Source organism: Schistocerca gregaria, chromosome 2 (assembly GCF_023897955.1).
Source record: "Schistocerca gregaria isolate iqSchGreg1 chromosome 2, iqSchGreg1.2, whole genome shotgun sequence".
Classification (NCBI taxonomy): Eukaryota; Metazoa; Arthropoda; class Insecta; order Orthoptera; family Acrididae; genus Schistocerca; species Schistocerca gregaria.
In genome coordinates, this window is record NC_064921.1 from 909,234,281 (window position 1) to 909,306,369 (window position 72,089).

The window sequence follows — 72,089 nt, forward strand, 5'->3', positions numbered from 1 at the left end:
ATTCGCTGGGCATCCATCATTCTGAAACCACATATGTAGTCCAACAGCCAGGGCAAAATCCTGCAGAAGTACCAGCGGTTCCTATTCTTCAAGTGCTCGATATCTGCGTCCATCAGCCGGCCGTTGTGGCCGTGCGGTTCTAGGCGCTTCAGTACGGAACAACGTGACTGCTACTGTCGCAGGTTCGAATCCTGCCTCGGGCATGGATGTGTGTGATTTCCTTAGGTTAGTTAGATTTAAGTAGTTCTAAGTTGTAGGGGACTGATGACCTCAGGTGTTAAGTCCCAAAGAGCTCAGAGCCATTTGAATCATTTTAAACCATTTGCGTCCATCAACGTGCCATCGATAACATACGGGCCAGTGAGTGTGTTCCCCGTGTAACCACATCATATTGCAACCGATCAAGGACGCTGAGGTCATTGTTGCCGTAACCAATGAGGATTGCCTACATTCCAATATTGCATTTTATGACAGTTAACGCTACCATGGTTTGTGAATGTAGACTGATCGGAAATTAGTACCTCGGCAAAGACCGTGGGGGTTGTTTGAATTTGTTGATTTGCCCATTCACAAAACACTATGCGGTTATGGAAATCAGCGCAATGAAGTTCTTGACGCAGGGCCACCTGCTATGGATGATACGAAGATGAAGTATTGTGACAGTACTACATACAGAAATCCCGGAATGTCGGTGTTAATAGCCGGGAGCTTACCCGTGGGGTGTGGAGGACTGCCGCTAGTACAGCTGTTTCATTAGCTTCTACTGTAACACGTTTACTTCGTTCCCTTCTGCTGGTATGTAAGCTGCCATTACACAAAGGCGTTCATAACCTCTTTAACTAACAAACGAGAGCGAGCCTTCTTTGGAAAACGCTCAGAATACAAGGTAACAGCAGCCTCAACATTTCTTCTACATTTTCCGGAAATTACAGTCATTAAAATTTTTCTTTGTTCTTTGGTTTCCCCACTCATCGTCCACTTGCACTACTGTTCTCCAAATGATAGGTAGGTGTGGAGAGAATAAACACTGCACAAATATCGTGAGGTTCAGAGCCGCTTCTGTTCTACGTTTGCACAATACGTGAGTTCTGGTCGCAGTGTTCTGTCTCATACGTTGTAGTTCGGTATAGGGCCATGCTGGTGCGTCGGGTAGTCCCCTTTTCATTATATCGTAGGGTTACAACGTTGCGAATGGTGTTTCTAATTAGAAGTTATGAAATGCTGGCCTGTCCTATCCTCGCAGCGTGGAGGTGGGATTCCAGGTGTAACTGGATATTCAAGGACCATTGAATAATATGTCATAAATTACGAATGGCTTCCCATTTCGATTCCTCCGATGTACTGCGCCATCTGTGGCGAAACGAAGAAAATGCTCGAGACAAAACGTATGTAGATTTTGCCGTTGAATCGTAAACTGCAATAAAAACTTGCAGTTCCCATTGAAAATATGAAAGTTGCTCCCCGTCACTGAGGGACGGGTGGGGTGGTGGGTGAGTGTGGTATCGTTGGATGTCACCGTCAGAGAGAAACAAATATGATGTTTTTTTTTTTATTAGATGTATAGTTTTCGAGATATTTCAATGTCTCCAGTTAAAATGAACACTCTGTACATCATAACCGATACCTAATCTTGGTTGTGGACTCCCATACTTTACCAGATGTAAAATGTTACAAAACATTTGTGGGTAAATAATTATGTGGTTGGCATTTCGCTTTTAGGCCCACACTTATTGAAAGGCAGAATGAACAAAAAATGGTTCAAATGGCTCTGAGCACTATGGGACTCAACTGCTGTGGTCATTAGCCCCTAGAACTTAGAACTACTTAAACCTAACTAACCTAAAGAGATCACACACATCCATGCCCGAGGCAGGATTCGAACCTGCGACCGTAGTAGTCGCACTGTTCCGGACTGCGCGCCTAGAACCGCGAGACCACCGCGGCCGGCGCAGAATGAACACTCAAATATTTCCACATACAAGCTGTTTTAGAAGGCACACGATGCTCTTCGAGTGTCACAGTATTAAGTCAAAATCTAAAATGTCAGCAAAAATACGCGAATTTCTTCTACAATACAATGGTTAAGTCAAGGTTATTTCCATATTTTTTTTCAAACAATATATCAGCAACAAACACACAGTGTTTATGTCAGGTATTACTGTGGTATTTGTGTCTCAGAAATTTGTCGAAATAAGTAAAGGCTGCTAGTATGTTGGTTTTTTTGGTTCTTTTCTTTACTCAGATACATGAATATTGTACACTTCTAATGCAGTCTGCAGCAGTTTGCGGAAGGGTCGCATTTCTGTCATGTTGGACATGCCGAGGATTTAGTAATGGTCTAGTTCCCGTTCAACGAGTACCCAGGTCCTACAGACAATTTTGTTGGTGTTGCAAATGCTAGCACTCGACCGCAGAGCGAAGATAGTATATCTCAGAGCGGTTCTTACGCCAGTATGTATCTCTAGTTTGGTGGTCATTAACACCGAACATTCCATTTTTGTAATCGTAGTGAAGACATAGTTTGTTGGAGGATTTTGATAGTCAGCAGAGTTCCAATAGTGTTCGGCACACAAGGAATAATAGAGCTGTGCAAAATCCTCAGACGAATTCAGTTCTTTCTGTTATTTCTTTGATTGTATGGTTTAAAGCAGCCGTGGGTACCTGGAGTCGACTCAGACCTCTTATCTGCTGATTAACAGAACACTTCTTAGTAAATTCCATAACTGATAATGGCTATAAAATTGGATACTTCGCAGATAATGAACAAGATGTTCACACTAGCAGAAGAAATACTATAGTAAAGACAACAGTGCAGAAAAGGGAAATGTCTATTCACATATTAAAATCTATGTCATTAAAGTGGTGCACCACAAAACTAGTTCTACAAAAGATATTGCCAAGTAGTTGAAAAGAAAATTAAGTACGCAGTAACTGTTAATAATCCCTTCTTATTGTTCTTTCCTTTCCAAGTGCTACTTTTTTGAAGAACGTGGATCATAAAATGATTATTTATTAGATCTGTTGACAGAAAGTGTTCACATTAGCAAATCCATTATATTTAATTTTATAAAACCAATGCTGCAACACAGCTGGAAACCAGATATCAAATGAAATAAGCAACTATGAAAGGCAAAGCATAAAAATATCATTCAATAGTCATGTGGCATTTCATAAGTTAGTACAAATTCTCTAAACTCTCATAGAAAGGCGCTTGTCATTATCAGGTGTGCAGATATAAGAAAGTAACTTTCCAAGTAATGAGCGTGTCGTTTCTGCGATGCTTTCTACAAAGGAATGTCAATAGCGAGGATAGTGGCCTCCTTTTTTTTTCCTAATGGCTTGCTTTTGTCAGGTGGCTGTCACGCAGCTGGGAGCCCACGACGGATTACGTGCAGGTGGTCACTTAACTCTCTATACGACACCAGTTTCCGCTACAGTGGAGGTCTCATATAAAAAATTTCACATGTCAAGAATTTGCGTTAAACGTCTGTATAAACAAAATCCTATTGATATAAGAGCGTCCAAAAATTTTTCGTCGGCATTGCAATACATTCACGCACTGTAATACATTCCCTAACAACTACTCGTTATTCCTTACCTTATTCGTCGACACTTCTTCAATATTTCATCATTACAGATACGTAGCACAATCAAATAACTCATATAGCATCAGGTTATTGATCATAAACATATCGCAACAGCATAATACACACAGTCATCGTAATAACAACATCATAACACCTCAGTCAATTACCAAAATCGTCGTAGCTTACTCCAATAATTTCAAAACCTAAAAAAATTCTCTGCTCATGTCAAAAGTGTCATCTGCCTTAAACGTACTTTAAAAATCATGATCCCATACCAAATACATCATTCAAAGCTCTCATAGTATCACAATGGTTCCGAAAAAATATGAACATTTCACAAAGTGCAGACAAAATACAATTTCATAAGTGTGAAGTTATCCAACTGTGTAATTACGTAAACATCTATCACTGATGTAGTAAAATAAATATTTGTCTCTCTCAGTTAAATGATCAGATAGCTGTGTAATTCTCTGTTAGAGAAATATAGTGCCGATGTGTAAAGTTGTATAAGCAAATACCATATTAGCTAGGGCTCCTTGTGCTTGCCATACACATGGTACACAAAGTAAGCGTGTACCTCCCTGAGGATTAATGTAATTATATCCTCAGGTGTTACAGATTACAGCAATGGTATGAAATGTAGCATGGAAAACCTTTATATCATTGTACTTCAAATATCTTAAAAAATAAATGTTTTAAGTACAAAATTAATCACTCAAATACATGTACTGTAGCGCTAAGCCGCGCGTCTTGTTGTAAGATAATCTCTGTGGAAGTGTTGTCGATATCGACCTTCGAAAGCTAAGTTCTGCCGAAGTCAATGTACTTACCTCATGATAAACAAAAGGGAAATGCTTTACGTATAGATATCGTAGTTACTACGCTTATACCCGTGACGAAGTAAGTACTTTACTGTAACGTAATGTTGTGCTACAGAAAAGGCTGTCTCATTGTAGCTATACTACAAAGTTACTACTACAACATGTTTTCCTTTCCAGAAGAATTCAGAAAAACTGTGCAGATATAAAACGGATACAACGCAAAAGCACAATGTAAATTGTGTCACACATTAGTAGCGCTGTGACATCATCGTGTAGCTATCAAAGAAACGAAATGATATGTCATCTTTAATCTTAAACTTAAAATAAGGAATGTCTTTTCAACTAAACCAATATGTTGCATTAAAATCTCATTAACAGTATATGTTCTAAATATGTAAGCCTTATAGTCGTTACGTAATCGTGGAACTAACAAGCAAGAATGTACAAATAACAACACTGTGTCGTCTGTTCACTATAACAATGCATTCGTAATTTCTGTTTAAAAATGTTCCCTAGGTTCTAGACTGGATAGTTAACTTTAAAACATTGTTGCATGTTAACAGTTGCTAAGTGTGACAAAGCATACTAGAAATGTGAAGTAAAATGTTTTATGGCAAAGACAAAGTTAAAAAGCAGATTATCTTTCAATAAACGGTTTTACATGTGAAATGTAGTACAATCCTTTACTCTTCCTAGTGCACCAATATGCTGAGAGGAAGGCATGAAAAAATTCTCCTTCACTGTGACAATCGTGAATGACCGATCGCATTCTTGCAGCTGGTTCACTCTCCAAGTAGCCACACATAAATTCTAATCTGTGCTGTAATGACCAGTTAGGAGGAAAACAATGAGAGAGTTGATGGAGCCACTCTTTTGGATGAATGTCATTGCCAGAATTCTTAAATGTTTTGAATTTACGTGCAGTAATGAACAGCTTATAGTCAAAATCATCGTGTCGGCGAGTAGCATATCAGTCATTGTTACGTCGTGTCGGCGGTTCCATCTCAAAATTCGATGCACTTTGCCAATTTTTGTAATGATTTCCGAAATGCCATGTGTTATTATTTTGTGGCTTTTCCGTATTTCTAAGTTCCTCTTCCAGTGTTGGAGATCGAGTGTCCTCTGAAATATGTAATTTTTGTATTACCTGCGTCAACTGATCTTGTACTTCCCGGAGTTCTCTTTTGTATTGCGTATTAATTCTATTCTGATTTTGTTTGAATTTCTTAATTTGTTCATAATCTTCTGTGTCATTGATGGCTACAGGTCTTGTGTCATTCAGATCATTATTTACCTTTGCAAATAAATTAGTGAACTGATCGGAAATATCGGCTACTTTCTGCGATAGTGAAAACATTTCCTCAGTGTGTTTTTCTCAACCAAGTTTCAGAGTGTCCACTTGTGTTGAAATCGAATCTACTGTCTCCTTTAAGTTTTCCTGAGTTCTTGCAAGTGGCGTAACCGAATCGGTGGATGCAACTGAGTCCAATTTAGCTTGCAAAGTGTCGTGATTTTAACGAACAATAGTTTGCAGTTCTTTCATGGCTGCTTTGTGATTCTGTAATGCATTTTCATGCCGCGAAAAAAATAGTTGAAAATGCTCACAAATTTGTGTTTTTAAGTCATTACAAATTTTTTGACATTTCGATTCAGTGTTATGTAACTCAGTAGTTAAATCTTCACGTGTTTGTTCAAGTGTGTTGTCTAACTTCGGAAGATTTTGTTCCATTGTGTCTAACTGTTGCTGTGTTTGTCTCTGGTGTTGTTCCATTGTGTCTAACTTCTGAAGCTTTTGCTGTGTTTCTCTGTGATTTTGTACCATTGTGTCTAACTTTTGAAGCTTTTGCTGTATGTGTCTCTGATTTTGTTTCATTTGTTGCATTAATTTCCATAATAATGTATTAGTGTCGGGAATCTGTTGCTCTATGCCTTTTGGCAGTGCATTTGCACCGGCAACATTAACATTTTGACAAGCAGAAAATGTGTCCTGACTTATTCGAGAAAACGGTGAGGACGCAAAAACCTGAATGTATAGTATTTGCAAGATTGTGTCCTGTCATTTCGGATTCCTTACGTGAGCTGTTGCTGACCAATCGATCGATAATGCTTCCCTGTTCACTAATTGTTTCACTGCCTACACCATTATTTGCAGCCCGCTCCATTTCCATATGCACTATTACCAAATTACTACATTGAACACTAGTTAATTCATTACATGGTGGCGCTAACACACTGTTTTCGTCTTCACTGTCATTTCTCAGTTTACTTTGGAGCCTAGTATTACGTTTTTCACGCGCCGTTATTGTCACAATATTTCACACGACAAAACAGAAAAACACAATTTTAAGAGTAAAAATAAGAGAACACATTAACATGCAAATAATATCTAGTTAATTGCAAGCGCAGCTGCGAAATACTTGGTGCAAATCTACTTGCATGCCACAACTGTTTTACTGTACAACAATGAAAGACTACAACTACAAAGGAGACTGTCTCTACAATTACTCGCTAGCAATAAACAAAATCTACACTACTTACACAAACTACTAGAAAAAAATCAGAAGATTCCAGTGAGGTATCCTCGGCTAAGGGTCGACATATGAAACGTCCCCTTAGAACAATTTATACACGACTGTGCTTAAGCTGACACACAATATTTTTTGCGCAACGCAACTGACTTCCAAAAATCTCTACGAAAGAATGGCCCTGACTAACAATAACCTATACGTTTCACAAATCACTTACCTCACAAAAATCTTCGTTACTCAAGCTACTGCAATACAGCGAGTGCCACTACTGCCAACTAAATAAAAGATTCGAACTACTGAAGGCACGAACTACTGATAGGCATAGTTAGCAAATGAAATATTTCGATAGAGAACAATGTACTTACGTTAATAGTCATAATATAGATAGCAGTTCATGACATCCATTCTTACAAATTTCTAAACTCCGCCATCTCTCTCCCCACATCCACCACTGCTGGCGGCTCACCTCCAACTGCGCAACGCTACGTGCTGTTAACATCCAGCTGACCAACACTACAATGGCGAGAATTACAACAATGCCACCCAGCCACTGACTGCACACAGCACAGCCAGCGATTTTTCATACAGAGCGCTATGTGGCGTTACCAATAAAGAAAACCTAAACAGCCTACTGACACTTTTTATCGCTATAAACACGCCTCCTCCTTCACTTTCCGGCCTGTCTCTGCGGTATGCATTCCAATCTTACTTTAGAATTTCATTACTGTTTACACCTGGTTTCAGCCAACTTTCTGTCCGTAGTAGTATGTGGCCGTTGTGACCGTTTATTAATGCGGTCAGTTGTGTGACCCTTCTATAGACGCTCCTGCATTTACTATTAGCACATTAATATTATTATTCCCTGTTGCGTTTTGCCTATTACTGCCTTGTCGCGTCTCAGGAGGCGTCTTGTCGGGCATAGGGCTGAAAATCTCTAACCTAAAAAACCCATCCACATGTACTCCGCTACCCTTGTAGCCGCTTCCTGCGTGTAGTGCACGCCTGACCTATTCAGGGGGGATCCTACATTTCTCCAACCGATAGCGGAGGTCGTGATATTTGCACCCCATAACTCCGCAGAATCGTCTGAGCCTCTGGTTTAAGCCTTCCACTCGGCTCCAAACCAGAGGACCGCGATCGGTTCTGGGAACGATACTACGGCTTAATCATTGGCTTCCAGGCTTAGTGTGCGAGCATTTCCGAAATCGCTAACTCTGAAAACACTCAGCGTGCCGCCATGGTTAACGTATATGTGGCATGACCGGATAACGCTACCAAAAACTGGCACTAAGACCACTGTGTTGTACCACGGTCCACGCATGAGAGGAGTGAACGACGGCCGCGAATACATATGTAACTTTTGAGCAGCTGACTAGCAAGATGCACCATGGAGCTACCAACAGTTTCTCTTCAACAACGGCTCAACTAACGCTGCCGCTTATGGGTCTCCGCAGCAGGTGCGTGGATTATGCACTCATACTGACTGCTGTTCATCAGTGACGAAGGCTGCAATTGCTCGCCTTATCGCAACTCGACGTAGCGACAGGCGTCTTTTTCAGGTGAATCACGTTTCATGATCCATCGGTCAGTTGGCCATTGGTGTATAGGGCGCTGCAATAATCGTCGGAAGTGTCCAGGCCAGAGGAGTGTACGAGTCGATACGCGTTTCTCACGAACAAGGAACGCCGCGGATGCAGATTTGTGCGATACGAGCGTTATGGTCTGGGAAGTGCCCTTGTGACATTCCCTGGGTGATTTCGTCTATCCTTGTTGACCATATCGACTCTACATATAGTTTGTTCAAAAAATGTTCAAATGTGTGTGAAATCTTATGGGACTTAACTGCTAAGGTCGTCAGTCCCTAAGCTTACACACTACTTAACCTAAATTATCCTAACGACAAACACACACACCCATGCCCGAGGGAGGACTCGAACATCCTCCGGGACCAGCCGCACAGTCCATGACTGCAGTGCCCCGGACCTCGGTATTGTAGCACCTACCAATAGGCATTGCAAGGTGTCAAACAGATTGCAATGTATGTAAGTGGTTCGGAAAACACCGAGATGAGTTTTCGTGCTGGTCTGGCCACCAAACTCCCAAGATTTAAACACATTCCGGAATCCATGAGACCATTTCAGTCGGGCTGTTCGCTTCATGGATAGTCAATCGAGAAGTTTGTGCAAATGGCTATGGAGTCGACGTGGTTTTATGTGCACATCGGTATCTTCCAGGACCTCATTCATTCTCTTCCCACATGTCTCACTGCGGTCAGAGCAACAATAGGTCGTTGGACATTCTTTCGACAGGTGGTCGCACTAGTGTGACTGATCAAGGAAAGATCATTCGACAGCACTTGACCAGAGCTCCCAAATGAAAGAAGTAGATTTTTTAATGAACTGAAGAAAATTTGAAAGGATAGTTGGGAAGATGATCATGATGAAAAATAGTTAATTAACTGGTGGTGGAGAACAAGAGGATAGAGTGCAGGTCCAGTTGCTGGAGGGCGGCTCCAGGTCCACTCTGTTTACGTAAAATGAGTAGTGGGGACCATTACTGGATGTAAAATGAGGAGTGGCAACGTATACATCACGTTATTCCCCCTAGTGCTGTGGCGAAGAAAGGTTCCATCTGCCTTCAGTCACAACAGTTGCCTGGTCACCAGCTAACCAAACAGATATTACCTTTTTCTACATTGATAAAACAGTAGTTACCACCATTGCACACAATCTGATGTGCGATTACAAATCATTAGTTATTGAGTAACCTTAGGTTAACATTTTTTTACGGGTTGTAAGGTGGCTGATTAAATGAATGTCAAGTTCGCACCTTACATGAGAGGTTTTATATATCGTAAGTGGAAGGGTAATATGTCACCTGATATACTTCAGCGAAAATGTGCGGATTTGCCAATTAAAATGTACATTATGCAATGCACGGGGATGACACTCAGCAGACAGTATAAACACACTGAACCTAAATCCTGCATATCAATGAGCAAGAGAAGAAACAAGCTGCTGGAGGAAACGTTTTAGTTGGGGAGCAGATGTAAGTTGTCACGTCATGACCCGAGTACAAAGAAATGCTCTCAAACCGACCCGTGGCGAGGGAAATCATCGAGCAGAGCATGTAGTGGGCCAGTAGCGTGCTGCGGAGAGTATCATTAGAAGACTGCGTTTGGGAATTTCCAAATGGATATGAACAAACTATCGACGCAGTTGATCACGTGAGCGACGCATGGTATGCACGTAATGCACGCATGTAACTTTTAGGCATCTGGAGCGGGCACAAAATGTCCCATTAGCTTAAATGAACTAGGAAGGAGTAAATTGCCGAAATTTCGACGCACTTTGATAGTAGGCCCTTTGCGATTGGCAGAGATAGTTTCCACGAGATGAAAGGAACGCTCCTATTGGTTAGAAAAATCCGAGACGTGTAGCACGAAAGGACCCAGTTGGGGGACAGTTCTGCTACGAGAGAGAAATACCAAAAATTTCGGGAATCTTCACTGAACCAGCGTAAAGTGTAGAATGGGGCGAATCGCGCTCTGTACGATGCAAAGGAGGAATTTTGTGTGAACACTGCGTTCACGTTGGCTGACATTCAGCTAGATACTAGCTGTAGCGTCGTTGAGCTCTAATAGTGGACAAACGGAACAGCGATGTAGTTAATTGTTCTAGCAAAAACTGACAAGGCATTGTAGTACGCAGAGGTCCGCATACTTAATTACAGCTACGCCAGAGAAGTCGTTCTGCCAATGTTTTCTTTGTCCAATCCTTAACGAATGTCACCCCACCCAACAATCAGTCTTTTCAATGACAATGGTGATCCGAGCCTGCTACCAAACAGAACACAATGTAGTCAAATTTTTAACAAAATTGAATTAAAGAAATCACTTGTAAGTTGTACACAGGAGGAATTGCCGTAGGGGACGTAGGATAAATCGGCCGTAGGGGAACATCTTTACCAAGGGTGTGATCATGGAATAAAATTCACTGAGCCGAGTATCATATCGAAAACATCGCATTATCATGCGCACATCTATAGAAAGGCTATTGAGATGTATCAGCGTCGCAATAATTTTAAATGAAAAGAGGAGGGTGTTAAAGTAGATAAAATTTGGATGTCAGCAAACTCGTCGTCGTTGTTGTTGTTGTTGTGGTCTTCAGTCCTGTGACTGGTTTGATCCAGCTCTCCATGCTACCATATCCTGCGCAAGCTTCTTCATCTCCCAGTACCTACTGCAAACTACATCGTTCTGAATCTGCTTCGTGTATTCATCTCTTGGTCTCCCTCTACGATTTTTACCCTCCACACTGCCCTCCAATAATAAATTGGTGATCCCTTGAAGCCTCAGAACATGTCCTACCAACCGATCCCATCTTCTGGTCAAGTTGTGCCACAAACTTCTCTTCTCCACAATCCTATTTCATACTTCCTCATTAGTTATGTGATATACCCATCTAATCTTCAGCATTCTTCTGTAGCACCACATTTCGAAAGCTTCTATTCTCTTCTTGTCCAAACTATTTATCGTCCATGTTTCACTTCCATACATGGCTACACTCCATATAAATACTTTCAGAAATGTCTTCCGGACACTTTAATCTATACTCGATGTTAACAAATTTCTCTTCTTCAGAAACGCTTTCCTTCCCATTGCCAGTCTACATTTTATATCCTCTCTACTTCGACCATCATCAGTAATTTTGTTGCCCAAATAGCAAAACTCCTTTACTACTTTAAGTGTCTCATTTCCTAATCTAATTCCCTCAGCATCACTCTACTTAATTCGACTACATTCCATCATCCTCGTTTTGCTTTTGTTGATTTTCATCTTATATTCTCCTTTCAAGACACTATCCATCCCATTGAACCGCTCTTCCAAGTCCTTTGCTGTCTCTGACAGAATTACGATGTCATCGGCGAACCTCAAAGTTTTTATTTCTTGTCCATGGATTTTAATACCTACCCCGAATTTTTCTTTTGTTTTCTTTACTGCTTGCTCAATATACTGATTGAATAACATCGGGGAGAGGCTACAACCCTGTCATACTCCCTTCCCAACCACAGCTTCCCTCTCGTGTCCCTCGACTCTGCCATCTGGTTTATGTACAAATTGTAAATAGCCTTTCGCTCCCTGTATTTTACCCCTGCGACCTTTAGAATTTGAAAGAGAGTATTCCAGTCAACATTGTCAACAGCTTTCTCTAGGTCTACGAATGCTAGAAACGTAGGTTTGCCTTTCCATAACCTTTCTTCTAAGATAAGTCGTAAGGTCAGTATTGCCTCACGTGTTCCAACATTTCTACGGAATCCAAACTGATCTTCCCCGAGGTCGGCTTCTACTAGTTTTTCCATTCGTCTGTAAAGAATTCGTGTTAGTATTTTGCAGCTGTTGCTTATTAAACTGAATGTTCGGTAATTTTCACATCTGTCAACACCTGCTTCCTTTGGGATTGGAATTATTATATTCATATTGAAGTCTGCGGGTATTTCGCCTGTTTCATACATCTCGTTCACCACATGGTAGATTTTTGTCAGGACTGGCTCTCCCAAGGCCGTCAGTAGTTCCAGTGGAATGTTGTCTACTCCGGGGGCTTTGTTTCGACTCAGGTCTTTCAGTGCTCTGTCAAACTCTTCACGCAGTATCGTATCTCCCATTTCATCTTTATCCACATCCTCTTCCATTTCCATAATATTGTCCTCAAGTACATCGCCCTTGTATAGACCCTCTATATACTCCTTCCATCTTCCTGCTTTCCCTTCTTTGCTTAGAACTGGGTTTCCATCTGAGCTCTTGATGTTCATACAAGTGATTCTCTTATCTTACCCCTAGTGAGATAAGCCTCTACATCCTTACATGTGTCCTCTAGCCATCCCTACGTTGCCATTTTGCACTCCCTGTCGATCTAATTTTTGAGACGTTAGTATTCCTTTTTACCTGGTTCATTTACTGCATTTTTATATTTTCTCCTTTCATTAATTTAATTCAATATTTCTTCTGTTACCCAAGGATTTCTACTAGCCCTCGTCGTTTTACCTATTTGATTGTCTGCTGCCTTCACTACTTCATCCCTCAAATCTTCACATTCTTCTTCTACTGTATTTTTCCCCCCATTCCTGTCAATTGTTCCCTTATGCTCTCCCTGAAACTCTGTACAACCTCTGGTTCTTTTAGTTTATCCAGGTCATATCTCCTTAAGTTCCCTCCTTTTTGGAGTTTCTTCAGTTTTAATCTACAGGTCACAACCAATAGATTGTGGTCAGAGTCCACACCTGCCCCTGGAAATGTCTTACAATTTAAAACCTGGTTACTAAATCTCTGTCTTACCATTATATAATCTATCTGACACCTTTTAGTATCTCCAAGGTTCTTCCATGTATACAACCTCCTTTCATGATTCTTAAACCAAGTATTAGCTATCATTAAGTAAAGCTCTGTGCAAAATTCTACCACGCGGGGTCCTCTTTCATTTCTTAGTCCCAATCCATATTCACCTACTACGTTTCCTTCTCTCCCTTTTCCTACAGCCGAATTCCAGTCACCCATGACTATTATATTTTCATCACCCTTTACTATCTGAATAATTTCTTTTATTTCATCATACATTTCTTCAATTTCTTCGTCATCTGCAGAGCTAGTTGGCATATAAACTTGTACTACTGTTGTAGGTGTAGGCTTCGTATCTATCTTGGCCACAATAATGCGTTCACTATGCTGTTTGTAGTAGCTTACCCGCATTCCTATTTTCCTATTCGTTATTAAACCTACTCCTGAATTACCCCTATTTGATTTTGTGTTTATAACTCTGTACTCACTTGACCAGAAGTCCTGTTCCTTATGTCATCGAACTTCACTAATTCCCACTACAGCTAACTTTAACCTATCCATTTCCCTTTTTAAATTTTCTAACCTACCTGCCTGATTAAGGGATCTGACATTCCACACTCCGATCCGTAGAACGCCAGTTTTTTTTCTGCCGATAACGACATCCTCTTGAGTAGTCCCGGCCCGGAGATCCAAATGGGGACTATTTTACCTCCGGAATATTTTACCCAAGAGGACGCCATCATCATTTAATCATACAGTAAAGCTGCATGCCCTCGGTAAAAATTACGGCCGTAGTTTCCCCTTGCTTTGAGCCGTTCGCAGTACCAGCACAGCAAGGCCGTTTTGGTTATTGTTACAATGCCAGATCAGTCAATTATCCAGACTGTTGCCCTTGCAACTACTGAAAAGGCTGCTGCCCCTCTTCAGGAACCACACGTTTGTCTGGCCTCTCAACAGATACCCCTCCGTTGTGGTTGCACCTACGGTACGGCTATCTGTATCTCTGAGGCACGCAAGCCTCCCCACCAACGGCAAAGTCCATGGTTCATGGGGGGAGGAATATAGAGAATATAATATAGAAATTTCTCTAAAATTACAGCGAACTGACTGCTTAACAATTGTTAAAATGGTTCTATACTATTTGTTTCTGGCTCGCTGATGAGAACATAATTTATTCAAGTAAATGTCAAAGTAAAATAAAAAGGAAAATGTAATACAACGAGTGTGGTGGAAATAAATTGCAATATGTAGAGTGAAGTGATAAAATGTATGTGGCTGTGTAATTTTGTTTATGTAACATGTAGGTTGGTAATGGCCTATTTCTGCCTATTTCAGGTGAGAAGGTCTCGGTAGAACTCGAGCTATTCTCATCTTAAATCGTTTCTACCTATGTATGTTTACTGTGTTGTTATGTATTGGTGTATTACTGGGAATGTTGCAAGTCAGGACACTACATGATATTCAGCAGCTGTTAGTTTGTCCTATTCTTGGTAGATTCGGTGTATTCTACGTGATACCTTAGATACATACACTGGTATTATACAGATTAAATACTGGCTGAGCATTTGATACATGGAATACATGAAGTTCAGCTTTACATGAAAAATACGCTATTGTTTGTAAATTTGTTAGTAGAAAAAGACTTCTAATGCATTGGATAACCGCTTCCTACGGATTATCGCTAGTAGGAAGCCGGAAGGCAAAGCTACCGTGTCGAAAAAAGCTTTTCGTGCAGCCACAGAACGTCGTGTTACGTCTCAAACTGTGCGCAGTAAGGTGTATGACGTGCAACGTCATTCAGGAAGTCCATGGTGAGGTCCGCCTTTGCAACCACGACACCTTGCAGCGCGGTACATATGGGCCCAACAACATGGCCAATGGACCGCTCACGACTGGCGTAACGTTTTCTTCAGCAAAGAGTGTCGCATATGCCTTCATCCAGTCAATCGTGGAAGATGTGTTTGGAGGCAACCGAATCAGGCTCAACGCCTTTGACACACTGTCCAGCGAATTCAGCACGCAGAGGTTCCCTGATGTTTTGGGGTGGCATTATGGGGAGCCGACCTACGCTGCTAGTTGTCATGGAAGGCGCCGTAACGGCTGCACGATACGTGAATGCCATCCTCCGACCGATAGTGCAGCCATATCAGCATCATACTAGGGAGGCATTCGCCTTCATGGACGACGGTTCGCGCCCCCATCGTGCACGCCTTGTGAATGACTTCCCTCGTGACGACTGGATGTTGTGTGCTGTCCTTAGCTTAGTTAGGTTTAAGTAGTTCTACGTTCTAGGGGACTGACGACCATAGATGTTAAGTCCCATAGTGCTCAGAGCCATTTGAGCCAACGACTTCCTTCAGGATAACGACATCGCTCGACTAGAGTGGCCAGCATGTTCTGCTGACATGAACCGTATCGAACATGTCAGGGACGGATTGAAAAGGGCTGTTTACAGACGACGTGACCCACCAACCACACTGAGGGAACTACGCTGTGGTACAATCTGGACCAAAAGTGCCTTGATGTACTTGTGGATAGTATGCCACGACGAATACAAGCATGCATCAATAAAAGAGGACGTGCTACTGAGTATTAGAGTTACCGGTGTGTACAGAAATCTGGACCACCACCTCCGAAGGTCTCGCTGTATGGTGGTACAAAATGCCATCTGTGGTTTTCATGAGCAATAAAAAGGGTGGAAATGATTTTTATGTTGATCTCTATTCCAATTTTCTATACAGGGTGCGGAACTCTCGGAACCGAGATGATGCAAAACTTCTTTTGATGTGTGTATATTTATATTACAAGCCAACGCAACTTTAATTCGAATGCTGTACAGTTGGCCCAAATGCGGAAGCAACGAAGGGGCATAACAGTCGAAATACTCCAGCAAAATCAGTAGTGAATTCTTAGGTAAAAGCCTGGATCTTCTTGAAGTATGGCCAAAAACCCGTTCGACAGATTTATTCACTGAGTATCATTACATCTTCTTGTCCCACTCATATAAAAATATTGTTATGAATGTAACTTCTTTTTTTCGGCATAAACACAGTAATTTAAAGCGAAATGACCGGTTTCGACCAGCATCCGCCATCCTCAGATCAAAAAAACACACACAGTGGTGCAATCTCGCCACTGCGAGAACTAGGTTGTCGAATGGAACAGAAAGATTAGAGCTACCGTCACAGTCTATTTGTGTCTACAATGCGTTTCCAAGGCCTTAACATCCATCATCAGGAGGATTTACATGTGTTACTGCTACGATCGTGTGTTGTGTTACTATTTATAAGTAACCTGTGGTACTGTCTCCAGTGGTCACAGACGGTGTCAGAGATGTGATATTCACATGTAAACTGTCACACTTTTCAAATAAAGATAATGTTTTGAAACTACCCGATGATGGAGGCTTAAGTGTTTGAAACGCATTATATTATACAGGGTTGGAACTTAAATAGTGGCAACTATTTATTTACAATCGATACAAAAGAGGTAGTGTTTGCCAATGTTACTGTACTTCAAAGTAGTCACCAGCGTTGTGTAGAACCCGTTGCCAGCGATGTGGAAGGCATAGTACACCGTTGGCAGAGCTTCTTCTGCTGATGGTGCGAATGGAGCGGTGTACTACCTGTCGAATCTCTGGAACAGTTCTGAAGCGAATGCCACGAAGCCAAAACTAAAACGCCCATCCAGTGAATGGCGTCATTATGGGTCGCTGCGAAAGTCGAAAGTGCGTCAGATCCCCAGTATGGTGAAAGTTATGGTGATTCTCGTGTACGACTGTGATGGTGTTACCCTAACGCTTACGTTCCTTCACGGCAGAGCGTCAATGTACAGTATTACTGCTCGTTTTTGGAGCGTAACCTGCGACCAGCTTTGCGAAAGAATCGGCGACAGTTTCCGCGCAAACCACCTATCATTTTGCACGACAATGCGCGTGAGCAGACACCGCAAGCTGTGGCTGCTCTGTTCGCTCGAAGGGACTGGGAAGTACTGTACCATCCACCATACTCCCCGGACTTAGGTCCTTGTTACTTTGATTTGACTTTAAGATGATGCAACCACTTCGTGGCATTCGCTTCAGAACTGTTCCACAGATTCGACAGGTAGTAGACCGCTCCATTCGCACTATCAACAGAAGAGGCTCTGATAACGGTATACTACGGCTTCCACGTCGCTGGAAACTGATTCTACACTACGTTGGTGACTACTTTTAAGGACAGTAACAGTGCAAACATGTAACTCTTTTCTATAGGTTGTGAATAAATAGTTGCCACAATTTAAGTTCCAGGCATATTGTGAAGATGTGCAGCAACCCCTAAACATCTACTGTCTAATAGGTAACAGGCTGCAAATTCGCTATGATAAACCTGTATAAGCTAGGAAATTTATAAAATTCACTGAAATAGGTAAGAGGAGAATACCATCGAAGTTACATGGGATAATAATCGAAGTTACATGGAGTAATAACGATGCTTACACTGTCTACAACTGTTCCAATTACATCCAATTGGTTCTGCAAAAGAAAGAGAAATTATGGAGCAGTGAAGAGTGGCTACGCATTTTCACTACTTCCGCACGTGGCAAAACGACATGCGGCGCAGATTTATTTACGTAATGGGCTTTAAGCTTACAAACCATTTGGTGAAAAGCGCAAATTAACCGGTGAATGTAGCACAGCGCGTAATGAGGCTCTCAGCCACGGGGTGTTGTAGGGAGGGTTGAGAGAGTTTTGGGGTGGGAACGCGGAAGCACGGAGGATATTAGCGGCGGTTGGTCTACTCTGATTCAGAGGAGCACCACCGGCGGACTGGAAGTGACCTCGGATACAGCCACCCCTTCGGCTCGGGGAAGCAGTCGCCAAGTAAAAGCTGTGCCCTGCAGTCGCTCGTCCAGTCTAAATATGCAAGCAACTGGTTGTGTAGCCCCGAAATAATTTATTCGACGTGTTAGTTTCATAATACCGCAGGTTACAGTCATATGGTATGGTAGGCCATGTGGCACGTTCAGCCTCCTAATTCGAAACGTTTTTCGTATCATTTGCACATAGTGACACCTTTCTTTGCGAAGTGTGTGATTGTACAGTACGTTATGTGTATTGATACGTGTAGATGAGTGTAATCTAGTGTGGTTTCATGTTTTCGTTGCACGATGATGAGTGAAGTGAGAGGGTGAAATCCGATGCTGCACATAGTCTAGTCCTCTCCATTAGCGATAAGGGGGCTGTCCAGATTAATGTCCCCGATGGACACTCGGATCACCAACAGTGACACCTGCCCTTACTCCATGAGACACTATGTGGAGAATTGTAAGTTAGCTGGCTGGTGTGCCGTGCTGTTCTAGGCGTTTCATTCTTGAACCGCGTGACAGCTACGGTCGCAGGTTCGAATCCAGCCTCTGGCATCGATGTGTGTGATGTCCTTAGGTTAGTTAGGTTTCAGTAGTTCTAAGTTCTAGGGGACTGATGACCACAGCTGTTAAGTCCAATGCTCAGAGTCATTTCCTTTTTAAATTAGTCCAGGACATAGGCGTACAGTCAAGTGATAAAGCGCTGCGCCCTGCTGCCATTCCTGGCCATATTCCGAAAAGGTGAAGAGAAAGCTTCCACAGCGCATACCGAGGCGGCTACCCATCGAAGTACCAGCCACGCAAAACGGTGCGTATCTTCGGTGATCTGACGGAACCGGTGCATTCAGCGAGGCAAGTGCATTAAAAATACAGAGGTGACCCTCTAAGAAAAGCTTAGGAAGGGCTGGGTTGAAAATTATGGGAATGTGAAAGAAGTTAAGGATGAAACAGTTTTTGAGGAGCCAGCTCCTTTACTCTGACGAAGGGCGTCTTTCTTTAATAGATTTTAATTTTTTTTTTTTTTGGCGTCCTCATCTTCTGTCGCCTTTCTTTCCTTCGGACACATTGATACACTATGCTGGTCTTCAAATAATATGGCTTATCAATCAATTATATAGCCTCTATCACATCATATAGTTGGTTTACGAAGACACAGCTTTATCATTGTCAGATCCTAAGTGCGCCTATTCATAACATTTGCGTAAAAACTACAGTCACTTAGCTAAGATGAATAAAACTACGAGCAAAACTGAACTACTGAAGATTGAAGCTTCCTGACAGATTAAAACTGTGTCCCGGACCGAGACTCGAACTCGGGTAGAGCACTTGCCCGCGAAAGGCGAAGGTCCTGAGTTAGAGTCTCGGTCCGGCACACAGTTTTAATCTGCCAGGAAGTTTCATATCAGCAAACACTCCTCTGCAGAGTGAAAATCTCATTCTGGAATCATCCCCCAGGCTGTGGCTAAGCCATGTCTTCGCAGTATCCTTTCATTCAGGAGTGCTAGTTTTGCAAGGGTCGCAGGGGAGCTTCTGTAAAGTTTGGAAGGCAGGAGACGAGGTACGGCAGAAGTAAAGCTGTGAGGACGGGCCGTGAGTTGTAATTGGATAGCCTAATTAGTTTAGCACTCGCCCGCGAAAGGCAAAGGTCCCGAGTTCGAGTCTCGGTCCGGCACACAGTTTTAATCTGCCAGGAAATTTCATATCAGCGCACACTCCGCCGCAGAATGGAAATCTTATTCTGGATACTGAAGATTGATCTGAACTGTGAAAAATGAGGCTGCCAGCTACTGTCAATAAACAATGTGCACAGCGAACTTAATTTTCGTTACATGTACAGTTAACCTAATTTACATAATGATGAAAAATACATTTGCTGCACTTCTCAAAAATTGTACGTTTGGTATATAGCAGTTAGTATAAGTGAGAGAAATACCGCTTAAGAAACGTATTGGAGTTTTTCCCCCTTACTAACAACTGAAGTCAGTTGTCAGATATTGTATTGTTTCACTCCCGTCAGTAAAATTTTTGATGTCCCTTCCACATGTTTTCAAAGATACAGTGTTGTAAGGAAGGAACAGATATGACCAAGCACACAACATAAAGGCGCAAAGTAAGAACTGAAAACTGAATAAATTTATCAAATATACTTTACATCTCAGACTTCAATTTTTAATCGTAATATACAGAATAGCCAAAGAACCTGGTACACCTGCCTTGTAAGGGCCCCGTGAGTACGCAGAAGTGCCGCAACACGACGTGGCATGGACTCTACTAATGTCGGAAGTAGTGCTGGAGGGAACTGATACTATGAATAGTGCGGGGCTGTCCAAAATCCGTAAGGGTAAGAGGGGTGGAAATCTCTTCTGAATACCACGTCGCAAGGTATCCCAGATATGCTCAATAATGTTCATGTCTGGGGAGTTTGGTGGCTAGTGGGAGTGTTTAAACTCAGAAAAGTGTTCCTGGAGCCACACTGTAGCAATTCTGGACGTGCGGGGTGTCACATTGCCCTGATGAATTTCCTAAGTCCGTCGGAATGCACAATGTACATGAATGGACGCTGGTGATCAGACAGGATACGTGTCCCCTGTCAGTATCGTATCTAAACGTGTTAGGAGTCGCACATCACTCCAACTGCATACGCCCCACGGCATTACAGAACTCCCACCAGCTTGAACAGTCCCCTGCTGAAATCCAGGGCCCATAGTTTCGTAAGGTTGTCTCAGTACTCACACACGTCCATCCACTTGAAACAATTTTAAATGAGACTCGCACGACCAGGTAGCTTGTTTCGGGTCATCAACACTCCAATGCCGGTGTTCACGGGTCAAGTCTAAGCGTAAAACTTTGTGTCCTGAGTCATCGAAGTTACACGAGTGAGCCTTGGGCACCAAAAGCCCATATTGATGATGTTTCGCTAAATAGTTCACACGATTACACTTGCTGATGGTCCAGCGCTGAAATCGGCACCAATTTCCTAAACGGTTGCACTTCTTTCACTTTGAAAGATTTGCTTTAATTCTCGAAGGTCTTGTTCTTGCAGGCTCTTTATCCGGCCGCAGCGATGTCGGAGAGTTGATATTTTACTGGATTCCTTATATTCCAGATACACTCTTGAAATGGTCGTATAGGAAAATCCCCATCTCGTCGCTACCTCGGAGACGCCGTGTTCCATAGGTCATGCACCGACTAATCTCTTAAATCTTGATAACGTTCCATTGTAGCAGCAGTAACTGATCTAAGAACTGCGCCAGACACTTATTTTCTTATATAGGCGTTGACGACCTTAGCGCCGCATTCTGATTACACATGTCCACGAAACTTTCTTTGGTATAAGCTGAAGCCTTGTCTTACATTCTTCTCAAATATTGTTTATAAATCCATCGAGTGAATAACAACCACATACTTGTACCTCCTCGGGCCTTTCTGGCGAGATCTTGACATGTGGAAAATCAGGTCTACTGCCGGATGTTTGTGTCGCTCTGGCACAATATTTCGGACACGTAACTCGTAGCCTTCTTCAGGTGCAACCTGAGACTGCCGTGTTGGAGGATCTTGTCCAGTATTTGTGCCCAGAAGGCGCTGGGTGCTCTCTTGGCCGTCCGCACCCGCCTGACACTGCTTGTAACGTGATGTCTCTTCCCCGGTGTTCCCTCGGACGTCCGCGCCCGACTTGGACACCATCTGTGTCAGCTCTCTGAGGCCTGTCCTGTGTCGGGCGCTCCGTTCGTGGTCCGCTCCCGCCAGGTGCTGCTCCTGAGGTTTTTACCCCTTCCTGGTGCTCTCACGGAAGTCCGCACCGGGCTCGTCCATCATCTGTGGTCGTGGCAGTTGTCTGGGGCCGGGCCCGCATGTGGCGTTCCGTTCATTGTCCGTGCCTGCTTGGCGCTGCTCCCAAGGTGTTGGGACTTCCCTGGTGCTCCGACGGATGTCCGCGCCCGACTAGTCCACCATCTGCAGTTGTAGCAGCTGTCTGAGGCCCGTCTTGTGTCGGGGGCTCTCTTCGCGGTCCGCGCCCGCCTGGCGCTGTTTGTAAGTTGTTGTTTCTTCCCCAGTGCTTCCTCAGACGTCCGCGCCCGACTTGGTCTCCATCTGTGGCAGCTCTCTGAGACCTGTCTTTTGTTGGGCACTCCATTCGCGGTCCGCGCCCGCCTGGCGCTGAACGTGCGGTGTTGGCACTTCCCTGGTGCTCCGACAGTCGTTCATGCTCGGCTCGTCCATCATCTGCGGTCGTGGCGGCTGTCAGAGGCCCGTCCTGCGTCGGGAGTTGCGTTCGTTGTCCGCTCCCGCCTGGCGCTACTCCTGCAGTGTTACTACTTCTTGAGGAGTTTGTTGGTTCATTTCGTTGAGTCCTAATAAGCTCCAGAGCTGGACTCCACGCCGAGCTGAGCTGGTAACCGCTGTCTCGGTTTATTAGGTTGTCAGTGACCTTGTTCTCGATGGCCTCCTTTGTGACACTGTCCCAAAATCTTGGCGTCTGTGTCACAATTTTGGTGTTGTTGTAGTCCATTGAGTGGCCGAGCTCCAGACAGTGCTCTGCTATGGCAGTTTTTGTTGCCTGTCTGAGTCTGGTGTGCTTCTGGTGTTCTTTGCACCTGATGTCCCCCGTCCTGGTTATCTGGCCAATATATGATTTTCCACACTGGCACGGGATGTTGTAAATGCCTGGTTTACTTAGCCCCAGGTCGTCCTTCACACTCCCTAGCATGGTCCCAATTTTGGAGGGTGGACAGAAGATACTCTTTATATCATATTTTGAAAGAATTCTGCTGATCTTTGCCGAAATAGGTCCAGCATATGGCAGGTATGCCACCTTCTTCGCCTCCTCTGGCTCCTGTTTTGTACCCTGTGGTTGACCTGTAGTACGAAGTGCCCTTTGGATGTCTGTGGAGGAGTATCCATTTCTACTGAACACCAGCTGTACATGTTCTATCTCTGTGGTCAGACTTTCCTCATCTGACAGAGCCCTGTGAACTAATGTTTTCAAGGCTCCATTCTTCTGTGCCAGGTGGTGGCAGCTATTGGCATAAAGGTATAAGTAAGTGTGGGTGGGCTTACGATACACACTGTGCCCCAAAGTGCCATCTGCCTTCCTCGTGACCAGGACATCCAAGAATGGGAGTAGTCCATCCTTCTCTAGCTCCAAAGTAAAGTTTATAGTTGGGTGGCGTGAATTAAGATGTTCCATAAAGTCATCTTGCTTCTCCCTACCATGGGGTCAAATGACAAAAGTGTCATCGACATACCTAAGAAAGCACTTGGGTTGGTAATTGGCTGATGCAAGTGCCTCAGTCTCAGGTAGCACCTGAAGAAGACAACGAGTTACATGGCCGAAATATTGTGCCAGAGCGACACAAACATCCGGCAGTAGATCCGATTTTCCACATGTCAACCACATACTTGTTTCTGTACACATTATTGATAACGTTTCGCTACCTGCTCCCTTCAGAATTGCAAACAATGGATTCCTGTCAACATAGCTACATGCTTTCCCGTCATTTACAAATACTATAAAATCAAGGTTGTCTTTCTAAGGTACTTCACAGGGTACTGTTGCCTTGTGTGTTCCTACACTTCTTAGGAGCCTGATCTTTCTCTAATATTCACAAATCGGAGCCTGCTGTGTTTGCAGACGGAATTAGTACATTCGTCTTAAAGACTCAGGATGTTATGTCTGTATTATTTATGTTGCTCACTAGGTGCAACGGTTTTCTAAGTGGTGTTCTCTCTAGGATATCAGTAATTACTGAGACAATCATCTACTTCAAGCTCCTTGTTTCAGACTGCAACTTCCACCGCTCTCTCAAATTTGCGTCATACGTCTCCCATCTCATCTTCAGCTACTTCCTCTTCAGTTGCCATACATTGTCAGCAGGTTACGTTCCTGTGTTTAGCCCTAGAGAATGAAGCAGAACTCCACCGACAAATTTTGAGGGGGTGTTCACAGAAACCTTCTGAGTGTGTTGGTATCGAGGAGACGTAGTCTCGGCCCATTCGTTGCAGGGTTATTGCACTTCACTTAGTTTCTTGCCTCAGTAACAGTGCTCAGCATTTAAAATGTCAACGGTATGTGCTGTGTATCTTGTTTCCTTCGTTCAGGCTATCTGATGTTGACAACATTTATACACTCCTTATCTAATGTATATTTTGTATTCTTCAGTTCTGTCTTGGATTTTGCTTTACAGCAGTATTCGTTGTGCAATAATGGCTATTTACGGCATTACCAGGGATAAGTTTACTGAGAATGAGTTAGCTGATGGCCACCTCGAGTTTGAGTTCACTGAAAGCAACGGAAGAGCGACGAAACTTTGCTGTACTTGGCTGTGCCCGAACGAATGGCAACCGCACCACAGTACCTTCCCATCAGTACACAGGTGCCTACGAAAAAGTGGATCCTTCTGTATTAGAATCGAAAGTACTGGAAATGAGAGGTGTGCTAGAACATCCGGTATGTAACAGATATTACAAGCGATTGGTGATAATACTGCGTCTAGTGGTCGGGACGTTAAAGGAGTTGTGAACAAAAACCAGTCAGCCGTTTAAACTGTCGCACTTGAACAACGACGGTACCCATATCATCCACAGCATGTGCAATCACTGCAGATCACAGACTTCAAACACCCAGTGGCTTTTATAGATTCTTATAGTAATGAACAGAAAACCCCACGTTTCCTGCGTTCGTGCTGTTTACAGACGGTAGCATGTTTACAAAAAAGAGGTTCAAAAAAGGTTCAATTGGTTCTGAGCACTATGGGACTTAACTTCTGAGGTCATCGTCCCCTAGGACAACTTAAACCTAACTAACCTAAGGACATCACACACACCCATGCCCGAGGCAGGATTCGAACCGGTGACCATAGCTGTCGCTTGGTTGCAGACTGTAGCGCCTAGAACCGCTCGGCCACCCCGGCCTTAGAAAAGGAGGATGTTCAACAGTACAGATGGCCGTGTAAGTGAGTACGAAAATCCACACTCACCTGTGTGTCGGTACTGTTTGCTTTGAATGTATGGGGTGGTACTGTGAACGATTTTGCGGTTGGACTTTACCTACCTTCCGATACAATAAATGTGCAAAACGTTCGTTCAGCATATTCTCACATTGTTCGTTGTAAAATTATATATCCATGAGCTAATTTTGACTGAATGGGATGAAAGTTTACGAAGTGATTTTTAGCTCTAATCTTGCATGGCCCACTGATAAATTAGTTCTCTTCGTTCCGTCGTGCACGTTTATTAGTTTGTCCACAGCACAGTGAAGAAAAATTACGCAATCAGACTTGACAGCGCGTTTCCTTACTTCCTGGCAACAAAAAATGTTCAAATGTGTGTGAAATCTTATGGGACTTAACTGCTAAGGTCATCAGTCCCTAAGCTTGCACACTACATAAACTAAATTATCCTAAGGACAAACACACACACCCATGCCCGAGGGAGGACTCGAACCTCCGCCGGTACCAGCCGTACAGTCTATGACTGCAGCGCCTAAGACCGCTCGGCTAATATCCGCGCGGCTCCTCGCAACACAAAAATCTCACAAAATTTAGTTTTGCGCATCTTTCGGGCAGCAAAAAGGACGTTAATGATTAAAAGTCTTGCAACAGTGTAATAATGTGTAGGGTAACTACTTCTGACAGTACGTATGACAGAGCAGTGCTGCTGATGCAGTGAATGGTGTTCAGGCATAGCGTGCAGGAAGTAGAGGATTCGATACCATGACAAGGGTTATTTGTTTTTATTTGCCAAAAGTAGTCTACGTGGTACGGTATATAGCATCTTAATCGTCATACGACGATTACAGGTCTTCCACAAAAAATTTGCAGTTACGTACTAAAAACACAGATATGGAAGTGTAATCGCTTTCATTGGTGAACTGTTAAAGAAACATGTTGCACGTCGTGAACGCGAACTGTTTTGTTGCCACTGGATCCACTTGATTCCAAACCTCTTTTCTGTGTAGCCTCCCCCAATGGTCGCCCCGAAATTATTTGCAAAGCACGTTGCTAGCCTTAACAAAATGCAATGTTCCTGAACGTGGCTAGAATACTAGTTGGTATTAATCGATGGGACCATTGGGGGAGTGTACACAAAAACAGGTTTCAAATCAAGCAGATGCAGTGGTGTAAGACATTTCGTGTCAACGAGACGCAAACGGTTTCTTTAAAAGCTGACCAATGAGAACGATTGTATTTCCATTTCTGCGTTCGTAGTACGTAACTGCAAATGTTTTGTAGAAGACCCACCGTGCTCGCCGTATGACAATTAAGATGCCAGATACCGTACCATGCAGACTGACTTTAGCGAATAAAAACAAGCAATCCTCGACCCAGAATATAACCCTCGACCTCCTGCCTGCTAACCCAAAACGGTACCCACTGTCCCAACTGCACAACACTACGGCTGTACCCTGACAGAGGCAGTTACCAGGTACAAGATTAGTCTTGCTAGATTGCCAATCTTTAAGGTCCATTTACTGCCCGAAACAAGCGCTGGATGAAATTTTGGACAGGCATATATGTATTGCGAGTGTGTGAGGACTCGCTCTGCGAAGTCCGAGTGCATGAATTTTTCTTCAGTCTGTATACTTTTATACTTTTAAACTTTTTAAAATTTATTTACTTTTTTCACATTTGTATAAACACTTAAACTGCTACTTTGAGCCAGGTCTTTTATATGCCTTTGCTGTTTGTCATGTTCTTTTTTGTGATTATATTTGGAAACCTAGTAACCATCGCAAGCCCACTGCACACTGGCGCCATCTGTTGTGGGCTGCATATACTAACTGTATACTTCTTGTACATTTTTATGCCCAGTACTATCTGTAAAGCCGCATCTATGTATTTACTATGTATGGTGCATAAACGTAAGCTTGATACCAGATTAGTGGATGTTGACGGTGCTACATATCTGACAAGGTATGGTACTGACTATTTGTACAGATGTATGTCTTTGTTGTGAGAGTAAGCCGGTTAATTGTTTCTCAGTACTTCTCGAGATGATATGTCTTCCTAGGACACTGAGAAAGACCATTTTAAAAGTAATTGACAAGGTCACAGACAAGCTGTGGGTTTCATGTGTTTTAGGCGCGGTTTTCCGTGTATTTAACATCCTCTATGTCAATAAGTTTTTTACTTATATATTCGTAAATTCTGCTTCAACGTGTTCTGCGCTTTTAGGACATTAGAGTGTCCACTGCCTTCTGAACATTTTCTAGGTCGTATACGGATGTATTATTCTTTTATTATGTAGGACACTGCACAAAGCTTTTTCGGAGTCTCATCACGGTGGTTTCCAGCTTGAACACTTGTACCTTCATCTACATCTACGTGATTACTTTGCTATACACAGTAATGTGCCTTGCAGAGGGTTCAATCGCGTACCTTGAAGATGTCTCTCTACAGCTCCACTGTCTAACGGCACGCGAGAAAAGCGAGCATTTAAATTTTTCATCGAGATGATCATTTCTCTCTATGTACGTCGGTGCCAACAGAATGTTTTCGCAATCGGTGGAGAAAATTGGTGATTGAAATTTCATGAGAAGACCCCGTCGCAAACCAAAAGCGCCTTCGTTTTAATGACTGCCACTCCAATTCACCTATCATGTCTGTGGCAGTATCTTCCCTATTTCACGATAATTCTAAACGAGCAGCCTTTCTTTGAACTTTTTCGATGTCATCCGTCAGTCCCACCTGATGCGGATCCCACGTCGCACAGCAGTACCGCAGGAATAGGGCGGACAAGCGTGATGTAAGCTGTCTCTTTAGTACATCTGTTGCACCTTATAAATGTTCTGCCAGTGAATCGCAATCTTTGGTTTGCTCTACCCACAACATTATCTATGTGATCGTTCCAATTTAGGTTATTTGTAATTGTAATGCCTAAGTATTTAGTTGAATTCAGAGCCTTCAATTTTTGTGACTTACCGCGTAATCGAAATTTAGCGTATTTCTTTTAGTGCTCATGTGAATAACTTCACACTTTTCTTTATTCCTAGTCAACTGTCACTTTTCGCACCATACAGATATCTTATCTAAATCATTCTGCAATTCGTTTTGGTCATCTGAAGCCTTCGCAAGACGGTAAATGACAAGGAAGTATTGTAGGTCGTCTATTGTTCCTGAACTATATTAACGACAATCTGCGTAGCCGTCTATTATTACGAACTGTGTGTGACCTTTCTGACAGGAAATTACGAATCCAGTCTCAGAACTGAGCTTATATTCCATAGGCATGCAGTTTCTTTAGAAGACGCTCGTGAGGAACGGCTTGCGACCCTCCTGCGAATCTAAATACATGGCATCAATTTGACGTCCCCTGTCTATAGCACTCATTACTTCATGAATATAAAGAGTTAGTTGTGTTTCACGAGAACGATGTTTTATGAATCAGGTTGACTAAGTGTCAATAAATCGTTTTCTTCGAGGTAAGTCGTAATGTTCGAACACAGTCTATGTTCCAAGACCCTACGGCAAATCGACGTTAGTGATATGGGGCTGGATTTGTGGCGGATTAGTCTTATTTCTCTTTTTGCGTATCGGTATAACTTGTGGAATTTTCCGGTCTTTAGGTACAAAACTTTCTGTGGACGCGCGGTTTTACATAATTAGTAAGTATGTAGCTATTGTGTCAGCATACTCTGAAAGAAATCTGACTGGTATACAATCTGGACCGGAGGCGTTGCCTTTATTAAGTGATTTAAGCTGCTTTGCTTCACCGAGGATATCTACTTCTGTGCTTCCCATCTTGGCAGTTGTTCTTGATTGGAATTCAGGAATATTTACATCGTCTTTTTTGGTGAAGGAGTTTCGAAAAACCGTGTTTAATAACTCTGCTTTAGTGGCACTGTCATCACTGACTTCACCGTTGTTATCGTACTGTAAAGGTACTGATTGTGTCTTGCCACTGGTGTGCTTTATGTATGACGAGAATCTCTGCGGGTTTTCTCCCAGATTCCGAGACAGAGTTTCGTTGTGTAAATTATGAAAAGCGTCTCGCACTGAAGTATGCGCTCTATTTCAAACTTCTGCAAAACTTTGCCAATCTTGATGATTTTGCGTTCTTTTAAATTTGGCATGCTTTTTTCGTTGCACCTGCAACTATGATATGACCCGTTTTGTGTGCTATGGGGGATCAGTACCATCACTTGTTAATTTATGTGGTATATATCTCTCAATTGCCGTCGATTCTACATCTTTGAAATAACTCCACATCTTTTATACGCTTATGTGATCATATGGGAAGAAGTGGAGACTATCTCTTAAAAAGGAGTTAAGTGCATTTTTATCAGCTTTTGAACAGATGTGGTTTGCGTTTCTTTTTGATGGATGTAGGTGTTAGGGATTTTAGCAGTAACTGCCTTGTGGTCACTAATCTCTGTATTCGTCGTGATTCTCACTATTTGTCCCGGATTATTTGTTGCTAAGAGGTCAAGTATGCTTTCGCAAACATTTATGCTTCGAGTGGGCTCATGAACTAATTGTTGAAAATATTTTTCTGAGAAAGCATTCTGTACTATTTCGGATGACATTTAAGCCTGCTGTCGGCTTCAAACGTTCAATTTTTCCACCATATCGAGGATAGATTGAGGTCACCACCGACAACAATTATATGAGCGGGTTTCCTATTTGAAATGAAACTCAACATTTCTTTGAATTGTTCAGCAACTAATCTTCTGAGCCGTGGGGTCGGTAAAACGGTCCAGTTAATAGTTTAGTCCGATTGTCGGGTATAACCTCTACCCATACTCTTTCGCATAAACTATCTACTTCAATTTCGCCACAAGGCGAACTACCTCTGGCAGCAATAAATACTCCACCACCAACTGTATTTAATCTATCCTTTCTGAACACTGCTAGATCGTTTGAAAAAATTTCGGCTTAACTTACTTCTGGCATTAGCCAGCTTTCTGCACCTACAACTATTTGAGCTTCAGTGCTTTCTATTAGGGCTTGGAGCTCTGGTTCTTTCCCAACACAGCTACGACACTTTACAACTACAATACAAATCGTTTCTACAACTAACTTACTGTGTTTTACCTGCCCACTTTCTGATGGAAGCCCCTTCTGTGGTTCCCTGAGACCCTACAACATAATAACTCGCCCACTCGCTTCCACACAGCCTCCGCTGCCCGTGTAACCGGCTCCTGTGTGTAGTGGACTCCTGACCTATTAAGCGGAACCGGGAAACCCACCACCCGATGGTGCAAGTCAAGGAATCTGCTGCCTACACGGTCACAGAACGGCCTGAGCCTCTGATTATTCTTCTAGAATAATTCCTTCTTCTTGTTCGAACTGTTGTACTGATCGGATGTGATTGATGTCTTGTAGCTCTGAGACCTGTAAAAGCTGTATTATGTTGTTAAATAATATTGGAAAATAGATTTTCTGTGTCATGGAAATCAATACATGTGTTTAAAATTTTATTTTTGTTTGATTCTCGTCCTATATAAATGTTAATTGTTTAGCTACAATGGAGTGCAGCCATTAGCGGCTATTGATCTACAGCGTGGTTTATTGGTAAAATGCTCAAAAATAGGTGATAAACATTGAAAATTACTTTTAAATATTAATGGATATAGTAATGGTACCTAAAGGATTTAACATATATTATTTGTTAACAGTAAAACAATGCCTGAACAAGATTCGATAAGTGATTGTCTTATGTTAGACGCCATCTTCGTGAAATATAGCGGTGGCAGCTTGAATTCAATTTTTAAACAGGCATAAATCTAGATGGTCAGTTACTGTGTAGTGATGGTCCAGAACCAACTCAGAGGTAACAAATTCCACTTAGATTGTGAATAATCTTTAAATATAGTGCAAAAATGATCTGCCACTCGACCACGGGTGAGGGGTCAACCTCAGTACAGGCAGTACCCGGGACGGACACAGCAGTGGACCGATCGGAGGACATGTGGGACGTGCTCAACGTCCCTCGCATCCCCGAGTACGGTCCCCCACAGTGACGCCCCATGGCAGCAGCCTCAAGCTGGGTGACGGAAGCCAACGCAGCCTGGAGCTGGGAGCGAAGGGTCACCAACTCAGCTCTCATCTGTACACGACAATCATAGCTCGTATCCATTACTGCAGTCGCTCCTGTTTGAAGCTCGTAAAAATATGTAACAAACGAACGGTGTACTCGCCTTATTAGCAGCGGGAAATCGAAGTGCTCTCTCACTGACAGTAAACCGACACTGAGCTGTTGTAACCAAGCAAATAAAAGCCTGTACGATACGAGGTCGACAGCAACAGCGGTACTGTACACTATACTGTTATTGAAATAAAAAGTGTGTGCCTAGTTAGCACTCGGAAACGCAAGAAATTACAAATATAAACTAGTAACTACACAGATAACTGAAAATCAGTCGCTCCTGTTTGAAGCTCCTAAAAATATGTAACAAACGAACTGTGTGCTCGCCTTTTTAGTAGTAGGAACTAGCGATGCGCTCTCGCTGACAGTCTAACCGACACTCAACGGGAGGGAACTGCCAAGGAGGAGATAACCATGAGAAAAAGCATGAATAACCAGATTAAAGTATAACATCCTTAGAGTCTGCGCGTGGAATGTCAGATGCTAGAACGTGGTAGGGAATGTAGAAAACTGGAAAAGGAAATGCGAAGACTTAGATGTAGTTCGGGTCCGTGAAGTGAAATGGAAACAACACAAGGATTTCTGATCAGATGAGTACTGGTGATACAAACAGCAGCAGAAAATGGTATTACAGCAGTGGGATTCGTTGTGAAGGTAGAGTGAAAAGTGTATTACTGTGAACTGTTCAATGATAGGGCTGTTCTTATCAGAATCGACAGCAAACCAACACCGTCAACGACAGTTCAGGTATACGTGCCGACGTCACAGGATGTTGATAAAGATGGTGAGCATACTGGAAGGGTAATACAGTACATGAAAGATGAAAACCTAATACTAATGGAAGAATGGAATGTAGTTATAGAGAAATGAGTAGAAGAAGGAATTACCGTGGAATATGGGTGTGGGACCAGGGAAGAGAGAGGAGAAAGACAAATTGAGTCCTGTAATAAATTTCAGTAAGTAATAGCGAATACTCTTTTCAAATATCACAAGAGATTCGGAAATTAACTGCTGGCTTGTAAGGCGTGCCCAGGAGCACATATGCGCGCAAAACACAATGTAGTAGCAATGAAGAGCACGTTGAAGCTTAAGTGATTAGTCAGGAAGTATCTACACGCAAAGAAGTGAGATACGCAAGTACTAAGGAATGACGAGATAGACATGCAGTTCCCCATGGCTATAGATACAGCAATAGCGAATAGCTCAGTAGGCAGTGCATTTGAAGAGGAATGTAAATCTCTAAGAAAGGCAATGACAGAAGTAGAAAAGAAAAAGACAGGTAACAAAAAATGGTTCAAATGGCTCTGAGCACTATGGTACTCAACTGCTGAGGTCATCATTCCCCTAGAACTTAGAACTACTTAAACCTAACTAACCTAAGGACATCGCACACATCCATGCCCGAGGCAGGATTCGAACCTGCGACCGTAGCAGTCGCGCGGTAGCGGACTCAGCGCCTAGAAAGGTAAAAAGAAAGTGAGTGCGAAGAAGCCATGGATAACAGAAGAAATACTTCAGTTAATCGACAAAAGAAGGATGTACATAAATATTCTGGAAAATTCAGAAACACAGAAATACAAGTCGCTGAGAAATGAAATAAACAGGAAGTGCAGGGAAGCTAAGACGAAATTTCTGTATGAAAAATTGAAGCAGTCGAAAAAGGAATGATTGTAGGAAGCACTGACTCAGCATATGGGAAATTCAAAAAAACCTTTGGTGAAATTAAGAGTAACGGTGGTAACATTAAGATTGCAACAGAAATTTTACTGTTAAATGCAGAGGAAAGAGAGAATATGTGGAAGGACTTCATTCAAGTCCTCTATGAGCGGGAACATTTGTCTGATGTGGTAGAAGAAGAAATAGGAATCTATTTAGAGGAGATGTGGGATCCAGTATTAGAACCAGAACTTAAGAGGACTTTGGAGGACTTAAGATCAAATAAGGCAGAAGGTATGGATAACATTTCATCAGAATTTATAAAATCACTTGGGTAAGTGGCAAGAACACGATAATTTACGTTGGTGTGTAGAATGCAAGAGTCTGGCGACACAGCATCTGACTTTCGGAAAAGCATCATCCACACAATTCCGAAGACGGAAAGAACTGACAAGTGCGAGAATTATCGCACAATTAGCTTAACAGCTCATGCATGCAAGTTGCTGACAAGAATAATATACAGAAGAATGGAAAATAAAATTTAGGATGCGCTAGACCACGATCAGTTTGGCTTTAGAAAAGGAAAGGTACTAGAGAGGCAATTCTGACGTTGCGGTTGATAATGGAAGCAAGACTAAAGAAAAATGAAGGCACGTTGATAAGATTTGTCGACCTGCAAAAAGCGTTCGACAATGTAAAGCTGTGCAAGATGTTCTGAATTCTGAGACAAATAAGGGTAAGTAATAGGGAGAGATGGAAAACAAACAATATGTACAAGAGCCAAGAGTGAAAAATATGAGTAGTGCTTGGTAGTAGTGCTTGGTTTAAAAAGCGTGTAAGACAGGAATATAGTCTTTCGCCTTTACTGTTCAATCTATACAATGAGGGAAGCAAAAGTAAGCTTCAAAAGTAGTATTAAAATACAGGGTGAAAGGATATCAAATCCGTCAGAAGACTGATGACTCAAAAAGAAGTTGTAAATGTGTGGAATTAATTAACTTACAAAATAATCAGAAGTAAAGATCATAAGTAGTTACTTTTCTAATAGCAGGTCTTGTCTCTCTGTTTGTTAGATTACAACCTTTGCCATTATTCTTTTGTTGAGCTTATTTTTATACAACAGATAGCATACTTCATTAATTTATTACGTTATCAATTACGATTTGTATATAATGTACCTTAACTTTCAATACGGCCCCTGTGCATTTAAATAGTGTGTTCCAAACACAGATGCATAAAATGGTTTGATACACTTTTCTAATACCCCAAGCTAACACATACTTTATAAAGGAACTTATTATTAATAATTCCGAGAAGTAAAAGCTAATTTAACAGTTTTTAAATGATTGTATAGTTCCTGAATAACAATGGGTTCGTCTGCCAGTCTTTCAATAGTCGGACGTCCCCCCAAATAGTCACTCCTGGTCGAGCGAATAAAAGAGCATCACCTGTGTTGAGCCTTTTCCAGTAATTGCTGACGTAAAAGCTACGTGCAACATTTCCTCGAAAGTACAGTTATTGGTATCTGTAAAAACTTATTAATGTTGAGTGGTTAACTACAACCACAACTCGAGGGAACGCAGAATAAATGGACAGTGTAGAGGACACCGCGATCCATCACGTAGTTTAGCTACAAGATCATCTCTCGATTGAAAGTAATCGATCGTCATTATTTTGTTGTAGTGTTGGGAGACCCAGTCCTGACAGAACTCTACCATTGGTAACCAAGTTGTATGAGACAGGCGAAATACCCTCAGACTTCAGGAAGATTATAATAATTCGAATCCCAAAGAAAGCAGTTGTTGATAGATGTGAAATTACCGAACTATCAGTTTAACAAATCACACCTGCAAAATACTAACGCGAATTCTTTGCAGACGAATGGAAAAACTGATAGAAGCTGACCTCGGGGAAGATCAATAAGGATTCCGTAGAAATTTTGGAACACGTGAGGCAATACTGACCCTACGACGTATCTTAGAAGAAAGAAAAAGGAAAGGCAAACCTACGATTCTAGCATTCGTAGACTTAGAGAAAGCTTTTGCCAATGTTGACTGAAATACACTCTTTCAAATTCTGTAGGTGACAGGGGTAAAAGACAGGGTGCGAAAGGCTATTTACGATTTGTACGGAAACCAGATGGAAGTTATAAGAGTCGAGGGATATGGAAGGGAAGCAGTGGTTGGGAAGGGAGTGAGACAGGGTTGTAGCCTATCCCCGATGTTATTCAATCTCTATATTGAGCAAGCAATAAAGAAAACACAAGAAAAATTCGGAGTAGGTATTAACATCCAGGGAGAAGAAATAAAAATATTGAGGTTCGCCCATGACATTGTAATTCTGTCAGAGACAGCAAAGGACTTGGAAGAGCAGTTGAATGGAATGGACAGTTCCTTGAATGGAGTATATAAGATGAACATCAACAGAATCAAAACCAGGATGATGGAATGTAGTCGAATTAAGTCGGGTGATGTTGAGGGTATTAAATTAGGAAATGAGACACTTAAAGTAGTAAAGGAGTTTTTCTATTTGGGGAGTAAAATAACTGATGATGGTCGAAGTAGAGAGGATATAAAATGTAGACTGGCAATGCCCAGGAAAGCGTTTCTGAAGCAGAGAAATTTGTTAACATCGAGTATAGATTTAAGTTCCCGGGAGTCGTCTCGGAAAGTATTTGTATGGAGTGTAGCAATGTATGTAAGAGAAACGTGGACGATAAATAGTTTTAACAAGAAGAAAATAGAAGCTTTCGAAATGTGGCGCTACAGAAGAATGCTGAAGATTAGATGGGGAGATCACGTAACTAATGAGGAGGTATTGAATAGAACTGGGGAGAAGTGTAGTTTGTGGCACAACTTGACTACAAGAAAGAATCGGTTGGTAGGACATGTTCTGAGGCATCAAGGGATCACCAATTTAGTATAGGAGGGCATTGTGGAGGGTAAAAACCGTAGAGGGAGACCAAGAGATGAATACACTAAGCAGATTCAGAACGATGTAGGTTGCAGTAGGTACTGGGAGATGAAGAAGCTTGCGCAGGATATGGTATCATGGAGAGCTGCATCAAACCAGTCTCAGGACTGAAGACCACAACAACAACAACAACGACGACGACGACGACGACGACGAGATTGCTGACATCCAAATTTTATCTACTTTAACACCCTCCTCTTTTCATTTGCGATACTGATACATCTCAATAGCCTTTCTATACATGTGCGCATGATAATGCGATGTTTTCGATGTGATACTCGACTCAGTGAATTTTATTTCAAGATCACACCCTTGGTAAAGATGTTCCCCTACGGCCGATTTATCCTACGTCCCCTACGGCAATTCCTCCTGTGTACAACTTACAAGTCATTTGTTTAATTCAATTTTGTTAATACTTTGACTACATTGTGTTCTGTTTGGTAGCAGGCTCGGATCACCATTGTCATTGAAACGACTGATTGTTGAGTTAAGGATTGGATAAAGAAAACATTGGCAGAACGACTTCTCTGGCGTAGCTGTAATTAAGTATGCGGACCTCTGCGTAGAGATATGGTTGGAATTCTGAGAATAGTTATAGGTAACTGAATATAAAATCGAGTTACCAGTATTATTAAATGACTTAAGAAGTGCGCAATAAGAAATTTCTGAAGGGCAAGACTCTATCGACAAACGCCGTCATAGTTCAGCCAATATGAACTAAAAATTTGTAATTATCTAAAAATTTGTAATTATCTACACAAGCCTGGCTTATGAGTCAATCTACGTATTACTGACAAGGGTATCTAAATTCCTACAATAGCTGTCGACATTGGAGTTCACATACAGATAGAGACATGACTGGTGACTTAGGCTTATCACAGTTCTGCCAATTTGCACGAAATATTTGTAAATTATATAAACTAACAGTGCTCGGACTTAAATAGCGTAAACCGAATCAAATTCCTGAGATTAGACTTCATATAAAGACAAGGAAACCTGGTGGAACACTTTCATATAATGATACAATACTTACAGTAGGGTAGAGTCTGATGAGTTTCAGTTACACATCAAATTTTTATTTCAGTACCATAGATGTTTTGCCGACATTGATAATTTTAAGGAATGGAACGTTCATGGTTATGGAGTGGTCATGGTTTTTTAAAGGCGCCTGCTAGGTATTGAGCTCTAGCCGGGTGAACGCGCTTGTGCGTGTTATGTGTGTGTGTGTGTGTGTGTGTGTGGGTGGGTGGATGGGTGTAATTGTGTACGTCGCAGGCTAACGGCAACATGCACAAGCATGCGTATTGATCTGGAACACTGAGATGTTCGTAGCTGCAACTGAGTTATTTACTGCGACTGCATTAATTCATGTATTAATGCAACAGATACGGTACATAAACCGGTTGCTGACCATCGTTGCAGGTGATTCATGCAACATTCATTGAGGGAAAGAACTATTCAACCGTTAAGCGAGAAATGCACGTCCTAGACAGCCCCTAAACATAATCAAACTTAAGCTCCAATATTACGACGTAGTAATACAGTAACACGTGCAAAACGTGCCCAGCCTGAAAGGAAATATGTACCTCAAATTCACTTCATTACACACAGTGACAGTACGTTACTGGTTAAGAGAGCTCTGACCGCTAGAAAATATTATTGTGTTAAGTGGCGCTGTGATTCAGAGATAGCTTCAGAACATTGGGGCATAAATCAAATACGACCTGGATATGATGTTAGCGAAGTTCGCACAACGCATCTGCAGTTACTACAATGCGACTGGCTGGAACATAGTGTCGATGAACCATATCATACAGAAACTTACTGTTGCCATAGCACTGGAAATTGGTACGTCAGCACTGAAATAGAAGCCTCGAGGGACGTTACATGTTGTGTGGCTGGCATGCTGACGGGCGACGGTGCAAAAAAGGATTACTAAAATTATTTGTTATGTAATGTAGTATTCCTAATTTCTGGAAGCTTCTCGAAATTTCTCACTTTCGTAATGTTCTATGGGCTCAAAATTTTTTGGCTTATATAAACAGCACGACTATCACTTCAGAAATTAAGTTCAGCTCTGTTATGGCTGTGCGTTGGTGTTCGTAATACATGCGCTTTCAGTGCCAAGTGTTGTCCTTACCTGACGACGCTACTGTCGAATCTGGACTTGATATGATATTGATGTGGCATTTTTATTTTATTGAGAGAAAGGGCCATTGGCTCACAATGTTTCTTCCACTTAGCTGAATTTACTATCTTATTTCCAATCTATATTGATGAAACTACATCTTATTTATCAGACATTTTAGCACTTTCACAGCAAGTATATTTTAGTAATCTACCTAAGTATCCTGCAATAGTGTAACTTAAATTAGCTATGCTAGACAGCACTGAACTGAATTATCAAAACATAGCTGCGGTGGTTTATCACAAAGACATTGACAAAATCAGGAACCCCTTATGTCCAGTACCATAAATTTTGCAGGAGAAGCAAAAACAGGATCATCGGAAGGATCAATGATGGAAAGTTGTTGACAAAATTCCCACACTTTCTACTGTACAGTAAATTATAGATCCAAAAGGTTGCATATTCCTATTAAAGGAACCGAAATATTAGTAAGTACTGGCCATGAGTTTCTCCTCAAAACCATTGGCATGATGGTTTCTACGTCAAATGAATTGCAATAACTGGCGTTTTAGGGCGATTTGGTAATCTATCGATAGCAAAATAGTGTAGAATATTTGCTGCGTAGCAAACCATGAGCTTTGGGCAAAACGTCCTTCCCCTTGTAGTTTGTGAAATTTCTGGTTATCAGTCTCGCTTCCCTTAATTTCACCTTTACGTTTGCTGCGTACGCCTTTCCGTCTCTTTCTTGGTGGTTCTGCGTCACTTGCATTAGAAAAGCCTAAACAGCGCAGACGTAATAGCTACACCATGTGGTAATGCAATGAAAACTGAATATAATGCTAGTTGCACTGCAGTCATATAACGTGTTGTTGACTGTCACCTGTTTAGTAGTATGGTGCAAAAACCCTAAAAAACAATGTAAACTACCGAGAAATCTAACGAGAAAACAGAAGAATGATATTTCACTTATTAAGTGTAGCAACAATAAAATTTACTATCACATAACATGGAAACCATTTGGTGGATGTGAGGTACTTCTATCGCTACATTCAAAGATACATAATCCGCCATTATACCATTTTGCAAAAAACTTGTGGTCATGAGGGTTTTTTGATTTTATCATTTCATAGATAATTCTGAAAAAGTGACTGTAGATGAAGCTGCCGTTGCTCTGAAATCAATCTAAAAGAAACTATAGCAACAAACACAGCTAAGTGGAAGCCGAATTGTAACAGAATATAATTTATTCTTCGTAACAATAAATATCGTACATGCTGTAAGAGCAGCCTAGTATCGGTGCCAAACTAATGAGTTAAAAAATCAATGTCTACTGAGAAAATGAAAGCCGCTTGGCGGTGTTGTCGGCTCATAACGCCGTAAGATAAGTAGATTTGTGGAGCACAGAAGAGTGGAAAAATTTTCTATCGGTGATACAAACCGCAACTGATAAAATCTACTTATATAAGTGACATTAACAAAGACTGGTTGCTGCAAACTTTGTCTGAAAAATGGCCAAACTAGTCGGCTGCCTGAGTGCTAATGTCATGAACATCTATAGAAAAACCTTGAAGGGGAGCGAAACCAACACAAGATAAGTTGTTGGGCGTTCATATCACATTACATGTCTTGGAGTACGGAGACTAGCCCCATCGGCGATGGAGGATTGGCGGTGATGTGTGGGCAGGTCTGACTTTTGAGTTTAATGCTGGTGCAGCCACAAGTGTTGCGGAGCACACGGTGCAGCACACATTGTTTCTTGAACATGGGGTTCCGCAGCAGTCGACCCTTCTGTGTTCTCATGTTAAAACAGTGAGATTTAGATTGGGCCGCGTGGAATAGCCGAACAGTCTAGGGCGTCTTGTCACGGTTCGTGCGATTCCCCCCCCCCCCCCTACCCACTTCGCCTAGTAGTATGTACCCTTACGGACCGATGACCCGATGACCTCAGCAGTTTGATCCCATAAGACATTACCACCAATTCGATACAGTTTAGATTGAAGCTGGAATGGGAATACTCATACTGGACCGAGATGATACGGACATGTTGCCTGGTCAGGTGAAACACGTTCCTTGTTACATCAAGTCGATGTTCGTGTCCGGATGCAGACTGCTGCTCGAAATACACACTGTACACGCGTATCAGTCGGAGGGGCGATGTTATGTTGTGGCGAACATTCACCTTGGCTTCCATGGGACTTGTGGTGACAACAAATACAACATGACAACTGTGAAGTGTGTGAACAGTGATGCAGGCCACTTATATCCCTTAGTGCTGATGTTTTCCCTGGTGGTGGCATAATCGAAGAGGATAACTGTTCCTGACACAAGGAAAGAATAGGCGTTTCAGGAGCATGATAGTGAACTCAAAAGATGTACTGGATACAAAATTCGCCTGGTTTTAATCACATGGAACAATATAGGATAGTATTAGGAGCCAGCTCCATGCCCACAAAATATGGGTCCTTAATTTACGGGAACCGCGTAACCCGTGCCTAAATATGTGGTAGTCACATACCTCTGCGCTCCTACAAAAGACTAGTCGAAACCATGTTCAAACATGTCTTAAAAGATGTGCTGTTTTTCTCTCCGATTCTGTGCAAAACCTCTTCTTTCCTTATCTTATCAGTGCATTTAATTTCCAACTACTGCTGTAGCACCACATCTCAAATGCTTCGATTCTCTTCTATTCCGTTTTTCCCGCAGTCCATGATTCACTACCATACAATTCTCTACACTCCCTCAAATTGAGGCCTATGTTCCAGAAATGTCCTTTAAGCCACTGCTAGACTGTTTGTGATGTTCTCCTTGCTCCGTCTGTCATTGGGCATTTTACTGCCTTGGTAGCTGAATTTCTTAACTTCATCTATTTCCTGACCATCAGTCCTGATGTTTAGTATCTCGCTGTTCTCACTTCTGTTACTTCTCATTACTATCGTCTTTCTTCGATTTACTCTCAACCCATATACTGTACTCATTAGGTTGTTTATTTCGTCCAGCAGATCATGTAACTCTTCTGCACGTTCACTCAGGATAGCAATGTCATAAGCGAATCGTTCATTGATATCCTTCCACCTGAAGTTGAATTCCACCCCTGAACCTTTCTTTTATTTACATCATTGCTTCCTCGATGTTCAGATTGAAGAGTTGGGGCGAAACATTACATCCCTGTCTCAGGCCCATTATAATTCGAGTACCTCGTTCTTGGTCGTCCATTGTTATTATTCCCTCTTGGCTCTTGTACATATAGTATATTACCCACCTCTGCCTCCTTCTTACCATTATTTCTCTCAGAATTTCGAATATCTTGCACCATTTTGAATTGTTCAAATGGCTCTGAGCACTATGGGACTTAACTGCTGAGGTCATTAGTCCCCTAGAACTTAGAACTACTTAAACCTAACGTCACACACATCCAAGCCCAAGGGAGGATTCGAACCTGCGACCGTGGCGGTCGCGCTTTTCCAGACTGTAGCGCCTAGAACAGCTCGGCCACCATGGCCGGCTTTGCATTGTCGAAGGTTTCTTACAGGTCGTTAAATTCTAAGAACGGGTCTTGATTTTTGTTTAGTCTCGCTTCCATTACCAAGTGCAACGTCAGAATTGCCTCTCTCGTAGCTTTACCTTTTCTAAAGCCAAACCGATCGTCATCTAGTGCATCCTCAATTTTCTTTTCCATTCTTCTGTACATTAATCCTGTCAGAAACTAGTATGCATGAGCTGTTAAGCTGATTGTGCGATAATTATCACAATTCTAGCCTTTGCTGTCTTCAGAATTGCGTGGATATTTTTCCGAAAGTCAGATGGTATGTCGCCAGACACATACATACAACACACCAACGTGAACAGTCGTTTTGTTGCCTCTTCTCTAATGATTTTATAAATTCTAAGGGAATTTTATCCATCCCTTCTGCCTTATTTGATCTTAAGTCCTCCAAAGTCCTCTTAAATTCTGATTCTAATACTGGATCCCACATCTCTTCTAAATCGATAATTGTTCCCTTTTCTGTGAAATCATACATATCTTACCCATGGCGGTAACGCAGATAATGCAAATTGACTTTCTTCTCCTAACAAATTAAAATGGCTTTTGTTCGACTAATACTGAATGCAGCAAATTAAATAGGCGAAAAGTGATACATACGTCAAAAAATGAGATTGGCAAGAAGTTTAAAACAGTTAAGCTGGAATGGCTGGAGGACATACGCAAGGCGGTAGAGGCATGAGTAAATAGGTGAGAGATAGATATTTCCTTTAGAAGATTTAGGAGATCTTAATAGATAAGAGCAGCAACTCTTTGAATATCAGGATCTCAGACAGGGAGATAGTACCAAACAACGAAGGATAAGTATAAAAATGGATGTAATATATACAGGGGTTCTATATGGGAAATGAACTTGAAGACAAGATTATACTGAGCGAACAGGTTGTAGATGAACATGAGATGGGGGATGTGATAAGTGAAAAGAAACTTCCTGGCAGGTTCAACCAATGTGCCAAACGAAGTGTCGACACGGGAACTTCGCCTTTTGCGGGCAAGTGCTCTACCGGCTGAGCTACCGTTGTGCGACTGACGAGGGTTCCGCATAGCTTTACTTCAGCTAGTACCCCGTCTCCTGCCCTCCCAAAGCTCTTGTCCTCGAAAGGCAGAGTCTTTGTCAGGCACCCAATTTTAATCCTATAATTTCCTCTCGGCGCACACTCTGCTACAGAGTGAAAATTTCAACGTGAAAAGAGCTTTAAAGGCTACCGAAAGTTCTAAGTCAAAGAAAGGCCTGGAGTAGACAATAATCTTTCACATTTTCTGAGGTCCATGGGAGACCCAGCCTCAGGAAACTGTTCCTCCTGGTGTGCAAGTTAGATAAGACTGGCAAAATACCACCAGACTTCTGAAAGAAGCTAATAATTCCTATTCCAAAGAAAGCACACCTTGACAGGTCTAAATATTTCGGAATATCAGTTTAGTAAATAATGTCTGCAATATAATGTCACGAATTATTTATAGAAGAATGGGAAACTACTAAATACGCCCCCAAATAAGATCTGTGTGTGTTCCGGAGAAATGTAGGAATACTTGAGGTTTACCCTAAGATTTATAAGAGAAATTAAATAAATGGAAAACTCCGTTTTGAGCATTTGTGGACTAAGAGAACTGACTGGAAATTGAAAGTTTTGAGGTAGCATAGATAAAATATAGGGAGCGAAAGTTCACACATAGCTGTGGCGATGAAGGGAGCAGGTGTCGTGATCCCAGGAATATCAACTGCTGAGGATAACAACGGAACTCTTTCTGAAATTCACGATGTTCCACCCACGAGATATCGAATTGTGTTGGCAACACCCAATTAGCTGTAAAGCCCACAATAAGGTATATGCAGAACAGTAACACAAAGCTAATAACAAATGAAGAATTATGTATATCGTGTAATATAAAATAACTGCTAGAGACAACATTTGACCAACATACGATGAAATATATACAGAAGAGGTAACCAGTAATGATCAACTTCGTGAACGTCTGCAGCCATCTAAGGGGATTTACCGAAAACTCATAGATCGGGTGTCAGTGAAGATACAGCTTATTTGACGCCAGTCATCCCCATTGAGACGGGGCGGACATATTGATATGTGCCATCCAGACGACGACGACTTCAGATCCTCGTCAGAGACTCGACCTTAGAAACGTAATGTTATGGAGCTAGAATGTAAAATGGAAGTCAGGTATTGTAGATTTCCCCTAGATCGTTGAGTCAGTGAAAATACTGTTTGAGTTACGCCGTTGTTTACTATGGTGGCGGAGTGGAAATGATGTGCACGTTTCAACGTGGCTTAGTATTCCTTTGCTGAAACTTATATTTCCTTGCATCTGAAAATATGTACACCTATTTTACTTGTTACTCTGTTTGTCCCCTGGAAACATACATCTGGGGAATTTCACATACATTGCTATGCGGTTGTCATGCGTTCCTACCAGTATTCTGTAACAGCTAGTCGCTGCCGCAACTTTAAAATTCGGCTTTCATTGAAATGTGCATATCGACATCTCCACGCCGGACAGCAGTTGAGAACGGCCGATTCCCTGGCCAAAAGTCGACAAATGAAGGTTGGAAGATCGATGTGTTTGGAATGGATTCTTGTAGGCATTCAGATCGTATAAGCAGAGGTCACAATATAGTATTCCGCATTCCCTGCGACAGCTGTGAGTTGCCTCTCGTAGAAACACACGCAGGCCGCTTCTGTGCTTCAGAAAATAACACAGTATTTTAAACGACGCTTCCGATTTCTGTTTAACAAAATGGAAAATGTTGATGAAAGTATGTAGAAACATTTTATTTGCTTCAATTTTCGAAGATGTTTGTGTTATTTATGAAACGTTATGCTAAAGGTAGTCGCGATTATCATGTTGTTTCGCTTCTTTAGAAATGTGTTTGTGTCGATACAAAAATATTTTAACACATTTTAACGCTGGCGTTGACCGGGACATGTTTGTTGAACTACCTATTAATGAAATTTTAAAGAATTTGCTGCTCGAAAGTTGCCCATTTTGAATAATAACGATTTGGTGTTACCGTGCACGCTGTCGTGCGCATTACGCACTCTGACTATTGGCGATATTCTCCCCTCAACTTTCTATACCTGAGGCTTGAAACGTGCCAGATATGGAGAGTTTTCGTAAATGTTGTCTATCCCTTTCTGAAGTGTTGTGGAAATACGTACGGATGTTATTGCAGCGGTATAGCATTGTGAATAAATATTTTAAATAAAATTCCAACCGTTATCACAATTTTTACACAAATATTGAAATATGTTTACAAATATTACTTCAAGCATTGTTCATGGACGATAAATACAATTTGTAAAACATAATAGTCTAGTTTTTTAATCGATTGTTCATGATTGTAGAATTGCTTATAATATTTTTACATTACGTCTAATATATACACTATTTATATACATTATATATACAGAATTTTTTAAATTTTAACAGGATACACATGCAAAGAAATTATTTGTATACGCAGACAAATACTTTTGGCGCTACGTGATGAATGGAGCTCAAAATTTGTCAAACAAGTGGAAGGTCTGGAAATATATTTTACCGAATCGGAAGGACGTTCTTTCGTAATTACAGTCGATGAAAGGAAACGTTTAAGTAATATCCTATTTACTACGAAGAAAAAATGACAGGATAGCCACAGAATTCTCTGGGGCGTTTTTAAGCCAGTCATGAAGAATGGCTTGACCAGGACGTAGCTATTGCGGTTTGTTTATTTTCCTATTTCTTATACACTGGAACCTTGTTTATGTTGACTGTCTCGAAACGTATGCCTCGCGTTTATGTTGACTCGAGAAGGGTCACCACCACTATGACTTTTTCCTTCCATGTTTCCCCCTCTGCGCACCAACACAAATGAATTCCGCTATGCTTTTTAGTGTGTTGATAACTGAGGTGGGGGAACAAGAGGTCAACATAAACGAGTGGTGGGAAGTGAACATAAACGCGAGTCAACTTAAACGCGAGTTAATATGAACGAGGTTCCAGTGTATCATTGAAATGTTTCATTTAAACGTTCTTTTTCTTTACTTCTGAGCTATCGTTATTGCGATTTGTTGTAGAATGCGGAATTCGAAAACAGGGACGAACCTGCTCCTAATTCTGATACACCACGATCGGGTAAAAGCCACAAATTTGGAAGATCCTCATTCGAATTTTCATCATCCACCGAACGGAGTAAGCAACGAAAAGCACATGATCTTCGGAGATAACATGTCCAAGGGCATTTGCATTTGCAACGAAAATGAATCTTCGTTCTTCTGGGATACCATGATATTAATTTGAAGTGGGGAAGCGATGGTTCGTCATCACAGCAGTACAAACAAAAATTTGACAAAAGCGACAGCTCTGATGCACATGTAGTTTTTACTTCCGTGGTTCCGTTACACAAAAAAGCCACATTTCGGAAGCACAGACAGCTGCTGGTAAAATAATTCTTTATTAATTACCGGTTATCCTCATATGATCATTTACAAGTATCGTAACTTTATGTGGAGATAACGACTTTTCTATAAAGATAGAGACGACAGTGACACATCACAACGTCGGATAGGAAGTGATGGTACTTGTCCATAGGAAATCTGAGTATGGCCAGTTATTTCGTTAGTAATAAATGTGACTGTGTCGGATAAATAAAATAGTTTCATATATTTGTTACGACAGGATACTATTAAGCATTGCTACATTCGGAATGAATGACGAAGAATTACAAGACCTATTGAATGGAGAAAATTATGTTGAGTACAGAATATGGATTGAGAGTAAATCGAAGAAAGACGAAAGTAATGCGGAGTGGCAGAAGTGAGACGAGCGATAAATATGAAGGTGGTGAGCGCGAAGTTAAAGAAGTGAAAAAGTGCTGCTGCCTTTGAAGCAGAATAACGCATGACGAATGAAGCAAAAAGGGCGAAGCCACATACCTGGCAAAAGGATACTGATAACAGACGGAAGCCTTAATATAAGTAATTTCTGAGGATGTACCTTTGGAACAGAGGCGGATATCGAAGGGTTTGAGTCATTTTGCAAATTCGGACGTTGATAATTTAGTGAACTGAAACGTTCAGGAAATGAAGAGGTTTTCCTCATAATCGGCGAAGTAAGAAAGATATCGAAAACATTGTCAAAAGTTAGAATACACAGTACCGTGGATCATGTGTTAAGACATAAGGGAGAAACTTCCACACTACGAGAGGAAGTTGTGTAGGGTAAAATCTGTAGGTGAAGGCAGAGATTGGAATTTATCTAAGTACTAACTATGGATTTTTGGCGTAAACACTACTCTGAGATGAAGTGCTTGCCACTAGACAGGAGAAAATTTCGAGGCCGGCCGCCTCAAGATTCAATCCAGTCAGCTCCGGATCTCAGATATTTCCGAACGGGGTCAAAAACTTAATAGTGACGCCCTCCCTGCCCCGCCCCCCCTCCCTCCCTCGCCATCGCCCCCCCCCCCCTCCTGACGTCCTGAGTCAGAACGAAAAAATTTAGAAAAAACGAGTTCTCAAAAATATATTCGTTTTGTAGCTCACATCTTTCTGAAGAGTACGATATATAAAACGTGTGTGTTCGAGAAAATGAAAGACACGTTATCTGGTCTGAAGTGTGCCAAAGTGCAGTGCCATGCCTCTTCACACAGCATTCCTCTGTCGCACGTCACTATATTCGCTCTGTGGAATTCAAACGTGTATATTTTGTAACGGAAGCCACGAAGCCTATTTTCAGGACAGTGGAAATTAAAATGTCCTATGGCGCCCTTCCTGCTCCCAGTCGGCCGGATTGACATCCTATCCCCGTTAAAAGAATAAATCACAGGTAAAACTTGGTGGGATTATTGGTGACCGGGAGAGTAAGCACTCTCCACAAAATTTGCACTCCTTATTGGCTATTAGCTAATAACTTTCTCTTTTGTGTGACATAAAATTAAAAACAGAAAACATAAAGCCATTAAACATAAGAGACAAGCAAGACAGAACACATTTTTTCTTTCTAATTTTGCTACAGCATACCACGACGTGGTTTCCTTTCTGCAAAAGAATCTATTACAGATCAAAGCTCATCAAACATTTTGTTACATGAAAAATCAAAATATCTTCAAATACTGAAAAAGATGATAAAAAGAATAATAAAGAAGACTGGTTTGGTTTCTCGATGACGTCTATACTGTCACCGTCTGCTAGATGCAACGAAATAAGCCTTTCTAATAGTGCAGCACTTGTAACACGCGCCAAATAAGCGAGACTGTTTTGGCTCAAACGGTCATTATTATCCACCTCATTTACATAAATAACTGGACAGAACATGATTCTTCAAATACCAATATCATGAGATCGTAGATTAGTAGTATTGGTAAATTTTTGTATAAATGTGGAATCGTCATATTCTTCCATTTAATTTGTGTGGTGTCCTCGTCTCTTCTGCTTCCTCTTTCTTAAAAGCAATCTTGTCATCATGGCTGATTCTGTAACTATTTCTGCCATTATTAAAATTTACTCTCCGGTTAACTTCACTAACCGTCCTCAATAACCAGTTCAGTCATCCCGTGTTTATTCTCCTGCTAGGTGTTATTACTTCCTCGTACAACGAGTATTCCATGCTATTCCGAGAACAAAAGTTAAGCGACTGATAACCGGGGACTGCACAACTGTCCTGTAGTAGTGCAGCGATCTGTCAAAGTGTAATTTTCTTGGATACACTGAGGAGATAGTATGCAGTCTTTCTTATCTCTTATTCATTTGAGTCGTATATTTCCATTCTGGTAGTCAGAATCTATGGATTTCGCTAATGATTATAGCAACGCGTATCATTCACACACCGAGTCCACCACACAAGGAAATAGCGACTGGCGTTCATCCGTTCGGCCTTATTCGGCAGTTCGTAAAGCTTCATCTCCTTTTATCTGCGGGAAATATTTTTGCTTCTAGATGCGACTGGGATTCCCCTGTCAGAGACATCACGTACTATAAACTCGCATTCAAAAAATCAGATTATGATTCGTTCAGAAATAAACTTAGAATGTGCTCAAACATGTTTAAAAGTCAACAGGAATGAGTTTCAAAATCATGTGAACAGTCGATGGAACAACGTGCGCTTGATACTAGGCGCTTTGTACAACAACGTTTCTTTCTTGAAGAATATGAAATTGACGTCACCTGACATTGCCGCCCGGGACAGATTCCGCGTTTCCGCCCCCCCCCCCCCCCCCTCCTCCAGATCCGAGCCTGAATCCAGTCAGAAGATCGATGACCAACAAAAAAATAATTCCGAAGATGAGCAGATCAGAGTAATCCACAGGTAATAGTAATTGTTTCAGCAGCTCTCGATGGTTCTGAAACTTGAATCCCTCATCTTCTTTTTTGTAACGTAGGTTTTGGGGCACCACTTGCTTAGAAATCATTGAAAAAGTAACAGTCTTCATAAATGACTCCCTTGCTTTCTTACTCGTTAAAGCTGGAGAGCACATTACGGAACAGGAGGATGCGGCCACCTAAATCCTTAAACGTCCTCCATGGCGAACTGCTTTTAAACTATTAGGCCCAGGCCTTCCGAGTGAATGGTAACGCATCGGAAAAGCATTAAGAGCAATATCTGACAACCTGCAAAGAGTAACATCCCCCAATCTGTCAGATTATCCGCGGATTTGCTCTAATGAGAGTGAAATTGGTTTCCCCAGCCGTTTCGGGAGCTTGAAATGCGGAAGGCTGTAAAATTTGCGTTATTAGATTTATTGTCTCGCTAGGCCTGCGCAAGCTTAGCTGCACAGTCGCCATAAATTTCCCCGTTTGACTGATAGCCAGATATTGCTTTCCTGTTTCTTAATGCTTGAACGGTAACTCATTCACGCGATAGAATATCGCTGCTCTCCGCATTTCACCGGCAAAGCAGTCCACGGGATGTGACCGCCTTTCGTTACTTTCAAACTTTAAAACGTTACATATTCAATACTAGGATCTTGCTCACAACAGGGTAGTGATAAATAACATACCGTGATGTACGAGGATTATCCAGAAAGTAACTTCCGACCAGTCGCGCAATAGAAACCACAGTTAAAACCAGAAACGATTTATTTGCGATAGTTAGGTACACCTTCCACCTACTTCTCTACATAGTCGCCGCTCCAACTTCGACTGTTGTCGTACTTTTGTATCTACTTTCCAATATCCTTATGATAGAAAGCAACCGCCTGTGCTTTCTGCCAGTTATCTGCACTGGTCTGCAACTAGTTGTCTGTGAAAAAATTTTGTCTTCATTGCCAGCGGTTCTTGTGAGCAGAGACGAGATTCAGGGGGAGCCAATTACGGACTGTATTGTGGGTGATCAAATACTTTTCATCGGAAACGTTGCAAGAGCGTCTTCATTGCCCCTGCAGTGTGGGGCTCAGAATTGGCATGAAGAAGGAACTGCTCGACGGTTGTGTTATGTGGGCTGCATGACACATGCGAAATCTCTTACCAGGCCCTTATACTTGGCGGGAGAAGCTATTCCCTACGCATCTCCACGTGCTCACTGTTAACTCAAAACTGAAAAGAACGACGCGACACAATCGACGGGCATACTAGAGACACTATCCAAGACATCTTTGTAACGCTTTACTAGATTTTCCCAGTGGTTTCCATTTCGGGACTAATCAGAACTTACTCTCTGGACAACCCTCGTATATCACGGCAACACGTTTCCGTTTTGTAGTCTGTCTTAAATAGCCATATCAAAGAGTGCTAATAACTCAATGTAACATGAACGAGTTGAACATAATGCGTTTACTTTTCCGAAAATAAGTCAGTGTTGCCTTCTTCAATTTCTGAAAAGCACATCATAAAACGAAAATCTCTTTTTGGACCAGTTAGTCTTCCCTTGGTGTACTTATACCCAATTTTTCTACTCCAGCAGTTCTAATTTTCGATGTTGCTACATACCAGTTGTGACGCATTTTATTTCTTGTTACATTAATGGCAAAAAGGGTTATTGTTGGGCCGTAAGTTTGAAAGAGATTCGTGATTGTCACCGTAAATACACCAGCATTCCGAAGCGTGCTGTACGATTGATGTACAAGGATATCACTCAAAAACATGACTTTTTCAATATCTACTAAATTTTAGTTCTTGTGTTCGCAAAATAATCGAGGTTGGCAAGTATATTGATGTAAGTTGCTGTTAGTATGAATGTTGAAAATTATGTTTACACTAATTTCTGGTTCAGAATATTGTATAAATTTAATTAGCAGGCTATTGAAAGAACCCATCTGATAGCTGAGGCCACTAACATACGCTAGTGTGGTGGTTATGTACTCGAAGGGGAGCCAGTTCTATATCTGTTGGTGTGAAATTTCCACTTCCGCTAGTTAACTGACATGGAGAAAGTTGGGTGTGGTGTCGGGTTCCTGATCACCAGTCCTCGCGCCAATGCCCTATCTAAATGTACGGGGTAGCAGCCAGTAAAGGAATATTTTAGGGAGCTGGCTTAAAAAAGTTTCTTTGAAAAGCTACACCCAAATGTTTACAAGTTTTCGCCCAGTGTAACTTCGGTTATGCCTACGTCACATTAGCTGCCTGCCTTTCGGGATCGAGGCAGATATGTCCAGTTAAAGCTGGTAACAAGAGACACCCACAGCCCTCTACTGAAACTGCTATCGAATTCATGTCATCTGTTTTAACCAACTGCGTTGGGGGGGGGGGGGGGGAGGGGGGGGAGGGGGGGGGGCAGGTCACGTGCGTGAACAACGGTGTTTATTTAGGTGTTAGATCTCCTTTTAACTTCCTATAGTAGTCGTGTCCATTACATGCCATACACTGAAATATATTCTTTGATGAAATTTTCTTTTCCATCATTTAACGCCGCCCTGGAGATCCACTCGCAACTCCTGTACGCTCCCACTCCCCATCTCTCTGAATTTCTTTCTATCACTTCTGTTTATTTATCTAAAGCCAATATGATGGTAGATTAGCAAATAAAATAAATTTACTGACAGAACTGACTCTACACTGACATGCCGCAAACTCACATTTGTGCATTAGATTTGCTGCCTGAGTGAATACCTCCACTCGCAGCGAAGTCAGAGCACTTAATTATGTGTGCTCCGTTTGTACCTAGGAATGTATCTGGAGAATGATACACTTTTTATGCTCAGAAGTAAAACAAAGTGCCCAAATTATTCGAAGAAGGCAGCAGCAGTATGGTGATCGCTACCTTAGTAAACAAATAATTTAGGAGGGGATAAGTCACTATAAAATCGAGGTATTTCTGTATGCGACGAAGCATGTCTAGGCAGACTACCTTTTGCGGAAAAGGACGGGGATCTAGGCAGACTATCCATTGCGGAAATATACAGAAACATCGAGATACCAGAGCGAGTGACTCGTGATGATGGTTTGGCCAAACAGATATTGCGGATGAAGATACCATAAGCTGCGCTTCAGTGTTGATAGTCTCACATGAATCTCTACGTTGTCGAAAAGGCAATACTCTATGTACACCACGTTAAATGACCAAAAAGACAAACAGGAACACTTTGAAATATCGTAATCATATTTAAGGCCTTTTCAAGAATTGAATGAAGACTTTATCAGTCGCACAGTAACCGTTTGTGACACGCGGATCCGTTACTATGAAGCACAGAACAATCGACAGAGCATGGTGCGGAAACAGACAACAGCTAAATTTACCGAAAGCAGGAAGTTGACGATTGTAGGGTTTGGGGATATGTAATTTCTACTGCTCGTTCGTTACATAACTGAACTGAACACTAACACTTACTATTTCTACGGCACTGTATGAAAACTAAAACTAAAAGGAAGAGGGAAGCTTTCAGATGATGTTATTTCGCTTCTGTTTAGTAGCCGATCTTGCCCTACAGTCCAGGTCATTGATGCACGATTGCGTGGTGGGGTTTCATTAAGAGGTAAGCTGTCTGGAATCCTGGTAGTGCAAAAATTTCCCTTCGGTACTTCTCGAGAAAGGGAACTAGTGGTAGTGGCGTGAAGTTCTTGAGCATCAGTATTTTCACAAATGTCCTCGATTAAATTCCTATTCTCTCCGCAGTGTCTCATGGTCAGATGACAATATTGATGTGGATCCATCCGTCGAATGATGATTTTAATGTCGGCGACCCCATAAATGCTATTCGAGAGAAATAGGATGCGTGCCGGTGAAGAGTTTCAACCTCTACCTTTCCTTCATAGAAGACAACGCAAACCTGGCACTAGATCGAACGTATAGACACTTGACATTTCATAACAGGTCAGGGGAAGGCAATGGCAGACTGCCTGCACAAGTATACCCCCCAGGATGGCGATGGAGGACTTCATCAGCTGCTCCCCTATGTTCCTTCCCTGAGTATGGGACTGCTGTCATCTTACGTTACTCGCCCTCACACAGTGGCCAGCCGGTGTGACCGAGCGGTTCTAGGTGCTTCAGTGTGGAACGGCGTGACCGCTACGGTCGCGGGTTCGAATCCTGCCTTGGGAATGGGTGTGTGTGATGTCCTTAGGTTAGTTAGGTTTAAGTAGTTCTACGTTCTAGGGAACTGATGACCTCAGATGTTAAGTCCCATAGTGCTCAGAGCCATTTTTGAACCTCACACAGTTGGGAAAATAATAGAGGGCAGTTGTGATACTAGTTTTCACCTGAAGGATGTAGCCTGTGCTGGCTACATATCATTTCCTCTTTTTTTGATACGGTGAAGGAGAATTAACGTGTATCAACGTTTTCGTCCGACGAAGAGATAGTGGAGGCCGGATAGGAGTGGAGCTGCAGCACGTCACAAAGCGGCTTCCATGACTAAGTTAGACAGCTTAGCAAGATATGGACGAAGAGGGTGGAGATTAAAAGAGAAGATGTAGACAAATGCAACGGTACTCATGCAACACAGAATACTAACAAAGAATAACTCTCCAGTGTACAAGAACCCATTTGGCTACACGTAAAATGCGCAAATACCAAAGCTTAGAACGACAACAGAAGACAGGAACACACCAACGTAAGTTACTGCAACATAGGATTGCACGGTGGGTATTAGTAACGAACTCATATACACCAAAATGCAAAAAAAAAAGACATTCTTGACCCGATATCATGGTCCGCAGCTCGTGGTCCTGCGGTAGCGTTCTCGCTTCCCGCGCCTGGGTTCCTGGGTTCGGTTCCTTGGGGTGTCAGGGATTTTCTCTGCCTCATGATGACTGGGTGTTGTGTGATGTCCTTAGGTTAGTTAGGTTTAAGTAGTACGGGACTGATGACCATAGATGTTAAGTCCCATAGTGCTCAGATCCATTTGAACCCGATATCATGAACCATACCAGGTACTGGAAATGACCTCACTGTGGAAATGCACATGCCAAAGAAAACTTGGATTATTCACGGGGGACCTATTAAGCGTTTTAAGGGAGCTGTCGCCGTATTACCAAAGGTACCAGTTGTATCAGCTATACGGAATGCGAAGGGTCATGGAACAAAGAAGAAACAGAGTACGCCTAAAATGCCGTGGAACATAGAAGAAACAGAGTACGCCTAAAATGCCATCCTTAAGCCTCGTCGATAGATACGATTTGAGATTTTTGGCCGGCCAGAGTGACCGAGCGGTTCCTGGCGCTTCCGTCTGGAACCGAACGACAGCTACGGTCGCTGGTTCGAATCCTGCCTCTGGCATGGATGTGTGTGATGTTTTTAGGTTAGTTAGGTTTAAGTAGTTCTAAGTTCTAGGGGACTGATACCTCTGAAGTTCAGTCCCATAGTGCTCAGAGCCATTTTAACCATTTTTTTGAGATAGTTGTTCACCTATATTTCATTTTGTTCTTGTGTAGATTATTAGGAATTCATGTAGTTTTACTTTGTTCCACTTGTACTATGTTTAAAGTCACATTTTGTTTTATTTTTCACTATCGAGGGAGCGATACAGTCTTGTTTTTGTATGTGGGGGTATAGTTTTTTCCGCATAATCTCGTCATCTGAAGGGAGGGGGAGATAGTAATAAAGGTTCCTTTACCTCAGCTTGCTTACCAAAATGGGTAGAGTTTGATGCATTAATAATTTCTGATGCCAATGATCTAATGTCGCTGGAAGGCCTACGGGGATGCCAGAGGGAAAGTGTTCCGATCTGCCCAAGTATGAATGATATAAACTGGCGTACAGGCATGAGGGGTCCGGGAAGTGAAAACCAAAAATAAGACATCCCTGTGTCTACCTAGGTTTTTCATCAAAGTACTCACAGTAAACTATTAGGAACACGGGAAAACAACAGGTATGAATAGAGCAGATTTAAGGGATAGCCGAATAGTGAAAATCGGTATGACTTTTGACTTACCAGGCGCGAAATAACGTCTACCAACTACGATCATTGCCACCACCACATTTAATTGGGAACAACTTATGTAAGGTAACCTTCCTAAATAAAACACCGAGGCCGGAAATTCTATGCTCACTAGACGAACTAGTAATAACGGAAAAAGGGAGAATAACAGCCAAACAAATCTTCACTACATACAGAAATGCGGCGGTAGACAATACGACGGTATAACAACTACAAGCGTGACATCTACCAGCGCCGTTGTGGCTCTGATTGCGATTTGTGAAATCTAATACTGTTTTAAACGAAATCCAGTGCACCGTCCATATGTGCCTGTGCATCAGATCCTCGTTGATTCGTTTGTAATTAAAGCTCAGACATAGTAAGAGAACCGCAAGTAATCTAACAGATGAACCTATAAGTGTATGAATAATTGTGTTAGTGTATGAGAAATGACTTCAGCAAAGATCTACGTTTTCTCTTCGATATATCACTCGTTGAAAGTCATATAAATTAGCTGTATGGTGACAGAATAACAACCAAGTTGTATAATGTTTAACTACTGGTGAAAATATATGGCATTAATTTATTACGGGTACTCCAAACTGAAAAATTCGAAGCCAATTTTCTGAAGGATTGGGGAGATGTTAGCCCCAGGATAGTGTCCCCGGCAGACACTAAAATTTCGTCCACATTCTACCCTGATGGCTAACCGAAGCCAAAACGCCAATGCCAATGATTAGCAGACTGTCAGCTAGGGTAAATGCTGAGCGAGTTGTGGCAGACACTGGGGCCACAGCAGTCAGGAGGTACGACTAAACGCCAAGCTCTGCAACAGAAAGATAATGACATCTTGGAAGCCGAGAGGTACCGTCATACTAGTGGCAAAGCAGAGTTTCATAAGAATAGCTATGTCCAACGCTACTTTAAATGTTCGGGTGTCGAGCCTGCAGCAAAGAGCCTCTGAATTATGTGAATCTGCGAAAGTCTGAAATTACTGTGAGAGCCGACAGCGGGGGAAAACCAGGACACGTGATGTCACAGCCATCCCCATCGCCGCAGAGCGCACCGAAGCGCCGTTTCGAACCTCCTCCTCACTTATAAATGCCAAAACTCAGATCTTATTAGGCTCCCTCCCATTACTTATTCTCGCTGACGTAACGACCTGTTCGTAACCAGTACTTTGTTACGATATTTGCACAATGCAATGTGTCCAGAAGAACCTCAAATCAGAAGATTGTCCTGTCACCAGCTCTCCACGTGTAACCTGCCCCTCACTATCGACCTTAATGACAGTGAAAAATTAAACTGCGTGCACCTAATGGAAATTTGGGAAAAGCAATCGTCACCGAAGTTAATTTGTCGGTAAAGAGGGAGGAATGAGTTACATCTAAATGAAAGGAAAAATGAAAATGAAATTGGTGAAAATTAATTTTGAGAAAGGGTAAAATTAATAAAGAAAGTAAATGTGCGGTCGTTACGTTAACAATTAATTGGCGTTAATTAGATATTTGAGATTTGGGGAAAATTACGGTCGCCAATTCCATACTAAAATAACCAAAAGTGAAAGATTAATGCACATATAATTAGCACTAAAAGCGTGGCAGCTGAAGGTTGACACGTGTTGTGTGGAAACTGAACATTTGTCAGAAGTAATAAATTTCACTGTACTCTAACTTAATTAGGAAAAGAATTAATAAAACCGGAAAATTGAAAGTTAATTTAGTGACTGAAATTAATAGTGAACTTTGTTTCTGAAGCAGTACGAAATTAAATAAAATATGATTAATCTTGGGCTACCTGAACAACCTTTTCAAAAGCTACTTCAATCTACGCAATTTAGAAATAAGAGATTTAACTTTGAACTTGAGTTAACTGATTCTGAACAATTAACAATAGTAAAATTTAGTATGTACCAAGCTGTGCTGCAGTCACAAGTAAGCTAAAATATGGTAACAAAACTCGCACCCTTAATTCGTGCTTCTGTAATCTAAATATTGTAGCCAGCTATGAATACTTCAACTGAACTTTGAAATTAAAGCAGTGAAATGGAATGATATTACTTTAATGCTGGCGTATGAGCTTCAACCACACTCGGGTTCATTCCAGAAAAGGGAAGGTTCTCTGCTTGGTAATGAAATTGGGACAATGAGCAACAAAGGTCCATGCTAACTGCTGTATTTTTGTGATGCAACAGTTTGAAAAGCTGAGGTCTTCCATACAGTTCTAAAACTTTACGTGCTTTTAGTCTTCCTTGTTGGTTGATTGAAGGTTTGCAGTTGTCGATCGGGGAGGTGGCGACAGTCACTCATTGTCAGCCGTCGCTGTTGCAGAAGCTGGATGTTGGCGCGCCTTCTTCTCGACACTGTCACCAGGCGAAACGGGCTCTTGATGTGCGCCAGCTAATGCTTCCCGTCTGCGACACCGTGTCAGAAACTGTCATAGCAAGTCGAGCGCAATTACATTCTACCAAACCCGAAAGCGTGGCAACTCGTGGGAGCGTCACATAACACACACGCTCCACCGCTCCACCGCCCTACTCCAGCCGGACTCCCTCTGCCCGCGCTCCATGCAGAAGAGTTAACACTATGAAAGATCCTAAACACATTGGTTCTTCACACGACCTATCGATGTAATCGTTCGATAGCATAGTTTTCCCTAGGCATGACCCAGCGTAAAAATACAAATAGTATTTATAAAACAAACCAATTATACATCGACATAAGTGCATATATAGTAATACGATTACAATGTATAAAGACACAGAAATGTCACATCTTCAGGTAACAAAATAAGGAAAAAAATTTATAATACAATAGATGGAAGTAGGAAGATATGCATTTCCGGCGTTACAACTTCGTAACAAATGTCTCATTGCTGGCTGCTGAGTGCTGATTGCCAACTTAGTCTCAGCCCTTGTCTCACTTGCAGATACCCAGTGAGAGGGGGGGGGGGGGGCTATGGGGGTCAGCCCTGGGTACGCTACCTGTTTTTGATCGCCTATGGAACCACATGTCAGTCTTGAACTACGCTACTGCTGCCAGCTCCGCAGCCAACCTCTGAGGCTTGCTGGAGGCTTGACTTGCGTCACCTGTGTGCGTCATCCGCCCTCGAGAGAGGGAGTACCGCTGCTGCTCATCCCTTTCCTATGGCAGACACCGATGCCACTGGATCCTGTTTCCTAAACGGGGGCTGACAGCCAACCCCTGCCGGCCAACCAGCATTTCAGGTGAACCTGAGATGTATCTTCTGACTGCAAATCTTTGACGTCAACGAGGCCACTTTGGAGATAAATTCGTGGAGCTGGAGGATGCTATAATACGTGGGTAAACAGCTGGCTCGCGACGGAACTGCTGCCACGCGACGCTCTGCTGTACTGGGAGTAATGTGAGTCGATTGCAAGCCGCCGTTCGGTCGCTGATGAGGCGCTACTCCACTCGCCCGGTTGTGGCAAAGCGCTTTGGAAGACAAACCCATATTTGTGCCTCATAATTGTATTATTGACAATGATGTTTTCTTGGGGATCTCGGGCGTAACTAACACCTCATCACCGAGTCCCGCCCTGCTCTCCCCAGACGACTGTAGGAGTCTGGGAGTAGACCCTTATAATAGAAACTAGACCTTGAGCATCATCCCAGCGGACCGCCCACAAACAAACAGCATTGATTTATGAAAACATCGGAAATAAGGATGCCCCACACTGATTACCTGCAGTTTGACGACAGTCCATTCCAAACATTCATTTCCTTCATCGATTCCATTGCTGACTCAGCTATCCAATGCGTGGTTTTGACTTGATTATGTAATCACTGATAATCACTGAAATAAAATCATACGCTACTGGCCATTAAAGTTGCTACACCAAGATGAAATGCAGATGATAGACGGGTATTCATTGGACAAATATTTTATACTAGAACTGACAAGTGATTACATTTTCACGCAATTTCGGTGCATAGATCATGAGAAATCAGTACCCAGAACAACCACCTCTGGCCCTAATAACGGTCTTGATACGCGCCTCCGCATTGAGTCAAACAGGCCTGGATGGTGTGTACAGTTACAGTTGCCCATGCAACTTCAACACGATGCCACAGTTTATCAAGAGTAGTGACTGGCGTATTGTGACGAGTCAGTTGGTCAGCCACCATTGACCAGACGTTTTTAGTTGGTGAGAGATCTGGAAAATATGCTGGCCAGGGCAGCAGTCCAACATTTTCTGTATCCAGAAAGGCCCGTACGAGACCTGCAACATACGGTCGTGCATTATTCTGCTGAAATGTAGGATGTCGCAGGGATCGAATAAAGGGTAGAGCCATGGGTCGTAACACATGTGAAATATAACGTCCTCTGTTCAAAGTGCCGTCAATGCGAACAAGAGGTGACCGAAACGTGTAACCAATGGCACCCCATGCCATCACGCCGGGTGATACGGCAGTATGGCAATGACGAATATACGCTTCCAATGTACGTTCACCACGATGTCACCAAACACGGATGTGACGATCATGATGCAGGCACTCCTTTCTGTGAAGCAGCGTTAAGGGTAATCGCAGCCATGGTCTCCGAGCTGATAGTCGATGCTGCTGCAAACGTGTCCAACTGTCCGTGCAGATGGTTGTTGTCTTGCAAATGCCCCCATGCGTTGACTCAGGGATCGAGACGTAGCTGCACGATCCGTTACAGCCTTGCGGATAAGATTCCTGTCATCTCGAATGCTAGTGATACGAGGCCGATGGGATCCAGCACGGCGTTCCGTATTACCCTCCTGAACCCACCGATTCCATATGCTGCCAACAGTCATTGAATCTCGACCAACGCGAGCAGCAGTGTCGCGATACGATAAACGGCAGTCGTGATAGGCTTCAATCCGACCTTTATCAAAGTCAGAAACATGATGGTATGTATTTCTCTTCCTTACACGAGGCATCACAACAACGTTTCATCAGGCAACACCGGTCAACTGCTGTCTGTATGTGAGTAATCGGTTGGAAACTTTCCTCATGGTAGCACGTTGTGCGAAAAGCTAATCATTTGCATATAAGAGTATCTTCTTCCTGTCGGTTAAATTTCGCGTCTGTAGCACGTCATATTCGTGAAGTAGCAATTTTAATGTCCAGTGGTGTATAACAGCTAGCTGCACAAACTGGCAACATGGCAGGATGCAGAAATTTCTGCTGGATGTGTTGCTTTCCAATTTTGATTCTGTGCTAAGGGATGTATTTATCGTCTACTCATAAAAATGACGCAGAGCAAACACAAATGCTAAAAATAGAGTACACTCTCATATTTACGTTTTTAAACCGCATTTCGTCTCATATAATTACATAGATAAGGGTGTTATGAGCTTTTTTCATGCAGCGTATTGTGTAACGTGTATTGGTGAATGTAATCCACAATGGTAATCTTTACCTAAAAGAAGCAGGACAAGTGCGAGTAACACTCGCGTTCCGAGGATTCCGTGCATGTTTAATTATGTTTATAGATAATAATAATAATTTCGCGTGGCTCAGTACCCTGGTGCAAGCCTTTTTATTGGACGCAACTTAAGCCACTTGCGTTTCCCTAACCTAAGCCAATTACGCGGCAGGGGAAAGGGGTGTTACACCTTAACGTGGAATCCGAAGCGTGTTTTTTTCAGGCAGCTCATATCGGTGAGATGTGAAGCCTAGATTAAATGGAAGCCTGTGAAATTGTCAGTCCTACCGTGTATCTATCCCACGACCCCTCAGTTATCATTCACACGCCTCACTACTACATCAGAAATTGGTGACGTTCCCACTTAGCTAGCGAGGCGTTGCTACCAGGATACACAAGTATATACACTGAATCGCCAAAAAAACTGGTATAGGCTCGAGCATTCAGAAAGATGTAAACAGTTAGAAAACGGCACTGCGGTCGCAACATCTATGTAAGGCAAGTGTCTGGCAATTCGGGGATGGCGACTGCACCGTTCAACACGTCGAGCACCTTTTCATAATGCACAGCCTGTGGCGGAGTGGTTACACGACAATAACACTCCTGTAATGGACGGGCCTGCACAGAGTCCTGACCTGAATGCTATAGAACACCTTTGTGATGTTTTGGGAAGCCGAATTCGTGCCAGGCCCCACAGAAAGACATCGATACCGCTCCTCACTGCAGCACTCGGTGAAGAATGGGCTGCCATTCCACAAGAAACATTCCAAGTCCTGATTGAATTTATGCCTGTGGGAGTGGAAGTTGCCATCAAGGTTAACGTTATACCAACACCATATTGAATTCCAGCATTACCCATGGAGGGTGCCACGAATTTGTAAGTGATTTTCAGCCATGTGCCCGGATACTTTTTGTGAGATAGTGTATGCCCATTACGCGGTTGTCGTCCGTCTCGATACATTTCCTAATGAGGATGTGGTGCGAATTGCGTAAATCGTGTTGGTAGGAGCAACTGATTCACCCGGTATCCTCCATTTTAAAAATGGAGGCTGCTATAGATGTCGAAAATTACTTGCATACGTTAGAAATTTGGCCACATTTCCGTTGTAGCTTAACGAAAACCACATCTCGACGTACTGCGACGGGTCAGGCTCTTATCGCGCAGTTTCCTTTCCCTGAAAGAAAATCCACCTACCTCGTTTCTTAGGTAGTTGCTGCACTCGCCTCTCCTGATAGCAGCTACTGGAAAAATTGCAGAAAAGCAGTGTTGAAGAAACTGCAATTTAATAGCCGCTCACCGGAGGCCGCGATACATGTTTGCTGAAATACAATCTATGAGCAATCTTCCTAAATAAATTGAGTTATTGGAATGGTAGTAATTGTTTACTCAAACGAGAACGCGAAGTTGGTAATTCTATTTAAGCTCTTTATTGTCTTTAAGCCTGATCATCAGCCCGCTAATCTACGTTTGAAGAAAGTTCAGTTCACAATACTATCCACACTCAAACCCCGCCAGAATTAGCTTTCAAAGTTACGGAATTTACTTAACTGCAACACAGACGATTTTCTAACATACACGTTTGCAGTCGATGTTCAATAATAGTTCGTTTTTTAACGTTAATGCTCGCCATAAGCACTTAGTAAAAGTTTACGAAGTACCGCCACGCTTTTAATTATTAAAGTTACTCGCGTCTTTCGCGGAACGAAAAGTCACAACTCGCTCAAACTCACACTACGCGTTACTGGACTCTTCCAGTCTCAAATCGCACAGTACCGAACCGATGAAGCCGTTTTATGACTTCATTTTACACATTATTCGCGAGGACACATCAAGCATGTCTCTTCTCGATCACAGTTCCTTCGCGACTCCTCATCCACTCGCGACTTACTCTCCTAGTCTGCTAACCGTCCTCGCATCTCATTGGCTCACACATCACACAGCCAATCAGAATTAACTCTTTGGGTGCGCCTCGCGCCAAAATCTAGCACGCACCAGTCATGACTTCTGAATCATTTACGTCATGATTTCTTGTTACACAAAATTTACTGTATAATTTAACAAACCGAAAGGAAAACTAGACTTTACTTTATTTCCAGAAATTATTTAAATACTCGCGAACGTTCTGGCTGCTTGTACAATACCATACACTCTTGGACATCCGACATTCACTAAGATGGGGAACCACTGGCGACTCTGTTCCCACGGTTACATCGTCTGAACACTTGCGAGTTCCAACCTAGATTTTATACACTTGCAAAGAATGGCGAATGTCCCTCTTTCATTCACTCAGGCACCCTCATTCACTCTCACCTACTCATATAAAATAACTGTTCCAAAAATTCAAAACATTTATGGTTTTAACAAAGTTATAGGTCAATTTCTAAAAGTAAAATTCTCAAAATAAATACAAAAGCACGGAAGGTGATTTTGTTTCATAGTTGGATGGTCACTGAAGGTGATCTATACATAATGGTATTTATTTAGACTCGAAAATTGTAGAAATTTGCGTTTTCTGTAAGATTTTTCTAATTTCCAAAATATGCAGGTTTCAAAGCTCAAATTTGGATGACTTATTTTTATTCATAACAGAAACTAGTATATTAACTTTTAATTTCCTCAGGTTCCTCAGTTAGAAGTTATTAAAGATGAAAGTTCCACGTTATACACGCGGCTAGTTAGCGCACAGGTCTTACATTCTCACGGTACAGACATGCCATATGGTCGTGACGTCAGACGAACGGACACCGGTAATCTGCCCGCTACAGCACATATGCTAATCTGATGGCTACTTTACAGTCTGTCTACATTTCACAGTAAATATTTGATAGAAAACTGTGCGCTCGCACTAGTTGCGACGCCACACACCTCCTGAGGAAACTAAATTTTTTCATTCATGACAAACTTCTAGTTTTCTAAAAAAATTTCTATTAAAGATTTACTCAAACAGCTATTTAACATTTATAGTTCCTGTACATCAATCATCCACTTATACCTAGGGCTGACGACCTACAAAAAATCTTATATCTAAACATGCACTTTTATCATCATTCAAAAAAAAAAAATTTTTCAGATTACAAAATTCTATTTACAAATTCCTGAAAGAGAAAACAAACCTAAATACTATCTTGATGTACGTCACACGCACACTAACACTACTATCGCTATTGTGAGCGTCACTTTTTTACCACTTACACTTAAGATTTTGATAGCACTCGTAGTTCGACCGGGTCCTGCTTGGGAGGTCCATTTCAAGTCTCGTGCTACCACCTCTGTTTACTTCGGCGCACCTGAAACATCAGCTGGCCTCAGTTCCCTTTCTAACTGCTACGTCTTAACCTACAGCAGCGATAAATGGCGCTATCTGCTTGACTCTAAAGTCTCATATTTTTGATAAAATTTACTTTACAGTATGTACAATTTTCAAATTTTTTTTTTTTTTTTTTTTTTTTTTTTTTTTTTTTTTTTAAGTGAAAAGTGAATTGACTTTCCTAATGCAGTACCGAAGTGGCACATTTACTCTTTAATTACTTCTTCATCTCATAATCAAACAAGTTATGGTTACATAAGAAATACTAAGAAAAACAATTCCTACAAATAGTTCACCAATACATAATAAATCTCCGCCAGCACTGGTGACTCTCCAGTTCCTGTACAATACACAACAATATAAAATATACACAAAATTATCAATATTACAATTCTGTCTCCAGGCAATCTCCTGTAGTCCTGTATCATAAATTAAACACTGAAAAATACATATTTACTTATTCATTTATCAACACTACAATCCTTATACTAATCTCTACGACAAACTTGGGGAGCTTTGTGTGTCTCTGGTCAAAAATGGAATCGATGTCATGGGTACTTTCCTCATCTCACATATCTGGAGTTACTTCAATTTCTTGTCAACATCAGGTTTTCTCTAGTCACATTCGGGTTTAATTTACAACTCTCATACTCATACTTCACACACTCAGGTTAGTATTTGTTAAAGCGTTTCCTACTAATCTGCGAAACCTCGTTACCCATACTTTCTAACATACATCCACCTCCTGAGTTACCAACGTCGCCTCAGCTCTGTTTACATTCGTAGCCTCACTTCCTTTTGTTTACAAACATCTCCTCTGTTTACCAACAAACGCCACCTCTGGTTACCAACATTAAGCTTTTTATTTACTCACCTTCGTAGCCTCACTTTTTCCTAATATCGAGCTAGCCAAACACTATGCTCATTCTTTCTCCTTTTCTCACATATTTCTCTTCATTTGACAGTCAGTCCTGCTGCACTGTTCCTTTAACTTAACTTCCTTTACCCCTTTGACAGTCAACCTTGTTGCACTGTACCTTTACTCATTTTACCACTAAATCACCTCCTGAGGCTCTGACTTCATTGAACAGACAGTTTTGCTGTACTGCTCCATTTCCTTTCCTAAACATTAGCTTAATGCTACGTCTTAACATATCGTTCTGTTACTTAACAAACAGCTTCAATGTTCGTCACCATATTTTCTGAGGCTCTTACATTTCTTAGTTATTTTACCTTTCTAAGGGCATTACTCACACCTTAGGCCAAACATTTACTTTACTGAGACTTATTACTTATCTGAGGTATCTTAATCCTTTTTGATTTTCTCTTACACTCATTCCTTACGCTTAACCTATACTGCACTGAGGTTCTTTCCTACTCATTACTTAAACACTTTATCACTTAAAAACTACGATAGAGAAGAAGGAAAGACGATAGAATTTTAGTTCTGAATGAAAGAAGAGGTAGGTTGACAATACGGAAAAGAAAGTGGAAGAAATATTGTCAAACGACTCGAGACCTAGTGCTCGTCACGCACTTAGCTCTGCAAAGAGTGCAAAGCTCTCTGAGGTATCTACTCACTCCTGGCCACGTCTCTCTTTTGAACATATCTTTTCAAATCCACAATGTTCCTAAGCCCTAACACCTTATGTGATTTCACAAACTCCAGTCTATAAGCATTTGGGTGAGGCTTCTCTACGATTCTAAATGGGCCCACGTACTCATCGGTAAACTTCTTTGTTTCTGACGTAAGTTTCTTAGATCTTTCCCTAGTTTTCACTAGCACTAGATCCCCTACCTGAAAACTAGTGGGATCAGCTCTTGCGTCATGCCTTCTCTTTCTTTCCAGGGCCTTCTTTCTTATATTAATACGTGCCAGTCTCTCCTTCTCTTCGATGGCTATGTCTGTGAGATTTGGAAACTCGACCAGGTCGAATAAAATATTATTCGGCCTAATGTCACACATTAGCTCTACTGGTGCATATCCTGTGGCTTCATGCTTCAGGTGGTTTATTACTTCTTCGAAGTATTCAATATAATTGGCCCAAGCGGAGTGTTTTTTATGACAATATGTTCTACACAATCTGTTTAACTCCTTCATAATTCGCTCACACATGTTCCCTTGAGGAAAGTACGCGGAGATTTTTATGTGATCGATACCTCTCTGTTGTAAACATTCACTAAATTTCTTAGAGATAAACTGGGGCCCATTGTCTGACAATATTGCCTTTGGCACTCCTATCTTCCCAAAATAGTCCTTCTCCAACTTATTCACTAATACTTTAGAGTTGGCTTTCTTAATTGGGTAAAATTTTACGTACTTAGTAAACCCATCCACCATCACAAACACATATTCACATCCCCCTCTAGACACTGGTAGTGGACCAAATAAATCTACAGCTACTAAATCCAGCCGATTTTGTGGTTCTACTGAATACATCTGTCCTTGGATAGTTCTATTGTTGGCCCTAACTTTCTGGCAACGATCACAGGATTCTAATCGCTGTTGCACCCTTCTCCACATATTATCAAAAATTACCACTTCACTTAACTTAGCTATACATTTACGAGCGCCATAATGCCCATACTTACAATGTACGTAGTCTATAAGTGCATCTACATGTTGCTCCGGAAAACATATTTTCCAATTCTCCTCACTGTCTTTCCTGCGCCTAAATAAGACATCTTTATGCACTTTATAGTAGACCAGTAATTTTGGGTAGTCTGGATGACCTAATCTACTCTTTACTAATTTAATGTTGTCATCCTGGTTCTGTTCCCTCCGTAGGTTCTTACAAATGCGCTTAATTAAGCCATCGTCCTGGAGCTGCATGATGGCCAACATTACTTCATTATTATCGGTATTTCTTAAAGATTTCCCTTCTTGTCCTGTATCTTTCACACTTCTTGATAAGGCGTCCGCCACGATGTTCTCGGAACCCTTAATGTATATCATCTTATAATTAAATTGCTGTAAATACAGGGACCACCTTCTTAATCTAGCATGTTTTAGCTGACATGAGTCTAAATATGTAAGGGCACTATGGTCTGTGTAGATCCAAATTTCATGTCCTAAAAGGTACTTTTCAAATTTTTGCAGGCCGAAAATAACAGCTAATGCTTCAAGTTCAGATATACTATAATTTTTCTCGGATTGTTGCAATGACCTGCTCGCAAAGGCTATGGTCTTGTGGACTTCCTCTTCTCCTTCTTTTTCCAACTGAAATAGTTCAACTCCTAACCCGTAACCACAAGCATCAGATCCCAGACAAAATGGTTTCGAAAAATCGGGATGGTTCAAAATCTTACTATTAATAAGAGCTTCTTTCAATTCTTCAAACGCCTTCTGACACTCAGAAGTCCATTTATAAACTACATTTTTCTTTAAGAGTTCTCGCAGGCACGGTGCATTGAATAATTGTCCAGACACAAATTTTCTATAAAACCCAAACAAACCAAACATCCCCTTTAATGCTTTACGTGTTGTAGGTGCAGCATAATCCCTTATTGCTCTAATCTTTTCTGGATCCGGCATGATACCATCGCCACTCACTATGTGCCCCAAGAATTTAATTTCTTTCTTCACAAATTCAGTTTTGTCTAGCTTCAATTTCATACCCCCCAATTTTATGGCCCTCAATACTTCATCCAATAACATACAGTGTTCCTCCCACGTTGGTGTCGATATCAAAACGTCGTCTACATACACTGTAATTCTTCTTAGTAGATGGTCCCCTAATACCTGCGACATAGCTCTTACAAAGGCACATACACTTATATTTAAACCAAACGGCACCACCTTATACTGATAACATCTACCTTCGAATAAGAATGCCGTGTACTTTCTTGATTCCTTTGCTAACGGTAGGTTCCAATATCCACAGGTCACATCCATGGATGTAAAGAACTTAGCACCTTTAAACTTTTGTAGCAGTTCTTCAATATTCTCCGGACGGTCACTCTCAGGTAGTACTATTTTGTTTAATGCTCGAGCATCCAACACTAGTCTAATTGAGCCATCCTTCTTAGGAACTATGACTAGCGGGTTATTGTACACACTAACAGCCCTTTCAATAATTCCCCACTCTAACATATTTTGAATTAAGTCACGTACTGCCTCCTTATGTACTTCTGGGATTGCAAATGGTTTTTTGAAGAAATGAGCGTCTTTCTGCACTGTCAAAAAACACTCATAATCCTTTACTAGCCCTGGTTGATCTGAGAAAACCTCGGCATGTTTGACTAGTATTTGTCTTAAATCGTTTTTCCTTGCTTCATCAATATCAATTAATTCTAGTAATTTCTCCTCGATCCTATTTCTGACACTCACAAGCTCAGACGGATCCTCTACTTTTTTGCCACCGTACTCATTATAGCCCTCCAAGAATTTCTCTGTTTTACAAATACATATAGGAAAATCATTCTGCTCAGGATCCTCACATAGCTGCTTACCGATGAAAGGTATAGTAATTAGTTTACCCTTAATTTTTACCATAACATCATTGGTAGAAAAATTCACCCATCCTTCATATTTATTCAAAAAGTCAGCCCCCACCAATATGTCTACACTCAGTCCATTTATAACTAAGAAGTTCTGTCTTATTTCTACTTCCTTAAATGCTATGGGTAGAAACACTTCCTGTTTTACTGTCTTCTTAGTCTTACCGGTTGCTACTACAATGTTCAAGCCACTTACTGGCATCTTAACAATCTGTTTACTGTTAGGGAGTTCATTTACCAAGTTCTGGGATACTGCACAGACTTCCGATCCAGTATCTATCAAACATTTAACTGGTTCATTTAATACTCTTAGCTCTACTATCGGTTGCCCTAAGTACTCTTTATTTATTTTGGGTTCTGCTTCCTCCAATAAATCTTGCACAATTTCTCTCCTTTCGAAGCCTGTCTTTTGGGTGGCAATCACATTCACACTTACAGGGTTTATTTCATGCTTATTATCACCCTCAATTCTAGTGGCAGCTCCTATTAGCCTATCCACTATTGCTAAGTCAAAACATTTTTCCCATGTTTCCCCCTCTTTCTCATTAACCTCCTTTTCTACGACCCTATCCAAGGCGTCGTCATTAACCTCTACCTCCTCCTCTAATCTATCCTCTTCTTCGTAACTATCTACAACATCAATTATCTTATCAAGCACAGTCACAACCCTGCCATTATTACTGTTCTCACCCCTATCCGACAGCTCTTCATTAGTTTTACTGTGCATAATGTCTTTCTGATTATTACCCTTATAACTAGTACTTAGTTCTTCAATAAGTGGCTTCTTATGATTATTCTTACAGTTAATTGGTTCATTAACCTCCACTTGACTTAAAGCTACTATCTCTGTCTGTTTTACGTTATCCTCCCTAAATTTTGTAGCAACAACATTTATGTTAGGTGGTCGTTCAGGCTGCTTTCTTATGAATGGTTTTGCCAGCGGATTTAACTTTAAACGCTGTTGCCTACGATCGCCAGCACACTCGTAGACAATTAATGGTTTTCCGAGCGCGGTGCGTCATCACTATGCCTCCAGCTGACCGCCTCACCTCCTGACATCTGTCGGCCGCTGTCATACTGCTCGCGTTCATTGAACCTGTTAACATATGTTCTTCCTCTACCACGTGAACTGCCACGGTATCCGCCGCCTCTCTGAACACCCATCCTATTAATGTTTACATCCGCGCGATTGTCATTCTGCCTAGCAGGCGGGCGATGCTCCCTCCTCATGTTTTCTTCTTCTTTTTGGACGGATTCAACCCTTTCTAAATACTGTACGAACTTGTCAATGTTATCTCGGGGCGCAGATATGATCTTAGTTTTCCAGTTCCACGGTAGCTTATTTTCTACCCCTAATATGATCTGTTCTGTTTCTAACTTATTACTAAGGTAGGACAGAGTTGTTACCCACCTTTGAACAAATCGTTTGATGCCCTCTCTCTTGGGGTCATACTTCTCTCCCGACCAGAACCGATTAAGAACATCCATCTGCTTTCTCTTTCCCCAGTATTCCTCAAAGAACGCTAATTTAAATTCTGACAATTTCGCGTATTTTTCAGAGGCTAAATTCCCCCATACTCTGGCCTCTCCCATCAAATTTGAAGTGATAAAGCCTATCTTTTGTTTATCGCTCCATACTTTCGGCAAAACGTCTTCAAAATCGTTCCAAAATTCTCTGGGGTGCATGTTCTTACTTGGGTCAAATTTTAAAAACTGTCTGTGGGTAACATACGCAACCTCGGTAGATTCAATTATTCCACTGGAAATTATACTACCACTATGGTTAGAAACACACTGTTCTACTTTGGTTAGTCTGCATTCATGCCCACAAAGTTGCTCATTCACACTTTCACTGAAATGGCTTATGTGAGTCTCTAAATTATTGACCTTATTTACAACTTGCTCTCCAAGTTTCTCACACCGAATTTTGGTATCATTTACTTTACATTGTAAGGCGGCATGATTAATTTCATTGGAATTCTCTACCACTTTTATGTGCTCACATACTTTATCTAATTCTGCATCAACATGGGATTTAAATTGCTGTTAATCCTCAGTAACCTGTTCGATTCGTGTCGTCAATTCACTTTGCACTTGAACAATATTTTCTGTACATTCTAGTTTAACCTGCTGTATTTCAACATTTACTTTACTACTGAGCACTGCTAAATCTTGCTTCCAACAGTCTCTGAGATCGGATATTTTGGAATCTAAATCAGCGCCCATTTTAGTCATCTCATTACTTAAATCAGATCCTAATTTAGACATTTTTGAATCCATTTTACTTGACATATTAGTTTCCATTTGTGACATATTAGTTTCCAATTTTGATATACTGGAATCCATTTTTGACATACTGGAATCCATCTTACTTGACATATTGGAATCCAACACGTTCATCTTAGTTAATAGATTCATCAGCATACTGGCGACATTATCCTTCGCCCCCTCATTTGCTGATACAATGTCCCTATTAACATTAACTACCGGCATGGGTAACTGTAACTCACTGGGCACTGACATATTTGGATCTGACTCCAAACTATAATTAACATAGGATGAATCAGTCAAACTACTACTGAAATTGGGTTGAGACACGTCTAAACTAAAATTCATGGGGTCATTTTCCCCTGTCTCCATCCCACTATCACAACTTAGTTCCGCCTTTTTGTCACTTGGTTGAAACTCAGCCATTTTTCTCAGTTTGACTCCACAAACACACAAAGTTTTCAAAAGCACTGTACTTAACTTTGTGCTTCGGCGTGCTGCGTTGCTGCTAGATGAAACTGCGGGTCCGTTCACCATACACTGCAATGCTGTACCAGTTTCCGGGCCCCCGCTCGAATCAGCGCTGCCAACTGCCACTGCTGTCGTCGCCTCTGCGTAGTCTCCGTAGCTCGTCGTCTGCCAGACGCCGTCGTAGACTGCTATTCCAATCGGCGCGTAGTCACCGAAAAATTCTTCCGTTCCGTACAACACATTACAGTTCACGGACACTTTCACTGTCCTTCCTATTCACGTGGCGATATCAATTTGTACGCTACACAGTTCCTACACATAGCGAGCACTTCTGTATTGTCCGGTAATTGTCACTACTGCTTTTTTTGAAATTCACTGGAATTTACTATTTTTATTTCCCGGCCGATGCACCACTTGCGACGGGTCAGGCTCTTATCGCGCAGTTTCCTTTCCCTGAAAGAAAATCCACCTACCTCGTTTCTTAGGTAGTTGCTGCACTCGCCTCTCCTGATAGCAGCTACTGGAAAAATTGCAGAAAAGCAGTGTTGAAGAAACTGCAATTTAATAGCCGCTCACCGGAGGCCGCGATACATGTTTGCTGAAATACAATCTATGAGCAATCTTCCTAAATAAATTGAGTTATTGGAATGGTAGTAATTGTTTACTCAAACGAGAACGCGAAGTTGGTAATTCTATTTAAGCTCTTTATTGTCTTTAAGCCTGATCATCAGCCCGCTAATCTACGTTTGAAGAAAGTTCAGTTCACAATTCTATCCACACTCAAACCCCGCCAGAATTAGCTTTCAAAGTTACGGAATTTACTTAACTGCAACACAGACGATTTTCTAACATACACGTTTGCAGTCGATGTTCAATAATAGTTCGTTTTTTAACGTTAATGCTCGCCATAAGCACTTAGTAAAAGTTTACGAAGTACCGCCACGCTTTTAATTATTAAAGTTACTCGCGTCTTTCGCGGAACGAAAAGTCACAACTCGCTCAAACTCACACTACGCGTTACTGGACTCTTCCAGTCTCAAATCGCACAGTACCGAACCGATGAAGCCGTTTTATGACTTCATTTTACACATTATTCGCGAGGACACATCAAGCATGTCTCTTCTCGATCACAGTTCCTTCGCGACTCCTCATCCACTCGCGACTTACTCTCCTAGTCTGCTAACCGTCCTCGCATCTCATTGGCTCACACATCACACAGCCAATCAGAATTAACTCTTTGGGTGCGCCTCGCGCCAAAATCTAGCACGCACCAGTCATGACTTCTGAATCATTTACGTCATGATTTCTTGTTACACAAAATTTACTGTATAATTTAACAAACCGAA